We start from the raw sequence: 55,887 nt of genomic DNA on the forward strand, positions 1-55,887 counted from the left end.
GAATTTTGTTATATACATTAATTGTTTCCAGAAGATGAATTGTTATCACTTTGCTGATCCTCCAATTCCAATTTCCTCATATTCCTATAGTGCTGGGTTGACATTAGACTATTGAATGCATTTTCATTAAAGTTTGAACACTTCCAGCCCCTCTGGACAAAGTGAGAAGCTAATCCTCTGACTTTTCAGGCATTGGGTATATTTGTACATGTTGTATATCTTTATGTCTGCATCTAATATCTCTGTTCATGTCCGCCCTGTATCTAGTATTGAATATTCAGTTTTATAAATGTAATTAAGTACAACAAAATTCCATTAGAATATCAAGCAGTATAAAAACTAAGCCACCTGTGATAAAAAGCCACTCTGGTGTCTGTCAGTGACCCAAAACCATTAAAACACTTAATGTTGGTATTTTCCATTTGATGGAACTTCAAGTGTGGATATGGAGCGGTGGATATGGAGCGGTGGGAGAGCAGCGAACAGTAATCATTTCTGGAACAAATGGATTCTTGTTCGCATGTCGGTAAATCTTTCTAATGTGAAAACATGCTGTTTCATAGATGATAATTTAATTCCACAATGCAAGATCTACAGTACTCTTTTCTTTTTTCAATTAAAGGAGATGACTCAAATGATAGCTTTTCCCCTGCAGGGAGCTTTTTAACTGATCAAAAGAATCACTCATCTTTTCTGATGTGTCAAAAATAATCAAGGTTCTTTTAAAATTCCACTTCACCATTTCTGTTGAGTTATTCTGAAATAACAAGGAGATATTATTAACTACCAACAAGGGATTCAAAAAAATGAGGCAAGGATAACTGAGCCAAGAGTTTTTATGAAATGCACCTCAAAAATGCAAAGGTGTTTGCTTCAAAAATATCAAACCACTGTCTATTAGCAAAGTTTAGACAAACAGGGATGACAAAAATGCAGACGATGAGTTTCTCTAAATGCTCCCCGGGTCACTAATGGAGGGTCGCTGTTAAATCAAAATGAAAAACAGATGAGAGATGGCACTGTTCCGTAGATGATAGCTGATCATCAGTCAGTATTTTTCAAGTCAAGTGGATGTCAGAAAATCAACGTGATTATTTCAGACCATTTCAGCCAATCTCAGACTCTTTTTTTAGAAATGATGTTATACCCACTACATCAGAAAAGAGAAAGAAGCTCCCAAAAAAATCCACCACAACAAATGATTCAGATTTTTTAGTGACGACATCTAAAAAATATATGTAGCATTTAGCACTTTGAATTGCCTTGTGTTGAAAAGTGCTATATAAATAAACTTGCCTTGCCTTGCCTTGCCTTATCTATGAATCCCTTTCTGCATGAATCATTAGCTTGGTTTCTAAGCCTATCAAATAACAACGCATGGAGATGCATTAACTAACAGGAAAACAGGTGGGGGAAAAGGTTTTGATTTGTTTGTTACAGTTTTCAGAACAACACCGGTTCAGTGTGTGTCTTCCTGGTGCAGCATTCAGCCTCTATGCACCTTCCCATCCCTCACCCTTTATTATGCTGCACATGGGTGACACAGGACCAAACTAGTGAGGGCTGCTCCAGCTGCATCTGCTTGTGAGCCCACAGGGAACGGCATGTGTGTGTGTGTGTGTGTGTGTGTGTATGTGTGTGTGTGTGTGTGTGTGTGTGCTCTGCCTGCGCATCAAGGCTGCCAGAAAATATGGGTAGCGCACTGGGATTGCAGGGCTCTGCACTTACCTAAGCCATTCACAGGCTCAGCATCACAGAGTTCATTCAGCACCTTGCTAATAGCGCACACATTAACTGCAGCACAGATCAGAGGAGGAGTGCAGTAATGAGAGGGAGCCTGCCGTTTATTGCTTCTGAGTGTGTGTGTGTGTGTGTGTGTGTGGATGTCTGTGTTGAGCAAATCTGTGCATGGTGCGTCTAGTGTGCGTTTGTGAGAGAAAGAGAGAACAGAGGCAGAGGGAGGGAGAGAAAAAAGGGAGAGAGAGGACGTGTGTTGGTGAAAGCTGGGAGGAAAGGATGGCTGCTCATGTTTGAACTGCCTCATATGCTCAAAGGAAGAGTCAAGGCAAAAATTCAGCAGAGAAACAGACGTCTCACTGGGGGACGCATCTTGCTCATCATTTGTGGGGAAGCAGAGAAGATTTGGCAATGCCCGCTGAAGTAAAAGAGGTAAGTGTGTGGTGGAATGGCTCTATTTGTTCTGTACCCTCCCTCTTTTTTTTGCTTGTCAGTTTTTTCCTCTCCTTCCTTCAGAGAACTGTAGCCCTCCACAACTTTGCATTCTGCCTCTGTCATGATGACTGAAGGAGGCATCAATCGCTTTACCTCCTTCCCTCTCCCTGCTGCTCGGTGCAGTCTCCTTGTACGCATGGGGACATGATGCTAACATCTTCATCAAGTGTGTGTTTGTGTGCACGCGCACCGCCAAGCATGTGTGCAAATGCATAGGCAAGCTTATAAGGGGGGGGGGGGATCATGTTTGATTGCATTATAAGGGGAGGTTATCCCTCAAGGGGGGGGGGGGGTGCTGCACACACTGGTAAGTGTATTGCCGTGATGTATCAGAGAGACATCACATTTGACCATGCAGCATTTAACTATTTGAGGCTCAGAGGAGGGAAAAGAGGCTTCGAATATAAACTTTGAGAATGAATATCCTTCTTTCTGTTTTTTCTGGCCTGTCATTTTTCATCAGTGTTTTCTCCAAACAGACCCACTTGGCTGGGTTATGACTTAAAATGATTTATTGCATAACAGACAATGGGGTCTCTGCAGGAAACAAGTCCTAAATAATAAGAATCCTTTTAGGAAATGGGTCATTTCAGGGGCATTTTCATTCAGAATCTACAGCAACACGAAATGTCCATGAGCATCACTGATTCAACAGATAGTGGAGGGCATGAGTTGTGACAAACTTGTGACTAATGTCTTCTGACATCAGTGGGCTGATGTCATGTTTTATTATCTACTGGAAGCATTACTCTTTCAATCCCACAGTTTGAAAAAGACAAACTGCCTGCTAAAGCTGATTTAAGTTTGATCACTACAAAATGACTGCCCTCACTGATTCAATTACATCATTTTTAGAATGATGTATTCTATCTTAAATAGATGTGGGACTATTTTTGAATCATGGCTTGTCTGTTGTGCCCTTGAGCTGGTCACCTAAAAACTCACTCAGCATTAGATGTCCCCCAAATATAAAACCTGGCTGCAGCTGGCCCCAAAACTGAGAGTTGATGGGGACAAGATGCTAATCATGCCCTTCTGTCTCCTGCATCCCTGCACCTGACAGCTACATACCAGACTTTCCCCCATTTTCTTTGAAGTCAGATTTGTCATCTCGACCTATTTGGCTCTGCGAGCACGATTAGTTAGTGATGGTGCAGTGAGTTATTTAAATGAGATTTGACTCACAGCGGCCTGGCCTTCCCTGGAGCTCGAATCAGACGGGCACAGCACATGGGCCCCTGTCCAGCCTATTATCGTCCTCCAAATATGCCATCAAGCCGTCTGTGGATAACAGTAGTTCCCTGTCCATCTTTTGGCCCTGGCGTTCACTCAGTGTAGCCGAACAATGTCCAATCAAACCCCCTTCAGAGGTGTTTTAGCCAAAAGCATTTCCCGGCTGCCAGTTTCTCCTGTGTGACCCTTTCATCTCCTCGCCCCTCTGACACATTTTGCTCTTGGATATGAGGGGCTCTTGTGTTTGCTGTTTGAAAAGCGAATCAAGCCCTCTCCCTCCACATGCAGTCAGCTGATCTCCGCAGCCTCAGTTAATGCAGTGGAGTTGAGTTCTCAGCACTTGTTCGGTTTAATGCCGCAGCCTCAGAAAAAAAGAGTTTGGTATTTTATTTTATTTTAATCCGAGTGCAGTATTTAGCATTTAATGTCTGTGCTGTTGAGTGATGCATTTCAGTTGAGATTATAAGCATTTGTGTCGTATTAAATACAATACAAATTGATTTAGAGGGTGAAGCAATTCATGGTGAAATAGGTTATTAATGATGCAGTGGAATGGATTTCCTGGATTTAAAAAAACACATTTTAAATCAATTATACTCTAATATGTTGATTGGTTGTTATTGTTTGTCCAAGATCTAAAAGAATTGCAGCTGCTGCAATCAAAAGGCTCTTGGGACTTAAAAAAGGTGTATCAATCGGATATTGATTGAGATCATTAGAGCAGCGAGGCACATTTTTGTAGACGCGCCTAAATGAATGTGAAGTTTGTATTAAAACCAGCATAAAATGTGTTTACAGTCAATTACTGCCTCCAGTTCTTTCTCACACCAAGATGCTGAATAATTAATCCACTCCGGTTGATGAAACCCATTCTGTTGAGAAGAAAAAGAGAATTTCAAGTTCTAATTGAAATAAGCAAATGGAAATTAGAGAAATATCCTCATGTTGTACCAGAGCAGCAGCTGGATTATTGATTCAAGTGTAAGTGGTGGTTAATATGGTCTCATATCAACACACTTAAATGACTTAACTAACTTGATGCTCCCATCCAGTTCTATTACTATCCTGCTGTACATAGTCAAGTCGCACTTGTACAAGCTTACATAACACAAAGGGCAATGTCAACATCTGTTAAGAGGGATTTAGGCATAAACATTATGTCTATGAAATGGCCTGGATTTTTTTGTATAGGTCTTATGGAGAAACAAAATAACAATGCAGATATGGTCTGTTTTGCTTTATTTAATGTACGATGTTCCCATCAGTTGGGTTGACCTACTAAACTGTAACTCAGAAGCCTGGTGCAGATGCGCACTTCAGAAAAACATGGCTTTATTCCCTCCTGATTTATTACCAAACACTACACTGTTGGTGTCTACTTTTTTGTACCTCTTCTCTTTTTGTTACACGGTGAAAGCCTCCCTGTCTGTCAGTATCTGTAGACTCCATTTCAAAAGAAGCTAACTGCTCCCTGATATCGTTATAAAAGCTTTAACAACTGTATCCATTTAAAATGTTGGCACATTTCAACAGGAATTGAGCCTGAATATAATAATTGGAAAACAAATCATGCATGCATACACCAATGGGCTGTAAATATCTGAATCTGAATATATATATGATTTGTGTACTTGTTGTTATACTAATAACCTTCAGGAAAGCACATTTTACCTGATAGAGTAAGCCTGCACGAAAGTATATGACAATGGAGAACTCGTACAACCACTTAATCCTCTCACCCTTTATTATGTCAGTATTTCTAACTTGCTGTCTACACATGATCTCTGGCTCTGCAGCAGCTTGAGTGTTATTGTGCTATTGATAGATTGCTCAATTAAATTACAGCTCACCAAATAGTTTGAACACAGAGGCACAGAATGTCTCAGATGTTCAGCATAATTAAGAAATAAGTGGCATTTTTCAGCAGGATTTTAACAGATCTTGTTTCAAATTATACAAATGATATGGTTATGGAGGGGGAGTGAGTTGTGCTCTCATCACTGACTGAGCTCACAGTCTTTCATTACTCCCTTATCATGTGCAACAGCTTTAATGACACGGTGTGCTGTCATCGTGTAGTCTACCCCAAAATAATTTCTCTGTTGTGTATAATATATTAACACACACATTTATGTCTTTGTGCTTTAGGAGCAGAGTTCAGAGGGGCCTCCTCCACTATCTTTGTCCCAGGAGGCCAAAGAGGCGACTCTGGATAACCCGTCAGCCAATGACGAGCTGGACACGCCCACTTCCATCGCCTCCGTGGTAACATCGACCAATGAGAGCTCCACGGAGACCGACACCCCGCAGCAGACAGACACTGAGGTGCAAGGCTTTATGATTGGTCACACTTTTTGGGAATTGTCACCACCTAATGTAGTTTGTAAAATAGTTTTAATTGATTGGTAAATACCAGAGTCAAGTCTTTTTTGGCAATGATAAAAACATGAACTTATAGATGTTCAAAAATACTTTGTACTTATATATTGAATTTATTTATTAAGTAATACTTGAACTGTCAGCCTATAAGATCCACTTGTCACTACTGTGACTACATTTACTGTATATTCTTGAAGATTTTAACTATTATTTTTCAACTTATTAACCAACATGTTTTAAGAACTATGAAAATATATGCATCCTAAAGAAAGGTGTTACCCGAGCCATGTGTCTCATCTCAGATCTCTCTATATTACTGAGTTTCAGGTACAAAAACCAACACCACAAAACCTGTTCTGCAATTAGTTTAAATTTAAGTGAGTTGCAAGATAATTATATGTTTTTGTGGTATGAGGTTTTGCTCACAGTTAACAACTAAATGCAGTTTGATAAACGACACAATAACATTTCCTTCAATTTACCCTGCTTCTAAACAGTGGCTGGACCTCAAATTGTTTCATCAGAGTAAAATCCAAGCACATTTTCAACGTGAAGAATTCATTACTGTTTGGCAGGAAGGAAGAATTCATTATTTACTGGCGGCTCAAAAAGGGCGGCTCAAAAAGCCAGGGTAGTGTTGAATTGATGAAAAACACACACAGTAAGTAAAACATGTTCCAAGTCAATTAAGACCAAATCATTCCTGCTCTGTAAACACACCATTTATTGTAGCATTTCATAAGAGGAATACTAAGACCTTTCATACCAATGGGATGTTAAAGACTAACCTCTAATTATATTTGTGTAGAGATAATAATTGTGGTGCATCAATCCTTGCAGGAGTCCAAAGCTGTGGAACAAGATGGTGAACAGGCTCCAAATGAAACCCAATCCCCAGGGACACAGCAGGAGGACCCCCAGACACCAGACACACCTGATCTCATATTGACTCCAGAGGTTCAAGATGACACTCCTGTTGAGGCCGCAACTCCTGAAGCCCCCCCCAAGTATGTTACACCACAGCCGCCAGTGGTGGTGCAGCAGCCTGAAGAGCCTCAGCCGGTGAACCCCGACAGGCAGAGCAGAGTGTACACGCTCCCTGACAGCTACAGAGGCATCAGGGGGGAGTTATGTCCGGGGTATGGGAGCCTGTCCCGGGCCACCCTCCATGGCTACTGGCCCGCCAAGAACTTTCAGACGGGGGCTCACTGCACACTGCCCTTCCTCCGGGACAGCTACGCTCCGGCAGCTCTCAGCAGCCAGGCGGAGGAGGAAGGGGGAGAAAACCCTCTGGACCTGAAGGCTGAACACCCGGCTTCCAGTTACCCAACACTGGCGGGGGTCCACCAGTTCAGGCCAATCACCACCATGGAGCTCCTCAGAGAACCCTCCAGAACCAGGTAAGTGGACGGTACATTAGATCAAACTGGATTGATCCCAGAGGGGAGACTGTGTAAATGAGTTTTTCAAGTACTAGCTTGTTGTTTCCATGGTATCTACAGGTAAGGTCAAATATAGATCAGTCTCTGCTATGTGTATTTAACCGTTATGAAAGGGCCATGGGAAAAATAAATCTGTAAAATGTCTGTGTTGTGTTTCTCATTCAGTCACTGAAGTACACTAAAAAGGCTGTCAGGTTATTTAAGGTCTTTCTTTGATTCCTTTAAACACATTTTGTACAGAAGGCAGACAGGGAAGGAAAATGTAACTCAGTCACTGAAATATCAATAAGGTCCCTTTTCTAATGAGATCACCTTTAACACTGCAGCCAATAGAAAGCCAATTGAAGCCATTGACATAAATAGCATCAATAACTGTACAGCAGTAGAAAGAGGATAGTTTTTAAATGCCTCAACACCCATTTAACTCTGTGGTGCACTTATGTACCTGCAGTTTGACTGGATTCCATACATTAGAGTTAGATTTCAAACAAAAAAACGTTTTAATGTCAGTGATTCTTATATATTTTTTAAGAGTTAAAGGTCCCATGACATGCTTTTCCGGTTATTACCCGTCCCCTTGTGTGTTATGTAGCTTTGTATGCATGTAAACGGTCTGCAAAGTCACAAACCCTCAAAGTACACCCTGTAGCGAGTAAAACTCTAACACAGAAAATACTGTTTTCTCAGCCGCGGCTCTGCGGATCTCTTCGCTGTGAGTGTATGTGTGTGCTCAGGCTGAGTTACGCTGTGTCTCGCTGTCTCGCAGACCCCACGCAGCAACCAGGAAATGACACCAGTAACCCAGCTCACACTGTCCGCTCCTCGAGCCTCAAAGGGCGGAGCAGCGAGCCTCGCAACGTCCCGCCAACACGGCACCCAGACCCCACGCAGCATTCTCATCTGTTTGACATTACTGGTGTCATTTTCTGGTTGCTAACAAATGCCATTGTAACACATAAAGACTGATGTTCAGATGTAACGGTGGTGGACTCATCAGAACAGAGTGGGCGAGCTGACCAATTAGAGCACAGTGGGTTCATAGGGAGGGGGGGGACAGGAGCTCCAACAAGGCGTGTAGGACAGAGAGTGAATACACATACTATACACCAGGGCCGGACTGGGACAATAAGTCAGGCCGGGAATTATACACCTAGTCAGGCCACTACCAGTTTTCTTTTGTGCCATTTTCCTGGATTTATTTGTCAATATATACAGTGTTGCTGTGTAAATGCGTTGCTGTGCAAATCTATTTAGGAACCTATCCATGTGAACATATTTTAAGTGGAGGTGGACCTGAAATCCTCTAGGGGGGTCCGGGGGCATGCTCCCCCGGTAAGATTTTTTTTTTAAATGTTGGACTTAAATGCATCAATCTGGTGCACTTTGAGGGGGAAATAAATTGACAACACCCATATGAAACAGAACAGTATACATTTAAATAATCATAAAATCATAAGTACATGGCCATAACCAATAACATACCATATCCAATATGAAAAAACATTGAAACTTGTTTATTTATTTGTTTTTGGTTCATTTATAGTTGTGAGTGTGTCTGTGCTCCTGAATCATCCTCTCCTGTCTCCCTCCTCTCCCCCCTGCTCCTCTTTGAGGCAGCAGCAAAGACTAGTTTTAGCTCTCAACAAGTTTTTAAAGTTTATCTTACCTTTTTTCACCTAGTTAAACAATTTTAAAATTATTATTCATGCATATTTTACTAATCACTTCCCCTTCAAATAGAAATATGGGTTTACATAAATGGTGACCAAACCGTTTGAGACCCACAGAGAACTTAGACTAAGTTAACTATCTAAACACTCAGAGTCCTTTACCTCACCTGAGCTGTAGTTATCAGTCTCTCAGTCTGACAGCAGTTAGCTAGCACCAGATGGTAACAACAACAATACACGTAACCGGTGCGCGCGCTTTCTCTCTCGCTCGTTCGCGCCACACATACCCTCCCGAGCTTGAATGACACACAGAGACCAATCGAGGGCATTAGTATGATCTGTATGAAAGTGGCCATGTCGGCAGGCCACATCATGTAGACAGCCAGTCACCCTCTGTGAGGCAGAGTCAGACCCACATTTGCGCAGCGTTGTGTTCACAATACATACATAAAAAATAGAATCCTCAGGCCAGCAGGCCACTTAGCAGGCCAGGCCATCGGGAAACCTCCCGGTCCTCCCGATGGCCAGTCCGGGCCTGCTATACACTGATAATGTATGAGAAACCAATGTGATTTTGGAACATTGAACAATGTAAATCTATTCTATCTATGTCATAATAATAATTAATGAATAATTCTTTAGATTTATTAAAGCGCTTTTCCAGATGCTCAAAGCGCTTTACAAGTACACATTACACACATATCATACATGTAACGGTCATGTACTGTGGACACACAGGAGCAAATTCGGGTGAAGTGTCTTGCCCAAGGACACAACGGCCTGACACAGTGGCGGCGGGGGCATGTCATGGGACATTTAAAGGAAAATATGCATAATCTATATAAAAAACATTCTAACATCAATGTTTTTCCATGTGTGATTGCCAAATAATGAACTTGAATTACCATTTTATTCATAATCTGCGGTTTAGAGGTTGGGCTAACCACAAATGAAACAAGAACATGTTCAAGATAGCCAGAGAGTGTAAGGAGTTATATATACAGTATATACTGCCAGAGTACAGCAGCAGAGGTAACAATGTACAAATCGACAATCCGACACCTTATCACGGATGACCTGCTGTGAAAATTATATATCACACTTGTAGCTGCACAGACACCTGGTTGTCACCTCTAGCCTGTGAGTCAGCCCGGACAATAGAAAGACATATGGACAGCAGTTAAGTTGGAGCCGGTATCAATCAGGAATGGCAGCCTTCTGCAAAGTCGATAAATAAGGAGGTTTCACCTGCTATTGCCTGCCAGAAGCTTTTCCTTATCCCATATAAGCTGTTCACAAAAGATACAAACAACTCACTTATGCTGTGAACGTCCCTGAAGCCCAGTCTATTACAAGACACCATTAAACCTGTTTTACTCTACCTGGTAATTATTTACGTTCAAATAAATAGTTTGACATTTTGGGAAATACGCTTATTGGGTTTCTTGCTGATAATTAGATAAGAAGATCGAAAACACTTTCATATTTGTCTGTGAAATACAAGGCTACATTTTGGAGAGGAGGCGGAGGGAACATCTAGCAGGGCTCAGTCTTAAAGTGACAACCCTAACTCTTTAACACCTTAGCCTTGTTCTTTTACACAAACAAGACATACAAAAATAGTGTTTATTTTTACAATCAACACCTGAAATGATGAAGGAACCTGCAAACAACAAGGTATCACAAAATGTAAACCGTACTTAGCTGTTTCATTTTAACCTCTTTACAATTAGTGATGTTTTGAGGTACATCTGTGTTTTTTAAATGCCTTTTTCTAACCTAAGTCTTGCTGCCCCCTCCTATCTCAAGTCATTTAGGTTAAGCTAAGCTAACCACTTCAAGTGTACAGATGGTAGTATCATTCTTCTTTTCTAACTCTGATCAAGAATTGAAACGTGAATTTCCCAAAATGTTGGGTATGACTCATCAAATCCTAAAATTCAAGATTGTTGTGTATTTTCTATCCTGATCCTAATGACATGCATGGGTTTCTGGGTCTCCTCAGAGGCGGTTATGATGATGCCTTCATGGCCCAGCTGGAGGGGAACCTGAATCCTTTCTTCCAGGCCATGTGCCGGGCTCAGACCCTGCAGTTCCCCCACAAACGCAGCAGCATGGTGAGCCTGGACAGCCTCCGCAGAGACCCCCGCTGGAGAGACCCCAACCTGCTTGAGGTCATCTCCATGCTCGGCCACCCGATGGACCCGGTCAAGTCCAATGCCGCCGCCTATTTGCAGCACCTGTGTTACGAGAACGACCGCATCAAACAGGAGGTTCGCCAGCTTAACGGGGTCCCGTGCTTAGTGGAATTACTGGACCACCCCAAGCCTGAAGTCCACCGCAAGGCCTGTGGTGCTCTGCGTAACATATCCTATGGAAAAGACCACAACAACAAAATGGCCATCAAGAACTGCGATGGCATCCCAGCTTTAGTCCGGCTAATGAGGAGGACGAGCAGCGTGGAGGTCAAAGAGTTGGTCACAGGTACAGCTCGATTTTTCAGTTTACCTGGAGTTATACCCTCCTGTCCTTCATTTTTATCTATATTTTTTGTACTTTTTACAGGCACACTGTGGAACCTCTCCTCTCATGAGCCCCTGAAGATGATGGTAATCAACAACGGGCTTCAAACACTGACGGATGAAATCATCATCCCGCACTCAGGCTGGAGGAGAGACGCAGCCGACCCCTCCAAACTGCTGAGTGCTGAGTGGACCACCGTCTTCAAGAACACCTCCGGATGTCTGAGGTAACCTTTGCTTCTGTCATGGAACAAATTATCATGGAACAAATTGGCTGCCCAAAAAGCTGACTTTTGATGGACTGAGTTGTCGCAGCGCTGCTGACACGGTTATTTCCCGCAGGAACGTCAGCTCAGACGGGGCGGAGGCTCGACAGAGGTTGAGGGAGTGTGAGGGGCTGGTGGACGCACTGCTTCATGCCCTTCAGTCAGCTGTTGTCAACAAGGACACTGACAATAAGGTGAAGTCATCATACTGCCATAAATGTAGAGACTGAAGAAAACAATTCAACCTACAATGTACTGTTTTTGAGCGCATTAAATATTTTGTAATCAAATTGTATGTTGTTATAGTGACTTTAGGTCAGAGGTGGGAAGTAGTGGAGTACAAATACTTTGTTACTGTACTTAAGTACATTTTTCTGGTATCAGTACTTCACTACTTATTTTTCACGACTTTTAACTTTTACTTCTTAAATTTTGAACACAAATACCTGTACTTTCTACTTCTTACATTTTCAAAACAGGTTTGTTAGTTTAGTTTTAATCTGTGTTTGGTGGCGTGATCATTATTATAGAGTCATTTTGTGCCTACACAGTACATTTCTCTGAGTAAAATTGACTCAAATTGAAGACAATATTACTCTAAAAATATTACATTTGGTCCCAACCTATATAGAGTAAAATGTACTCTTTGTTCAGAGTTGTATTTTTAGAGTTCATTTGACTCTATTATGTGCTTAGATTTGACTCTGCTTAATGGTTATTTACTCTATGTAGTGTATATTAAAAACAACTCTACTGCCATTTTACTCATAATAGAAGGTCATTTTACTCCCAATCGAACGTCATTTCACTCCAACTAGAAGGTAATTTTACTCCCAATCTAATGTCATTTTACTCCAAATAGAAGGTAATTTTACTCTTTATAATAAAAAAGGTCAATAAACCAAAGTGCTTAAGTAACACGAGTGGGCGTGTGTGAAGCTGACCATTGAGCGGCCCGACCAAGCAAGGAGGCAGAGGCAGAGAGTTAAAATACAACCCGGTGTGGACATTTATTCATCGCTGTGGTTCATGATACACAGCCTCAATATGACTGTCTCACGTGAACACAGTCACCAGCAACAAGGACCTCACACACACTAACAGGAAAACAGAACCTAAATACACACAGGACTAATCAAACCAACAGGACACAGGTGAGGAGGGAGGAGAAAACACAGGGGCACCAGGTGAACACAATCACCAGCAACAGATAAGACGGGAGGGGGAACACTTTTCAAACTACAACAGGAAACAGAGACAGACAAACTAAAACATAGACAGATCGTGACAAATAGATGCATAAATGACATATCTTGATGACATGCTTCCTGTGCAATGTTTTAGCGTGGAACAAAGTAATATACTTCGCCAATAATGAAGCTATATAATATAAGAGACCGAGATCTACGGCCCCAGAGATCACCTCCGTTACAGCGTGGTCATGGTTTGACTCCAATAGAATTGACTCTGCATTTTTGATCGCACTCTAGAAGCTATGAGTAATAAATACACTCCAAAATGATTAAATATCACTATTTCAGAGCAAAATAGTAATTACTCTGGAAAAAATACTCACCAATATTTCCTGTGTATTGATTTGAACACGATCCGTGTATCCATCATTTCCTGGTCCTCTCTAAAGAAGAGGGACCAATGAAAACGTTGCCGTTGTTCAGCATGGAAACATTCATTAGCTAACAATGACATTATTGTCCTAATACTATAAAGGGAGGTCAGTTACTCTTTAAAACAGCTGGTAGTTATGGGTACTTTTTACTTAAGTACATTTCGAAGCCCATACTTCTTTACATTTACTTGAGTAAAGAAGTTTAGTCAGTACTTCTACTTTTACCAGAGTATTTTTAAACACGAGTATCTGTACTTCTACTTGAGTAAAGGATTTTTAGAGGTTTACTTTTGCCATCTCTGTATCTCTGACATTTCTATAGGATTTACAATTTGATAAGGAATATATAATCAATTCATTTTAATGTGGAAGGGGAAATAAATACTAAGTCGGTGTAAACACCAGTAAACTTCTCTTGCAGTATAACTTTATGATTGAAATCTTCTGCCTCCTTTCAGTCGGTGGAGAACTGCGTGTGCATCCTGCGAAACCTGTCCTATCATGTTCACAAAGAGATACCTGGAGCCGAGCGTCTGCAGGAGCCCCACGGCAATCATCTGATGAGATCAGTGGGACACCAGAAGAAGAAGAATGAGCCCGACTGTTTTGGAGGGAAAAAACCCAAAGGTTATAAAGACTGTCATACATGATGAAATCACATTAATCAGTTCTGGTTGCGTCTTTTTAGTTTAGGTTGCTCTGATTGAAAACATTCTTTACTTTTATTTCAAGCTTGCGGTCAGTGTATGAGTAACACCCATGTGTGGGGACATCTACTGATTAATGGTGTCCTCGAGATAAGATAACAATTAATACCCCACTTTAAGATTATTATGCTCTATTTGAGTCTGATAAGGGCTTAATATAGCAGTTGCAGTGCAGATTACTTAAACAGATGCACTGATATCCCAGATTGTACAAGCGCAGAAACACTTTCAAAAGGTTTTGTAGTTATATTGTTTAATTCTTTGTTTTTCCCCTCCTTCTTCTCCTTCCATAACAGTCTACCTAAAAATCTTTGTTTTAAAAAGGATATTTACCTTCTTTTTTTATACTAGTGTCCCTGTAAGTCAACAATGTCTCTGTTTGAAATGTTTACTTTCAATGTGTCTTTGCTCCAAGCATCAGTTTAACCTTTCGTGCCCTTTTTTATGCCAAGGAGAGCGTGAATATTTCATATCCCTGCGCATGCAGGATCTGGTGATATATTTGCCCTGCAGGAGGAGTGCCAGGTTCCAAAATTGAAAAAGCCTGTTTATACTTTGTTACATCAGTTATTTGATTTTTACACCATGCAACCAATATAAGAAGCAAGAAGGTTATAAAACTGTGAAAACTCTTTGGAAGTGATGCATAACCCATGTAAGTAACCATTTGAGTTATAGTAATAGGCTGCAGCAGTTTGTGCTGCAGGACATAGTTTAATGGAAAAACAATAGTGATTGAGTTAATGTGATTTAAAGTTTTACGGCTTTTCCTCACTGCTAACCTTTCAGCTAATTGCAAAAATTGTCAAATGCCTCTCTGATCAACCTGATACTGTCAGGTCCCTCAGTGTCTCACCGCATATAGGAGCTCCTGTATCTACTGCTACATAATCTAATCTTTGACATTGTTCTTCTTTTCCCTTCAATCCTGATCCATCAGAGGAATGGTTCAACCAAGGTCAGTGTGCTAGTTACTGCTCTACATTTTCATGGCATTTATATTGTGATTATGTGTCTGTATAATGATATCATGTAAACCAGTGTTGTATTGTGTGCATGTCTGTGATGTACAGGTTGGAAAAATGGATTAATGGACAGAAAGTACGGTACATTGGATTTACCAAAACGTACAGAACAAATGAAAGGTATATACTTGTGTATGTAACTTCACATAAAACCTCACATTCGCGTTATGGCATGACTCACACAGTGACCTTTGGGAATAAGTAAGCTATACATTAGGCTTATTACCAATAGATTAAAGGTAGATGCATTATGCAGAGCTTCCATCGTATATCATCGTCCCATAGCACTATAATCAAGCATCAGCACCTGCTTTCTGTGTTACGCTATTTGCTTTATATGCTGGACGCTGGCATGGCCTGAAAAAGAATTCATTTAAATGCAAAGCCACACTCCAGCACCTGCAACACTTGAGGAGAGTTTCATTACTAAAACAGAATGACCCACCGACTGAAAGACATTTTTATCTGGCAACATCTAGAGGAGGAACATTTCCTCAGGCAGGCACAGGAATTTGCTCAAGATACTGCGGGACATCTTTATTTGCTGCTGCTAAACTATCTTTATCTTTTGTTTAGCCAACCCGTTTATAGCCGTGATTGCGTTCTGTGTATAGAAATTATTGGGAATATATTTTTACAATAGTACTGTAGTGCTGAATACTGCATGCGGATCAGACTGCTGTTTGAACAAAGATCAAAGCTGAGCTCATGCCTCCCACACTCCAGCCAGTGAATGCAAATCAGTATGATAAGCATGTTACGCTCCAGGGTCAGCGCTATACTACTTGTCAGACATCCAGCATCCACAACTGGCTCAGTACAAAGAAAAAAAACCTCTGCAGGAGTAGTAATGTTCTTACCTAGAGTTTCATTAACACGTTTCATATTGGCTTGCTTACCTATTGACCTAAACTAAGCTAGATAGAGGGAGTTGTAGAACAATGTGGATGAAAACACGTCGTCCCTGACTCTGTTCTTTTCTCTTTAAAGGACTGGAGCTGCTGTATCAGCCTGAGGTGGTGAGGCTCTACCTCTCTCTTCTTACCTGCAGTCACAACCACAACACCCTGGAGGCAGCCGGGGGGGCCCTGCAGAACCTCGCTGCGGGACAATGGGCTGTGAGTAGATGGAAAAGTTACCCGTTATCCGTGGCATTCCTTACACAGAAGTTGTTGCATTTATCCCAAAAATAAAAATGGTCACTTTAAAGCTTGACAATGGAGCATTAACACTTAAATCAATGTAGATAAGAAGTGACATGTTGTTTGCCCAGAGTGTATTCAAGTAAGATTGCTGTGGATGCTTTAATAGTGTCCTGTATAGATATAGGAGCAGATCTAATTTGTCTCTAGATCAAATCCTCACATTATATCTCTCTGCTTTTCTCACGAGCTTTACCTTAAAAACCTGTCTGAAATTGAGCTGATCAGAGTTTGGCCACTTTATGATGTCATAACGATTTTTTGGCTTGTGTGACCATTAGCCAATAACCAACCAAGGTAACCCCCCCCCACCTTATCACCTGAATCTCCTCCTAGAGCACCATTGTGTTCTTTTTAACCAAATATCTCTCAGATGGGCGTGGGGAGGGGCTCCTTATTTTCATCTAAAGTCAAAGACAGAGAATCAGCACTTTTGAAACAGCGCTGAAACAGAGGGGATTATGGGATGCCGCAATGGGTGATATGTTTGGTATTTCGAGCCAAACACTTCAGAGACATGTTTTGTATATATCTGAGACCTATAATATATTGGTGAAAAACAGTATAATAGGGGACCTTTAAAGGTGAATTCTCCTTTTATGTCAGTCTGCAATATACAGGTTCAGACTAGACACTTTCTTGGCTGGTTGGGCTTTGTGTCTGAGGCTGTACCAGTGTTCGAGTGTTCAGAAGGAGGGAAGTGCATGATAGATCATCTAAATCCAACTAGACTTTCTATATTGACTTTTTCGTCAGCCTGTATGTTCAAAAACTGCTTTTACTGTGACAGTATGTAACCTAAGTGGATCCATAGGCCTGTCAAATAATGTGCTTTGCCAAGATATACTGTGCAATACATGTCACTTAAATTCAACCTATAGGCCTCGCTCAGATTAAAGGAGTTGTAAAAATCAGTATATTTTTTGATTAAATTGCATCATACAGGACAGCAATTCAGAGGGCGGAACTAATTTCTTACTGATGGTACTTTTACAGTTGAGTTTAAATGGTTTGGTGAAAGTGGAGAAATAAGTGGGTAGTTAAGATGTTTTACTTTTTCTTAAACTTTACTCAGCTTTATTTTGTATTTGCTCTTTTTTAAAATTATTATTATTATTATTTATTTTTATTTTTATGAAGAACAGGCACAATCATACAGGTTCACAATTGAGACAATTTCTTAGAACAAACCATTGCCACCCCCCCAACCCCCCACCCATCTCCTCCCCACCCATCTCCTCCCCTCCCATCCCACCTTGAAAAGTTTAATAAAAAAATAAAACATATTGATTCCACGTTCAGATATAAAAAAAACAGAGACAAAAAATTCTGCGATGAGCTAACAGAGATGTAAACGCCACCACATCACCTTGTTTGTATTTGCTCTTTTAGTGGTCCAGCTTCATCCGGGCCACAGTGAGGAAAGAGAAGGGGCTTCCTATCCTGGTGGAGCTGCTGCGCTCTGATGCCGACAAAGTGGTGCGGGCGGTGGCTATCGCTCTCCGTAACCTGGCGATGGACCGAAGGAACAAAGACCTCATAGGTACAGGCTTGTTACTCTCATCTTCATACACACACCTCGACACATGCACACTGACTTCATTACGTTGTGTTTTTGTCGTTACAGGGAGCTATGCTTTGAGGGACCTTGTGGGGAATCTTCCTTGTGGGCAGCAGCACCCGGCCAAGAACCTTGATGGAGATACGGTGGTGTCTATTTTGAACACCATCCACGAGATCATCACAGATAGCCCAGAGAATGCCCGAGCACTCATACAGGGTCATGCAGTGCAGAAACTGGTGGCCATCAACAAGTCAAGGTACTCAAATAAATAGTTAACTTTAACTTTCACATATATTTCTAAATACGTACTGCTTCTTCCCAAACTAAGATAAGATAAAGATAAGATATACTTTATTTATCCCAAATTGGATTTCTGGAGTTATTCCAAATTGGATTTCGTTACAGCCAGTGGTGTAGGTATTTATATTGTAGGCCCAACATTGTTTATGTAACTTATGTGTCGGTGTGTCCATGGTTATCATTTGTCCCGCGTCCCACAAATTGAAACTATGTCCCGCATTTGAGTGACAGTCGCGCAGAAAGTTTGGTTCGCTGACGTCCGGCACCGCCCTTTCTTATTATATTTTTAAACGGCATCATGTAAGTTGCGCTGACAGGCGACAGATGTCCACAGTGCACCTCCCCGTTGACAGTTCAGTTCACGAGTGTCGACATTGCATCCACCCAGTAAAAAAATCCCCACTACACCACTGGTTACAGCAGCATAAAAAACGAGGCATTGCACATAGTTAGAAATTAAAAAGAGTAGAAAATAAACAATTATAAAATATGAACATCTCAAAATATAAAATAAAACAGATCTAAAAAGTAAAAAATATACAAGTTGACCGTGAAGATACAAATCTGTAAACTAGCTGACAAATAAAACACTATTGAAAGGCCAATTTACTGCTAACACACTATAAAGTAGGACATTATTTACAGACAATCAAAAAGTTGAACTTGCAACTGTCAGGCTGTTATTTGTTATTCAAAGTAAACCTCTCAGATATTCTATTTTTGTAATAATAGATGGGAAAAGATATAAAAACTGTGTTTGGTATTATATTACTCGTTGCTGCAACTGCTAAATATCTGTTTATACTTCAGACACAGCCTCATTAACTCGTGATATTATAAGCACCATATCCCAGGGCAATCAGGAATGTATTTTATTCATGGAGACAGTATTGTCTTAGAGCTGTCCTCTGCTGTTTAACATTGTCAAGGTGCTCAACTGAATAGTTAACGTCATACAATTTACACATATTTAATATGTAAAGCTTTCCAAACTGAACTACACAATTAAAATCAAGGTTGATAAAATAATAATGATACATCTAGCTAAACTGACAGGCTGTAATTTAAAATCCAAATTATATTGATCAGATATTATCCTTTTTTTCAATATAAGATGGAAAATAATAATGTTTGCATTATAGTATTCCTTGCTGCAACTGCTTAATATCTGTTTATACTTCAGACAGCCTCATTAACTCGTGATATTATAAGCACCATATCCCAGGGCAATCAGGAATAGATTTTATTCATGCGGACAGTATTGTCTTAGAGCTGTCCTCTGCTGTTTAACACGTTGTCTTATTACTTGTTGTCAGCCAATCAGCACGGGAGACCAAGGCTGCCTCCCATGTGCTCCAGACAATATGGGCCTACAAGGACCTGCGAAGCGTCCTGATCAAGGCCGGCTGGAACAAGACCCACTTTAAGGTATTTGTCACAAGTGTTACGCTCCTCGTAAAGAGACTCAAAACTTGAACCCGCGATGCAAGAACACTTGGGACGGAGACTTAGGTGAAGTGTCAAAAAGACTGGATTTATTTAAGTTCTCAAAAAACAGGCAGGAGACAAAGTAAACTCAACAGAGTGGGAAGAACGTGGAGCAGGGCTGAGACGGAGGTTGGGCTGGACGTGGCAGGCAGGACGGAATGGAATATGGCACAGGCACAAAACAGAACAGGATTAGTATATGAAAAAATCCAACTGGAAGAGTATACAAAAAGACTAGCAATTCTAGTCAGCCGGAACTGGAGTTTACCACTGTGAGTATACGAAGAACTGGCGAAATCTGATGATCGAACCGGAGTTTTAAGCAGTAGCAGGTGAGTAGTGGTAATCAGTGATGATGAGAAACAGGAGCGGAGGTGAGTTGGCGGGAAACGGAAAGTAGGTCAACCACGCACAGCCAGGAAGACAGACAAACAGAAAAAAGGAGAAGGAGATACTGCAATTCCTCACAGTACCCCCCCCTCAATGGGAGCCACCTGGCGACCACCAGGCTTGTTTGGATGAGCCCTGTGAAAGGCCCTCACCATGATTGGGTCCAGGACACGGGAACGAGGAACCCAGCATCGCTCCTCGATGTTGTGGAAATATTTTCCAAGGCCCATAACTTTGACCCAGTGTATCAGTTCAAACTGTCCTGACTGAGCACAGGCACCTGTAACCTTGCTGCTGTGCTCTCAGTGTTTTGTCTCCCTGTTCCTGCCTGTTGGCGTCAGCTGATAGAGGTGTTATCATTCTATCTTGTTATGCAGCATGTTGATGATGCTCTCTGAACTAGCTAAATACATGGGTCTGGGGTAGAGTTCTTCAGAATTGACGTGGCAACTCTACCGTGAAGTCAGAACCTCTGACTCTTGGACTTGTGATGTGAATCCTCCGGCCGTTAACTCCAAATAAACCATCATGTGTTTGACATCAAAGCTACTGCTCTTCCCGTGTCTCCTTCCTGAGTCGGTGACTCCCACTGCATAGCTACACAGAAGTTTCCTCTACACTCGAGGCCATAACCCTCCCACTCCACCAGATACTGGAAACCCCTGCCCCGACGTCTGACGTCCAAAAGACGGTGCACCGTATAAGCAGGGTGATTGTCGAGGATACGGGCGGGAGGAGGGGGTAAGGCCGGAGGGCTCAATTCACTGGTGTGAACCTGCTTAATCTGAGACACGTGGAAAGTGCGATGGATTCTCAGAGCTCTGGGAAGCTTTAACCGAACCGCGGAAGGGTTAATGATCCTTAGGATGGGAAAAGGACCAATGAAGCGTTGGGAAAGCTTCTTGGAATCAGAGATGAGAGGAATGTTGCGGGAGGACAACCAGACTGACTGGCCTGGGACGTATAGAGGAGCTGCCTTTCTGTGACGGTTGGCTGATCGCTGGTTCCATGCCGAAGTCTGGAGAAGGGCAGATCGTGTATCTCTCCAGATTTTCTGACAGCGACGCACATGCTGCTGGACTGAGGGAACTGCTAAGTCTCGCTCCTCTTCGGGGAACAGGGGCGGCTGGTACCCTAATGAAGCCTCAAAGGGGGAGAGACCAGTAGCGGAGCAGGTAAGTGCGTTGTGGGAGTACTCAACCCAGGAGAGATGAGAGCTCCAAGTAGAGGGGTTTCGGTCGGTGATGCAGCGGAGAGCTGACTCCAGGTCCTGATTAGTTCGTTCTGTTTGGCCGTTTGATTGGGGGTGATATCCAGAAGTCAGGCTGACTGAGGCTCCTAGGGATTGACAAAACTCCCTCCAAACTCGAGAGGTGAACTGGGGTCTGAGACAATGTCGGCAGGCATACCATGTAACCGGAAAACATGTTCTGTGAGGAGTTGGGAGGTCTCCAGGGCTGACGGGAGTTTTGGAAGAGCAACGAAGTGAGCCGACTTGGAAAACCGGTCTACTATAGTGAGGATTGTGTTGTTGCCCTGGGAGGGGGGCAGGCCGGTAACAAAATCCAGTGCGATGTGTGACCAGGGACGACTAGGGATAGGTAGGGGCCGGAGCAACCCTGCAGGAGACTGGTGGGAGGACTTACTCCTAGCACACGTGTGACAGGCAGAAACGTACTCCAGAGTGTCCCTGTTGATCGTTGGCCACCAGAAATGTCTCTTCAGGAAAGAAAGAGTGCAGTTTACTCCAGGATGGATTGAGAACCGGGAATTGTGGACCCACTGTAGAACCTTGGAGCGGGCAGCATCAGGAACAAACCGACGGTTCGGAGGACCATTGCCTGGGTCTGGTTGCTCTCTCAATGCCTCCAGGATGGTGTTATTAATCTCCCAAGAGAGGGCGCCTACTACACAACTCTTGGGAAGGATTGAAGCATCTGGAGGATCAGGAGAGTCAGGAGAGTATAGCCTAGACAGAGCATCGGGTTTTAAATTCCTGGAGCCAGGGCGGAAGGTGAGGCAAAAGTCGAAGCGACAGAAGAACAGAGCCCATCTGGCCTGTTGGGAATTCAGTCGCTTCGCCGACTGGATGTAGGAGAGATTCTTGTGGTCTGTCCAGACCAGGAAAGGCTGCTTGCTGCCTTCGAGCCAGTGTCTCCACTCCTCTAGTGCCAACTTAACAGCCAGAAGCTCCCTGTTACCAACATCATAATTGCGCTCCGCAGGAGAGAGGCGACGTGAAAAAAAAGCACAGGGATGGAGGATGTTGTCAGGACCAGCCGTCTGAGACAAAACTGCTCCTACTCCAGTATCAGACGCGTCCACCTCCACAACAAACTGCTTCTCTGTGTCTGGCTGAATAAGGATGGGAGCTGAGGTGAACAAGGACTTGAGTTTGATGAAAGCTCTGTTAGCCTCTGGAGTCCAACAGAACGTGATGTTGACGGAGGTGAGTCTGGAGAGAGGTGCAGCTACCTTACTGAAGTTCCGGATGAAGCAACGGTAAAAGTTGGCAAATCCCAGAAACCTCTGGAGCTCCCTCCTTGTAGTTGGGACTGGCCACTCCACCACTGCCTTGATCTTTCCAGGGTCTGCCTCCACCTTGCCCTGGCTGATGATGTAGCCCAGGAAGCTGATCCGGTTCTGGTGGAACTCGCACTTCTCCGCCTTAACATAGAGCTTGTTCTCCAGCAGTCTCTGTAGGACCCTGCGGACATGGTTCTCGTGTTCCTCCCGATTCCTGGAGAAAATCAGGATGTCGTCTAAGTAGACAAAGACAAAGCGGTTAAGGAAGTCACGCAAGACATCATTGATCATAGCCTGGAAAACTGCTGGGGCGTTAGTGAGACTAAAAGGCATGACCAGATATTCAAAATGGCCCAATGGAGTGTTAAACGCTGTCTTCCATTCATCCCCCTGGCGGATGCGGATCAGATGATAGGCGTTTCGAAGGTCAAGCTTGGTGAACAGGGTTGCCTCTTGGAGAGGTTAAAAAGCTGAGGTGAGAAGGGGTAATGGGTACTTGTTCTTGACCGTGATATTGATTAACCCCCGAAAGTCTATGCAAGGTCGTAGCGACTTATCCTTCTTGCCTACAAAGAAGAACCCGGCACCCACAGGAGAAGAGGAGGGACGAATAATACCAGCAGCCACAGAGTCCGTGATATAAAGCTCCATAGCCTCCCTCTCAGGACGGGACAGATTGTAGAGGCGGCTGGAGGGTAGAGGAGCTCCAGAGAGCAGATCAATTGGGCAGTCGTAGGGTCGGTGGGGAGGAAGAGAGAGAGCCCTCTCTTTGCTGAAGACCCAACGCAGGTCGTGGTAAGTAGTAGGAACACCAGTCAAATCTACAGATGCATCAGGGCAGACAACAGGATTTGGGGAAACAGAAGTTGAAGGTATGGCAGAACACAGGCAGTTAGCGAGACAGTGCTGATCCCATTCCATAATCCTTCCCTTAGCCCAATCAATGTGTGGGTTGTGAGTACGTAGCCACGGGTAACCCAAAACCAGAGGTGTAGAAGGAGAGGATATTACCTTAAACTGGATAAGTTCACGGTGGTTTCCGGAGGTGATTAAAGTCACAAGGGGTGACTGTGCTGTGACTGAGGAGATGATTTGTCCATTTAGAGCAGGGGTTCTCAAAGTTTTGATGAGTGAGGGCCAATTTAGGTACCCAATATTGGATTGAGGGCCGCCCAAGAAAAAACGGAACACAAAATAATTCCAAAACAAATCCTTTCTTTATTGTACTAACCAATTACCGCAACTCGCGAGATGCCTAGTTGCCATGCAACCAGTAGTCTAGCAAACTTTCCACAAGCTATCATTCATAATTTAGGAATGACAACCCAGGGGGCGCAGTTTTACCATTCTTAAATTCCATTCTAATTCTTACTAGATACGAACCATGGAGGATTAAAATATAACGCATGCATTTCAGCGTGTCACATTAACTAACGCGGGCCGCCAGAAACATTTCCGAGGGCCGCCATTGGCCCGCGGGCCGCACTTTGAGAACCCCTGATTTAGAGCACAGGCAGTTAACGGTTCCTCTAGCGGCTCAAAGCAGAGTCCCAGCTGTTCAGCTAGCTCCTGGTCCAAAAAGCTATCCTCCGCACCAGAATCAATGAGAGCCTGGAGAGGCAATGTCATAGAACTAACACAGAGCTTGGCGGGAATAAGAAAACGAGTCAAGGATGGGGTTAGAGATGATTGCTGTGGACTCGTCAGGACCCCCAATCTTACTGATGAGCCTCCCAGTTTGGACGTACTGGGCAGTTGGGAATGCTATGCCCAGTCTTTCCACAATACAGGCATTGGCCTGCACCTATCCGGCGCTGACGCTCCTCCAGATAAAGTCTAGCACGACCCAGTTGCATGGGCTCCTCCTGAGAAGAGGTGCGCACGCTGGACAACGGGGGAAAAGAGGGAGGTCTAGACGCCGAGTGAGCAGAGTAGGAGGAAGAACTGGGCTTACTGAGTGAGACTGGTGAATCCCTCCGTGTTCGCTCAGCTCGGCGCTCCCGCAGACGACCGTCCAAACGAGACACTTACGGCCCGTCTACAGGCATCGAAAAAGCTTGAAGCTGGGCGTGTCTGAAGCTTGGCGATTTTTTGCGAGCAACGCGACCAACAACCAATCACATGAATCTCCCGCCCCCGACATACAAAGCAATAGCAATGTTAAAACGAAGTAAATTGGATATAAAATCCCCAAACAGGCGAAAACCTACCAGTTTCACCCACTGTCTCTGCCACCTCCCTCCATGCCTGGTTCCTCCGGTTTGTATCCTGGTAAATAGTTCTAGTCGGAAAGAACCGGGTGATTTGCTACCGTAATTTCTCGTTTGGAATATGAGGAAATGAACTGCGGTCTGGCTCTCCCAGCTTGCACGCGGTTTGATTGGCTAGCGCTTGTACTGGCGGGAATTGCAAAAACGGGATTTGATTGGCTGACGCCAGCTTCGAGCAAGCATCGAGACGGGCCGATAGACGCTCGCGATGCTTACAACGCCTTGCCATGCTACCCACAATGTAGTTCGGCGAAGTTTGAAAATATCCTACGTCACCCCATTCAAATGAATGGGCGAAGCGTTGAAAGCATTTTTTGACGCCTGTAGTGTAGACGGGCCGTAAGGAGATCAGCTCTGAGAGATCCGCTGGAACGTCTCGTGCTGCCAATTCGTCCCGAAGCTGGTCCCTTAATCCTCTTAAAAACACCGCCTTGAGAGCCGCCTCGTCCCATCGAGCCTCTGCAGCGAGTGTGTGAAACTCGATGGAGTAATCAGCCACTGTCCGGCTTCCTTGTTGCAGGCTAAGCAGCATTCTCGGCGGAGCCAGAGGAGTTGGGATGATCAAAAACAGCTGAGAACCGATCAGAGAAGCCCTCAAAACGTAGAGTGTCAAAATCCACCGAAGAGTTTAAAGCCTCTGCCCAGGTTAAAGCTCTCCCGCGGAGCAACCCCAAAACAAAATTAATCCTTGTTGCTTCAGCAGCAAATGCAACAGGACGCTGGCGAAAAACCTTGTTCTCATTCATAACACTCCGTTCGATGTCTCACTATGGGATGCGCCTCATCGCGGAGCAAACAGAAGCATCAATCTCATTACGCCAATCCTGATTGGCTGGAGATCTTGACGTCAGCGTCAGGGAAATCACCCCCTATAAGTAGCTTGCGCCACAACGCATGCGCCATTCAAACACCTCTTCTCGCTTCAGAGCACATCTCTATAGTAGCCGGACAAGCTTAACGGTCCACAGACTGAACCCAAATATAACCATTTCGGTCGACGGGCGCTCGCCAGCTACTCCTTCTGCTTCGCAAGAAGACGGTAATACTAACGCCAGTTAGTATTAAAATCGACCTCGCCGTTCTTTCCCCGGAAAGTAAGGTAAGGTTTTGATTTTTCTCAAGCTAGCTACGCACCTGTTGCTAGCTAGCTTCCCCTTACTACCGACACCACGGTAGCGAGGACGCTTTTCTTTTTCTCTCTCACGGAGGAGAAAAGGATTAGAAGTATATTGACACACCAGTCAATATTCTTTGAGAACAAAGGACCCACACCGTCCCCTTTTCTCCGGATTAAGGACGGGTTGGTAACACTTTTTCTCTCAACGACGTACCTGTTACGAGCGGGTCCTCTCCACGCCATGAGGCGAACAAGATGGACGCCTCTCCCCCTCACACCAGAGGAGTCAGGGACTCGGAGGCTCGGTCATGCGGCTGCGGGTTGAAGATAGCAGGCACAGACTCACACCAGGTCTGCTCGTCCTGCCTCGGGCTGGAACACGCCCAGGAGGCTATCGACAACCCCGGCTCGTGCGGGCATTGTGCCCTTTTCACCCGAAAGAGCCTCCACCGACGGCTAGCACACCAAGCTAGCTTGTTGGAACAGGACTCCCTCATGTCCACTGATTCGCCGTTTGGCAATCAAGACACGGGGGCGTCCGCCGCAGAGACTGAGCCCCTCACTGTGTCGGTCTGTGGCTCACTAACAGCGGCAGCTGCGGAACCGAGATCCCACGCCGTTCAGGCCGGGACCCGGTGGCGGCAAGAGACGCGGGAACGGAGCCCCACGCCTCACCAGGCGGGAGCTCCCGGCGAGACCTCACCATGGTCTCGCCCGCAGAGGCTCGGCCTGCTCCGCATACCGCCGATGGAACTGCTGGTGGCAGCCCACTTCCCACCGAGGATGGGTCACCAAGCAGGAACCCCACGCTGCCAGCGAAGGTGGACCGTTTCCAGTCGACCATGACTGAACGGTCCTACAGAGCCGCAGCGTTGTCCGCCAGGGCTCTGAACGTTGTTCAGGATGTGCTTGACATGCCCATCGTTCCCGAGGGGATTTTCGGCTCCGCTCTTGCCTCCATGCAGAGGAGATGCGAGTCGAAAAAGAAGGAGGACGAGGCCCTCCACCTCTGCCTCCCTCGAAGGGCCCAGCCGCTGCCTTCGCAGCGGCAGCCCTTCGTCCAAGCTGCTCCGAACCCTGCTCGGTTCAAAATACCGAAAACGCAGAGGTCGCAGTCCGCCCCGAGTCCCCAGCCCAGGCAGGGGACGAGGGCGAGCTGGCCTAGAAAATCTCCGGTTCCGGCTGCAGCCCAGGCGCAGCCAACCCAGAATTTCGGCCAGCAGTCGAGGAAGAAGAAGCGAGCGGCGTGACAGCCCCTCCTTCTCCCCTCTGTGACAGAGCTGGAAGTCTACGGTTCCCCAGCTCTAAATGTGTTCCCGCCGCCTCGAGAGATGCCTCAACACCATCCTCAAGTCCGCGTAAACACATGTCACACACTTATTGATTTTTCTGTCATAAAACATTTTCCGCTGACGCATCCAGGCTTCGAGCCAAGGGCGCAGCTCGAAAATGAAAAGAAAAACAATAAACAGTCCGTCAACTGTTCCCCTTCTGAGAGCAGCTACGGCCTCTCTCAAAGGGCGGACAATTGACGGGTCTGTGAAGGCACCACCGTCACGCGCATGCGCAGTGCCGGCTGGGGCTGTAAAGGCACCACCGTCACGCGCATGCGCAGTGCCGGCTGGGGTCGTGAAGAAAAGCCCGCCCCGAGTCCCCAGCCCAGGCTGGAGACGAGGGCGAGCTGGCCTAGAAAATCTCCGGTTCCGGCTGCAGCTCAGGCGCAGCCAACCCAGAATTTCGGCCAGCAGTCGAGGAAGAAGAAGCGAGCGGCGTGACAGCCCCTCCTTCTCCCCTCTGTGACAGAGCTGGAAGTCTACGGTTCCCCAGCTCTAAATGTGTTCCCGCCGCCTCGAGAGATGCCTCAACACCATCCTCAAGTCCGCATAAACACATGTCACACACTTATTGATTTTTCTGTCACAAATCATTTTCCGCTGACGCATCCAGGCTTCGAGCCAAGGGCGCAGCTCGGAAAAATGAAAAGAAAAACAATAAACAGTTCCCCTTCTGAGAGCAGCTACGGCATCTCTCAAAAGGCGGATTACAGGCGGGTCTGTGAAGGCACCACCGTCACGCGCATGCGCAGTGCCGGCTGGGTTTTTTAAAAGCACCACCGCCACGCGCATGCGCAGTGCCGGCTGGGGTTGTGAAGGCACCACCGTCATGCGCATGCGCAGTGTCGGTGGGGATTGTCGAAAAGGGGGCACCACTGTGTTCAGACACTAGAGGGCCCCATAACACAACAAATAGAGACTCAGAGGGGAAGAGGTGTGACATCTCCACTGGCTCTAAGGAGCATGCAGTGGAAGATGCTCACATCATCTGCCTGGGTTTTCAAGACAGTAACACGGGGCTACAGACTCCAATTCGCTGTCACCCCCCCCTCGCTTCTCGGGCATTCTGCATTCGCAGGCCCGAGGAGAGTCAGCCCATATTCTGGAGAAAGAGATTCTCTCTCTCCTAGAAAAGAGGGCTATATCTATTGTACCCGCCGAGCAGAGTCAGGGCGGCTTCTATTCCAAGTACTTCCTCGTTCCCAAACGGGGAGGGAACGGAATTCGGCCAATACTTGATTTGAGGGCTCTGAACAAATATCTAAGAAGATATAAGTTCAGAATGCTCACTCACACATCTCTGCTGCGGCTCGTGCGACAAGACGACTGGTTCACATCAGTCGACCTGAAAGATGCGTATTTTCACATCCCAGTATATTACCCACACAGGAAATATCTGAGATTCACATTTCAGGGGATCTGTTATGAATACAGAGTACTCCCCTTCGGTCTGTCTCTCAGTCCAAGGGTGTTTGTACGATGTACGGAAGCCGCGATAGCCCCGTTAAGACAACAGGGTATTCGCCTGGCGACCTACCTGGACGACTGGCTGCTTCTTGCACAGTCGGAGCAGGAGGCTGTTACGCAGACGAATGTCCTCGTAAAGCACCTGCTCAACCTGGGTTTCATAATAAACACAGAGAAGAGCATGTTGTGCCCCGCGCAGACTATACTCTTCCTGGGTTTACGCCTGAACTCGGTGCCCTTTTCAGCTCGCTTGTCAGCGGAAAGAGTGAAAGCTTTCAGAGCTTGTCTCGCTCTTTTCCAGCTGCGCAAACATGTTCTCTTCAGATCATGCCTGCGATTGCTGGGGCTCATGGCGTCAGCCATCCTGGTCGTACGACTGGGACGCTTACACATGAGGGAGTTTCAGCGCTGGGTGGCCGCCCTAAAACTAAACCCCGCGCGCCATGGAGAGTGATGGTTACTGTGAAATGCGTAATGGCACTGCGCCACTGGCTGCACCCGACTTTTCTAGTACGAGGTGTGCCTATGGGTGCTGTCCTTTCACGGAAAGTGGTCACCACGGACGCATGTCTGACAGGTTGGGGAGGTATTTATGAAGGTCGCCCGGTGAGGGGTCTCTGGAGCAGAGACCTCCAGCGGGCACACATAAATTACCTGGAGCTTTTAGCGGTGTTTCTCACCCTAAAACGCTTTCTGCCTTTCCTCAGGGGACATCACGTCCTCGTGAGGACAGACAATACGACCACGATATCGTATGTTAACCGCCAAGGGGGTTTGCGTTCTCTCCAGTTACACACACTGGCGCGCAAACTTATCCTATGGAGCGGTAGGCGTCTCCTCTCTCTGAGAGCGACGCACGTACCGGGAGTGAGGAACCTCGGGGCAGATCTACTGTCCAGAGGTATACCACTTTATGCAGACTGGACTCTACATCCAAGGATTGTGAGCCAGCTGTGGGTGCGTTACGGCAGAGCCGCGGTGGATCTGTTCGCATCGAAAGACAACGCTCAGTGTCAGCTGTTATTTTCGATGCGCGATCTAAATGCACCGTTAGGCGTGGATGCACTCGCGCACAATTGGCCCCCGGGCCTTCTGTACGCGTTCCCACCCCTGGCTCTGATACCCCCAACTCTGGCCAGAGTGAGAGAGCAACGCCACACACTTATCCTGATAGCTCCGCACTGGCCAGCTATGTACTGGCTAGCGGAGATATATCAGCTGCTGTGCGGGCAGCCATGGCAGCTCCCACTACGCAGGGACATACTGTCCCAAGCGGGGGGGGCGATCTTTCACCCACACCCAGAGCGCTTGGCTCTATGGGCCTGGCCCGTGAGTGGTACAATCTAAATACAGTGTGACATGACGCTGACCCTGGCAGCTGCCAAGCGAGCCAGTGGCACTCATGCACTATCTGTACAGTTTTCATGCACTCAGTTTGCCCCAGGGCAAACAGAGTGTGGTTGAAGCCTGACCCTGCCTTTATCTTAAGGCGGTCGGTTCGGGTACCACATTTGACATTAAGGCATCCTCCCCGCCACTGTATTCCTCCGGGGAACAGCGGCCGGATTTGCCGTGTCCAGCCCGTGCTTCACGCACGTACAGGGACAGATCAAGGGTGCTTTATCATAATGACCAACCCCTTGTGTCCTGGGCTAACCCTTATAAGGGCAAGCCTGTTACTAAGCAACGGCTCTCCCACTGGTCTGTGGAAGCAATTGCTTTGGGGCTCATACGAGTCAGAGTTCGCAGGCACCCTCGGGTCCGCGAGCTCTTTCGACTCAGAGTCTGGCTGCATTCTGGACTCTGTCCAGGATGTCTCCCATCAAAGACATTGGTGCAGCGGCGAGCTGGTCCTCGCCGCTCACTTTTGTCTGCCTCCTAACAGGCTGGACGTTCTGCTCCCAGTGTGACTCAAGCAGTGCTGGGCACCTGGTTGAGTCAGAGCTCTACCTGTTAAGTTCTGGTTGGTTTGGTGATTTTCGAGATAAGCTCATCTGGCAATACGGGAGCTACAATTTCCCATAGTGAGACATCGAACGGAGTGTTATGAATGAGAACTATAGGTTACTTACGTAACCCCAGTTCTCAGAGTAACATGAAGTGAGATGTCTCACCAGACGGCCCCCCTTGCTATGGTGAAGCGAGAAGAGGTGCTTATTTTGAATGGCGCATGCGTTGTGGCGCAAGCTACTTATAGGGGGTGATTTCCCTGACGCTGACGTCAAGATCTCCAGCCAATCAGGATTGGCGTAATGAGATTGATGCTTCTGTTTGCTCCGCGATGAGGCGCATCCCATAGTGAGACATCTCACTTCATGTTACTCTGAGAACTGGGGTTACGTAAGTAACCTATAGTTACATTGAAACAAAAAACCTCTGCATTTCTCCACATCTCCGTGAAATGGCTCAGGATCGGTGATAGGAAAATCCTGGCGAGGAGGGGGCAAAGGGGCTGAAAAAGCCTGAAATGCTACCGTCGAGGTAGTGAGAGCGGAGATCTGGCACGCCAACTCGGAGACATGATGAGCCATGGACCGGTTACTATCAACCAACGCTCGGATGAGCTTTTCGTGTTCACCCAGGAGGGAACCCTGACTTGACAGGGCATGAAGGATTGGGGTAGAATCCGCTCCGGATCCTGCGGGGTTTATTCTTGGCCAGTTCTTCTGTTACGCTCCTCGTAAAGAGACTCAAAACTTGAACCCGCGATGCAAGAACACTTGGGACGGAGACTTAGGTGAAGTTTCAAAAAGACTGGATTTATTTAAGTCCTCAAAAAACAGGCAGGAGACAAAGTAAACTCTCAACAGAGTGGGAAGAACGTGGAGCAGGGCTGAGACGGAGGTTGGGCTGGATGTGGCAGGCAGGACGGAATGGAATATGGAGTTTCTGGAACAGGCACAAAACAGAACAGGATTAGTATATGAAAAAATCCAACTGGAAGAGTATACAAAAAGACTAGCAATTCTAGTCAGCCGGAACTGGAGTTTACCACTGTGAGTATACGAAGAACTGGCGAAGTCTGATGATCGAACCGGAGTTTTAAGCAGCAGCAGGTGAGTGGTGGTAATCAGTGATGATGAGAAACAGGAGCGGAGGTGAGTTGGCGGGAAACGGAAAGTAGGTCAACCACGCACAGCCAGGAAGACAGACAAACAGAAAAAAGGAGAAGGAGATACTGCAATTCCTCACAACAAGTTTCTGGATTTGGCAGGACAAACCACTTTACACCTGCCAGTAGTAATGTGAGTCAAGAAATACAAACATGGATGAGTAAAAAATAAACAAGATACATTCAGGTAATAAATCAGTGTTTTGTCGGAGTGGGGACATTTGGGCTTAATCTGAACCCAGAAAATATTTTGCACAGTCGGCTGTTTGCCACTGAGGACACAGGAAACCCTTTATGTGAGTTGTAAAACAGATAATTACATTTAAGCTTATTGTCTCCTGAAAAAGTAAAGTTGTGTGGCTGTCCAACACAGCACAATTCATTCTAATTGGTACCATTTTAATACCCCTCTAAAACATTATAACAGGAGGGCATAAAATGCTGGTAGTCATCCAGTAACATAATCGTTTTTTATCTTTCAAAGCCAACAGCTACCGGGGTGACAAAAAAATCCAAGAGTGGAAAGCAAGGCGCCGATGACATCACCTTGCCTCTCATGGACAAAAACCAAGGTCAGCAAATCATTGCATGCATTCAAACTATTATTAAACCGTCATCTGTATGAGAAAAGTGTTCTCTAGCTCGGGGAATAAAAGCGGATTTTAAACATATTGTGGCTCTTGTCATGTCAGGGACAAATAAATGGGGGGGTTTCAGTACCACACCATATTCTTCTGAATCATAGCCTTAAACCAATGATGTGCTGCCAGGGTTATCAGTGCAGAGACTCAGCTTATTAGCCTGAACATGCCCCCCCCCCCACAGGCAGAGCAGGCGCACGCCTCAGCAGTGACATTTCATTTCAACGTTGTTCCAAAAGGGCACCCGCTTTCTCACGTCAAGAGCGACCTCTAGCTTCCAAGCAAGCTTTTAATGAATTATTTCATTACAAGTGCCTGTTTCTCTCAGTCATCTAGTAATCGTTTCTGAGGCTTTGCTGCTTTTTAATGACTGGCCTGTTGTGAAAATGAATGTTGGTGTAGAGTTTATAGGCTTCTGCAGACACCAGTACAAGAAATAGCATATTATATGCATTTAGCATCGAGTAAAATGGTCAGTAAAATGCCACATTTGCCATATTGTCTTCCGCTAATGTAATTATAATTTCCTTTGCAGATGTATACTCCAGTTTAGAGCCAAACGATAGAGTTGGAGATGCTAAAGGGCCTGTTGTGGAAAGAGACAACCTCCAGGTATGTTCTATTAAAATTAGTTTTAGAGGATTATTGCCTTGTGATTTTAATGGGTAGGCTTTTCAGTGTTGCTGATTCAAATTGACTAACACCGTCTGTTTGCATATTTCTTTACCTAGGCGCTGAGTGAGAGAAAACACTTCATCAGAGCTGGCAGGCCTGCAGTGGGCCTCATGGATAACAAACCTCCACCGCTGGACTCCTGGGTGTAAACACCACAACACGGCCAGATACATCCTGTAGAGACACTCTCCATTGGTGAAATACAGATTTGTGCTATTTGCTCATTCTTGTACAGACAATTCAAATAATTTCCTTAGTTTACAGGAAATAACGTGCCAAACATTTACATGTATATATTATGGAGGTTATTTGGAAAAACATTTAATAGATTTTGACCTTTAGCATAATATAGCCTACTGTATTTCTGAAAAACTCATGAAGGATTATGTATGACATATGAAATAGCCTGAATATGCAAACTGTGGTGAATCATGACTCCAAAGATGATATGACATGTACAATTTGAATTGTATTGCTACACAAAAAGGAAATAATTTATAAAACGTCTAGTTTGTCAAGTTTAAGGCCTAAATTAGCATCGGTTGTTGTCCATCCCCATGGGTTATGGGCTGAAAAATATTCTGATATAAAATTATTTAAATATAATTTGGTCAGTGTTTGAGATAATTACTATTAGGGCCACCGTCGGCCTCGTCTTCAAAAACATCCAAATGATTTTAAATTCAGTTCATTCTTGACAAAGCTGCCATCAGACTCGACTATGCTGTTATTAGCAAAGCCTCTCTATTCCATTTGTTTCATGATAGGCAAAAGGGAATTGTAAATGTGTAACAAAAGACTGTTAATATTCTAAATGAAGGTATTTATATTGTAATATTTATTGTAATACCCATGTTATTAATTAAAGGTTATCGATGTGCATTAGCTAATCCCGGTAAGTGATCCTACATTCTATACAACTCTGCTTTGCAGTGGTCCTTTTTGCATCGCTATATTGAATGAAAAATGAAAATAAATGATGTGCATAATTTCACATTTTTATTGAAGTCTTTTTTTGTTTTGCAGACTGGATTTTATGCCCTCTTCCATTTTATCAGTGGATACCAAACAGCACCCCCCGGCTGATTTAACAACCCTGTATTTATTTATTTATTGGTTTAAATTAATAGATAAAGTCTCCTATTAATTTTCTTTATAGGCAGTCAATTGTGACTATTGCATTTTCAAATTTCTCTACGTTGTGGTCAAACTTAAAAACCTACACATTCGTTGTATAAAGAACATTTGTACACAGCCAGGGCTTATTCTTTGCTAGCAGTCACACTATGTGCTGGTACAACATAATAAACACCTAACTCTAACACAGCTAAACAACAATTGCAAACACAACTACAAATGTGTGTCATATTTGGTTGAATGCCAGTTGGCAGAATTGGACAGCTGTAGATGATTTCTGGCACTCATAACAATTATATGCAAGTTTTCAAACCACTTACCTACCCAAAGAGATCCAAAGAGGAGAAATCTGTGCCAAAATGGAGGTGCATTGGCCAAAAAACACTGACTAATGAATTTAATTATTCCAGGGGAACAGTCTGGAAAACACGCTCAACTCCCAGCAGTTATATTTTGAAACAAACAGCAATATGTTGGAAGTTCTTTATACATACTGTATTTTGGTCTGCAACCTACTGCAATACCGGACTACCTGGTTAAATATAGATTAAAACATGACCTACTCTACAGCATCCATTGCAATACTGTTCAGATTGCTTTGTTTACTCCTAGTAATGTCCAGTTCTTTGCAAAACTCACAACATTTCAATATATTAGCATAAATTCAGTATGCAGAATACCTTACAACAAACTTATCAGAGATGACAAAAATGTACCGTACAATATATGGTTTGAATATGTATTATGCTTATTACGCCCTCGACATAATGCATTTATTGATTAAGCAGTGACTCAGCAAAGGAGTATCACAAAAACACTTCCAAAGAATACCAATGCTACATTTGTCTTTGTATTCTCATTTCCTCCCCAAAAGTAATTTGTGGCATATTTCAAATCAAATAAATAACATGTTTTTGCCTTGAATAAACATTAGAATAATACATTTCCTACCTCATGTACACCCAGACAAGCTGTCAAGACATTTATATAACCTCATATCGGCAGTCGCTGTGAGGACTGATAACAAACTTTGATCTTGGTTGCACAATGCCACTGAGTGCGCTGAAATGTGTTGACATTAGTCATGTTTCGTTCGGCAGGCTGCAGCAGTAACGTGTTGGCATCTAGATACTCATGTACTGTGTTCAAATATCTATAGCTTCATGTCAAGGCATGATGTGTATGTCTCATATACGTGTTTTCAGAGCTATGAGTGGAATGTCAGTGTTGTATGTCTCAATCATCTAAAATGACATATTTTTTAAATCAGTTTTCATTTATTTAAATACGTTTTTTGTTTGTTAAAGTGAGTGTACTTTGATGTCAATTATTGCATTTGTGAGCTGTCAGAGAGTCGCTATTAAAACAATACCAGTAATTTGCTAAAAGCATATGCAAATGAGATCAAATCAACCCTCTTAACCACTTAATGAAAATGTTTAATTACATTTAAGATGAGGAGGCAGAAGTACAGACACTGAGTCTACACTAGCCTCTTGTGGAGATTGCATAGCATAAATGAACACATATTGTTAATTGGTAATTGATTTCAGGCATTAGAATGAAAAGTAGAACCACCAACATCATTTGAAAACTTAAAAACTTTGTTATCTCCAAACCCATTATGTTCTTTATTTGTTTTTTATAACGGTTAAACATTTTAAATGTCAGCATTGTGCAACATAAATCACTACATACATGAACATATAATGCTGATCTAAAGTCACTTTAAGGCAAGTTTTGTCAGTGGTTAATTAGGAAAAAAATGCATGCATCAAGATATCAGTGGAAATGGATGATAAGGTCCTGGCGGGTGGAGAGGGAGGTGGGCAGAGCAAGGCCAAACATCTCCAAACATGTCAGCACAGCACATTGGACAGCACAGCCCTGCCCTCAGAACCAAACCTCAAGATCAACAAGGGCAAACCTGTTTTGTCTTTGCCCCCAACAGCAACCTGTTGTCATTTACCGAAGGACAGTCTTTCCCAGTTGCAGGTATCCTTTCCAAAGGATCCCTCCCGTCTTCTCATCTGATACTCAATCTCTGGATTTTAAACCTTTACTCCACTCTACCATGGCTGTTTCATTCCTCTCCAACTTTGGATTGATCCGCTCTTCGAATGTCTTTCTCCTGATGTTGACTGGTTTGAGCATGAGCAGTCCTATCAGGTCCCCTGAGAACAGTCACAGGGTATCAGTCAGGATGGGTGATAATCCGCTACTTGATGCTCAGGTCTTTCTGAGTCAGTTTCTCTCCACTATGAACCTGACCGAGCTGAGGCCCCAGCCCAGGCCTCTGCCTGCCCGCAGGGAGCCCCCAGAGTACATGCTGGAGCTGTACGACCGCTTTGCCAACGACCGCACGGCTGTTCCCTCAGCCAACGTCGTGCGCAGTTTCAAGAATGAAGGTACAAACTTCTTTGTGTTTAACAAACTTTTTGAGCATTTCTATTCTGTATTGCACAAAAATAAATAAGTTATTTATTTATTATTGGTTTTCTCTGACATTCTTAAGATTTACGGATTTAAAAATGTCGATTGCTTTGATCATAATACATAAATCTAGAAGTGTTTATTGTTTTAATTGCCTTGAAAATTAATATGATTTACAAAAAAACAAAACGTGAATTTTGTGTGTTTACGTTTTAATATATAACAGTTTAACATGAGTTTTGACATCAAAAACATACAAAATGCATTGATTAACACTTTTTTTGATATCTTGATTTCAGATTCCTCCCCCTACAGCATAACAACAAGGGGTGTACGGATACATCCCCTGCTGTTCAACATCTCCATGCACCACCATGAGCACATAACCATAGCTGAGCTTCGCCTTTTCACCCTGTTCCAGAAGGCCCAAAGATCAAATGCCGGCATTGACTGCAAGGTGACCATTTACAAAATACATGAGGCCGTTGTTTGGACTAAAGAGGTGGGGAAAGAAGGGAGAAGGAGGGATAAAGAAGAGGTGGTGGAGATGAAGGATTTTGAGGAACTGGTGACAAAGCATTTTCGTGCCAAAGATAAGAGCTGGGTGTCGTTTGACCTGACTCATGCGGTTGCACTCTGGCGGAAGTCGTTGGGGTTTGCTACTCACAGTCTGGAGGTACATATTGCATGTCTTGGGTCAGAAGAGGAAGGGGTCACTCAAGAGGTCACGGAGCAGGATGAGAGATTGGTTGGGGTTGATATCGACAGAAGTTTGGAGGGGAAACACAATGCAGTGATGATTGTATTCTCAGATGATCAAATCGGAGATCGCAAGCAGGATAAACAAGAGCTCAACCAGCTGATCGAACATGAGAATGACCTTCCTGATAATGTAGGCCGAAGCCAACCAGATTTCTGGGGGAACCACAATGCCGGCCACGCTATTCAGGACGAGCTGGACAAACAGTCTCTCATGCAACTGCAGTCCAACCTTATCTATGACACACCTCCCCGAATCCGTCGCAATGTTAAGAGCGAGCCATGCAAGAGGACCCCACTCTTTGTGGATTTGAAAGACATTGGCTGGGACACGTGGATCATCCAGCCTAAGGGCTATGAGGCGTATGAGTGCAACGGCGTGTGCAACCCCCCTATGACCTCCGAGGTCTCGCCTACCAAACATGCCATAGTGCAGACACTGCTGAGTGTTAAGAGTCCGGAGAGGGCATCGCGTGCCTGCTGTGTACCCACTAAGTTGGAGCCAATTTCACTCCTTTATAACGATAACGGAGTGACCACTTTCGAACACAAGTATGAGGGGATGGTGGTGGCAGAGTGTGGCTGTAGATAGTCTTGAAAACATTTACAGAGAGAGAGAGAGACTGCACCAATGTTTCAACCATCATCTCAGAAACACATCTATTCATCTATTTATATTCCTTATCATGTGCTTGTTTCAACAGTATTTAAGATCTCTACAGTGGTGTGCAAAAACAGAACTCTAGACATATAGTTGTATATTAGGGACGGACACATGCTGTGCTAAATTATGTACATTTGTAATTGTATAAAGGTTATTATTATATTAATGTAGAATATAAAGCTTTTGTCATGATTTAATATATTATTTGCTGTTTTATGTATTTTAGAATGCTTTTGGATGATACCACATTACAGTGTAAATCACAGGCCATATTCCTACAAATACTACTGTAGGTTATCGGCCCCATCTGACACTGCAAGAGAAAAGAAAGAAGGTTCTGAGAGTGGATGTCTGAATATTCCGATAAATCCTGTTTGGAAACTCCATGTCATTAATGGCGAGCTAGTCAAAAGGTTCAATACTACAGCACTGTTATCAGTTGCAATAACAACCTTCTGAATTGTTTCAAAGTATGTGTGCGGGATCCAAGATCAAAAGAATGTTTCAAGGTACTGAATCTGACAAAAGTGAAGTTCGCGCCCTGGGTTATTACAGTGCTTGAAAAGAAAATACTTCTACACGCCATCTTATTGCAATATGTAAATGCAGTATCTTATTATCTGACATATTTTCATCACAGACCTTTCTTTATAATATCTACATTTCGTTCTGGCAGGAAATACATCTAATGCAGTAGTTGCTCCAGCATATTCAGTTTCAGAATAATTGAAAAATCTACAATTCAGGATAGCCCCCGGATAACAATGATTTGCACTACTTATAGGATGCTGTATGTTTTTGTTTTTGTATGAAAAGTCTCTTAAAATCATTGCATTGAATCATCGGGTTGGCTATATGCTCATTAAGAAGATGGACTATGGTACGTTGTAGCTGCGGAAATTATTTAAAGTATGTGACATTTTTCCCTTTATTTGCTTACCATTATATCTAGCTTTTGACCAGGAGATGACTTTCACAGTATCTTGGATTTCTTCTGGGATTCCTGTCTGAAAAATGAACAATTTCTCTTACCTAACATTGCTATAAACTGCTGTGAAATCTTTCCTCACACCGCAGCCATTCATATTCTGCTTTTGGTTATCACACCGATATTATTGTTATCATAGTTGTAAAGAATACAATTCTCATTAAGCAAGTTTTGATCTCTTGTACACCCTGTTTCATTGTCATGTAATCACATGTAACTCTAGCGTCACATGCCTGGCGGGCCTCTCGCTGCCCGCTCCATGCCACAGTGATAAGGAGGTGTCAGAGCCTGGAGTCTTGTAGACCGTCACTCAGGATGAGACGCCACTCCAAGTGGCAGCATTTGTGAGAAGGTGGTGTCAGATTCCTGGTCTCCAACGCCAACATGTTCTATTGACAATCCTGCCATCAGGTTGCTCAGTGCCCTCTGAACCCCCCACTTCCTCTTTCTGACACGAGCATGCTGACTCCCTTATCGAGGCCCAGCAACAGTACAAATGGAAAGAAATACATGTCACATCATCACCTTGCTTCTGCTGTTAACAGTCGGAGATAACATTGACGGAATAACACTGTTGAACTTTCTGACTTAATAGGATCCTCACTCAGCTCACAGATTTACATCGGCCAAGTTTGCAGGGCAGAGATATCGACAGACAGTGACAGATAATACATTTATTTCACAGTGTGGAACTTATTTGAAACCAGAAAAAGTAAAAACCGAATAATTATTCCTAAAAAAATCCAATATTCCAACTTCTCTGTTCACTATGGCCTGTTTTTTTTTTGGTTAGGGACCATACAAAAAGGATTTGGGTGAGGGGAAGATGCCGAATCTTACATTTAATGTTCTTTTTTAGCCAAGACCCTTGAGGACTATTCCCCATACACTTTGCGTTCATCATATTCTGTGTTCTGTTGTGATGGCTTCATTTTATTGAAACACCCATCTGCATTGTTTAAACATTAACAGGCATCAATATAAATAAAAAGAAGAATGTTACATTACTCCACCTCCAGAATAATGTATAATTAAGCTTTACAAATATATCATTCTGTTTATTTAGTTTACTACACAAACAATAAATGGGTTTGTTTTTATGAAACGCATTATTTGTGTTGTTCATTGGTCAACACCGTTCGCACCTAAATATCTGCATTTTTAACCATGTTAAAAACCATATCTGTATACTTATTTCATATTATATTTTTACAGCTGATACATTATAAATAGAAGCTGCTTTTCTATAATCTTTCTCTTTGCCTATCTCTACATAGTCTGGAAAACAACTTGTCATCAGGTTTATTTGGCAGCTTTTGGACATCAATCTTATGCAACAAAGCTGTTGGTTCATGGGAGGGTAACTTTGAATCATAAACACTTGGTAAATCTCATTGGGATATATGGAAAGAGAGAGAACCAGAAAGGGAGAATTGGACAGTAGAATGGTTTTATTACTGTGATGTCACACTCTATTCTAATAGACTTGAAAGTACAGTAAAACCATCACAACACTTAAGTTACACCTTAAAGATGTTATTCTTGTATACATTGGACATGCATTCATTAATACATTGGAGAGGAATGCACCCAGCAAATATAAAATAATATAACCAACTTTGTTTTTATGGTGACAACCATCTGGTGAGGAGAAGCGATCTATTTGAATATGTATGAAAAACAGAGGTGGGAGAACCACTCAGATCTTGTACTTGATTACAAGTACAAGTATCACAGTTTAGGAATACACTCTTACAAGTACAATTTGCTACATTCAAAATGTTGCTCATGTAAAAGTACAAAAGTATAGCATACAAATGTATTTAAAGTACCAAAAGTAATAGCACTCATTATGCAAGTTGGTCCATTTCAGAATAACATATATTATATGTTATGATTATAATTATTGACGTATTAAAGTGTTATCAAAGCTGGCATAGGTGCAGTTTTAATGACTTTGTATACTGCAGGTTAGCTTGTGAATTTACTCCAGGTGTAACGAAAGTCTGATTTAAGTGTTGATTATTTTTCACATCAATAATCCATATCTGTAAAGTAACTAAAGGTATTCAATTAATGTAGTGGAGTAAAAGTATACTATTCACCTCTGAATTGTAGTGGAGTAGGAATACACATTAGCACAACATGGAAATACTCAAGTAAAGTACAAGTACCTTAAAAGTTGTACTTAAGTACAGTACTTGAGTAAAAGTACTTAGTTACATCCCACCTCTGATGAAGAATGACATGTGTGAATGGTAGCGTAGGCCTATATGGGCCATTCTACCGAATTGGACCAAAGTCAGGTTGGAAATGATTTGGAATAATATATGTTTTTTTCCCTAAACTTTGTCCATATATATATTTTGTACCATATCTAAATTACACATATCTAGTAAAAGAACCGTACATTTTTATATCGTATTTTCAGACTGTATTTGAATGTTCTTCCTCTACCAAAAATGGTCACTACCGAAACATACATACGGTACATACACTGTAGTAAAAAAGTATTATATTAACCTGTTAAGATTGTTTTACCTTCCCTTCTCTAAATAGTATTTTAACAAATATTTCTTGAGGGTTTTCACAATTGAATTAATAAAAGTGAATTTTTAATCAAATATCAAAGTTCAATTTATACAATTCATAAAAATCATAATGCAAACTTTCTTTGTAAAATGCATAATACTGATCATATTGATTCCAGAGTTGATGATTGTTGACATTGAACATACATTAAACCAATCAGTATCATTACATTACATTACATTGCATTTAGCTGACGCTTTTATCCAAAGCGACTTACGACCAACAAAATACAACTTGAAGAAAACAGAATCATATAAGTACATCAGGCTTCATAGAGCAAAAACATTTCAAGTGCTACTCAACTGGCTTTAGATAAGCCAGCCCTTTATTAGTATAAAAGTGCTTCGTTAATAGTTCTATCGCTCGAAGTGGAGTCGAAAGAGATGAGTTTTCAGTTTGCGCCGGAAGATGTGCAAGCTATCTGCCGTCCTGATGTCAATGGGGAGCTCATTCCACCATCCTGGAGCCAGGACAGCAAACCCACGTGTTTTTGCCGATGGGAACTTGGGTCCCCCTCGCAGCGAGGGCGCAGCGAGTCGTTTGGTTGATGCAGAGCGTAGTGCACGCGCTGGGGTGTACGCAGGGCCGCCCCTCCCTACAGGCCAATCACGCAGGCTGCATGGGGCCCCGCCTTGCGCAGGGGGCCCCGCCCAGAGTGCCTCAGCTGCTGTGCGCAGTTCTCAGCTCAGTTCTCCGCGCACCCCCCGCGAGAGAGAGGTGAAAAGGGGAGCACGTCTGTAACCCGACACCGTTGCAATGAATCGACATCTGACCAATCACGGCTTTGATACGGCCAAGTGCAGGTGAAGAGATGTCGGGGAAAAGACAGTTTCAGTCCGGCGCAAGCAAGAGGGGAAAAAAAACAAAACATGAAAAAACTAGAGCACCACTCGAAGGTGGGTTATTGTATGAGTCAAATGTACAACTTGCGAATGTTGTATAAGTCAAATTGCCATATTAAAACAACAGCTGCAATTCACGACATGAAGAAGGCAGTCTCTGCAGAGCATACAGGCTAATGGAGATGCAGTTATTTCCAGCATTCTTTATTTAACATTAATTCAAGTATGTTATGCCTTTGATCTGCTAATGTACAGCAGGAAGAGTGATAAACTGTCTGTCTAGTTGGCTTACATAACAGTTAAAGTTTGCAGCCTAAAAAACATGGAGAATTCGTTCCCCTTTTATGTCAATTTGCACATTTCATGGTGATGCTCAGCCTCTCCCCTTAAGGCAAGGCAAGGCAAGTTTATTTATATAGCACCTTTCAACACAAGGCAATTCAAGGTGCTTTACAAAAATGAAAGACATTCAGACAAAGGCATTTAAAAACAGTAAAATATAATAAAATAAACATTAAAAGAAAAAATACATGAATAAAAAGTAAACTTTTACTCCTAACAGTCATCATCATGTCAACCACAACACAGAGAAATACTGATAGAAATGTGTGTGTAGTTGTTGATACATTGCTGACAGAGGGAACTACGTTTGAATACAGATTTAAGTTTTTGAGCATGTCATAAGCATGTTTTGTCTTGACTATACTACAACTATATTATAATAAAATAATATATTTATATTATTGAATTGATTATGATTATTATTATTAGTAGAAGTAGTTTATTTGCATTCATTATATTTTAATCTTTTTGAGGCTAGTATTTGGCAGGAAATGCAGACGTACCTGTAAACGCATACTGAACGACATACATGCACATTTACCATTTACCTCACTGTATACAAAAGTAACTGTGTTGATAATAATAATAATAAACAGGAATTATATTTGCAACGTAGCCTACTTTGTTTCCAAAAACAACTGTCGGTTGGGGGGGGGGGGGGGGGGCCTCATCTCACAATGTCGCTTGGGGCCCCAAGTTGGCCAGGGGCGGCCCTGGGTGTACGGTTTAACCATGTCCTGGATGTACGAAGGGCCAGATCCATTCGCAGCATGGTAAGCAAGTACCAGTGTCTTGAAGTGGATTCTAGCAGTTACCGGAAGCCAGTGAAGGGAGCGGAGGAGCGGAGTGGTGTGGGAAAATTTAGGAAGGTTGAAGACCAGACGAGCCGCTGCATTCTGGATGAGCTGCAGAGGTCGGATGGCACATGCAGGTAGACCAGCCAGGAGGGAGTTGCAGTAGTCTAGGCGTGAGATGACGAGAGCCTGGACCAGAACCTGAGTCGCTTTCTGTGTCAGCTGGGGACGTATCTTCCTGATGTTGTAAAGCGTGTATCTGCAGCAACGGGTTGTAGCAGCGATGTTTGCAGTGAAGGACAGGTTGTTATCTAGGGTCACACCCAGATTCCTTGCAGTCTGAGTCGGGGGAAACAACTGAGGTGCCGATGTTGATTGTTAGGTCAAGAGTGGGACAATCTTTTCCCGGAAGGAAGAGCAGCTCAGTCTTGTCAAGGTTGAGCTTGAGGTGATGAGCAGACATCCACTGAGAGATGTCAGCTAGACAAGCAGAGATGCGTGCGACGACCTGGGTCTCTGAGCGGGGAAAGGACAGAATTAATTGGGTGTCGTCAGCGTAGCAGTGGTAAGAAAAACCATGTGGGCTAATGACTGATCCGAGCGAGTTTGTGTACAGGGAGAAGAGGAGGGGACCAAGAACAGAGCCCTGAGGGACCCCTGTAGTTAATTGACAAGGGTCGGACTCAGACCCTCTCCAAGTCACCCTGTAGGTACGGTCTTTCAGGTATGAGGTGAGGAGGGAAAGTGCTGAGCCTGAAACTCCAAGTTTTTGGAGAGTGCGAAGGAGGATCTGATGATTCACCGTGTCGAATGCAGCAGACAGGTCCAACAGGATGATGACAGAGGAGAGGGATGCAGTTTTGGCAGTGTGCAGTTCTTCCGTGACAGCAATGAGAGCAGTTTCTGTGGAGTGACCTGCCTTGAAACCAGACTGGTGCGGATCCAGAAGGTTGTTCTGATTGAGATAACAGGAGAGTTGTTTAAAGACAGCGCGTTCAAGTGATTTAGACAGGAACGGGAGGAGAGAGACAGGCCTGTAGTTTATAACATCAGACGGGTTGAGAGTGGGTTTCTTTAGGAGAGGGTTTACTCTTGCCTCCTTGAGACTGTTTGGAAAGTGACCAGAAGTTAGAGAAGTGTTGATGAAGTGGGTGAGAAACGGTAGAATATCAGGAGCGATAGTCTGAAGGAGGTTTGAAGGGATAGGGTCCAGAGGACAGGTGGTAGGGCGGGCAGAGGTGGTAAGAACCTCACTTGGAGAGAGAGGGGAAAAGGAGGTTAGTGTGTTGGTGGAAGGAGGGTCTGGTGACCCAGTGGTGAGTAAAGATGAGTCAGAAAAAGAAGAGCGAATATCATCAACCTTTTTTTCAAAGTGGGTAACAAAGTCGCTTGACAGAAGTGAGGAGGGGGGAGGGGCTTTTGGAGGGTCCAAGAGGGTGGAGAAGATGGAGAATAGTTTTTTAGGATTGGAATAGGAAGATTGGATCTTATCTTGAAAGAAAGTGCTTTTTGCCTGAGAGATCGAAGCAGAGAAAGAGGAGAGGAGAGCTTGATAGGTTAGGAGGTCGTCACGGTGTTTGGATTTCCACCGTTTCCGCTCTGCTGCCCTAAGGACGGTTCTATTAGCACGCAGTGCATCATTTAGCCAGGGAGCAGGAGGGGACTGACGAGCCTGCCGAGATGTGAGAGGACAGAGAGAGTCCAGAGAGGATGAGAGAGTAGAGAGGAAAGTTTCTGCAGCAGAGTTTGGAGGCAGGAGTTGGAACGAGTCAGAGGAAGGGAGGGCTGAGAGCACCGACGAGGCAAATGTAGAGGGGGAGAGGGAGCGAAGGTTACGGCGGACAAGTGAGGGATGAGAAGAGATTAGTTTGTTATGTTTGGAAAGGGGTAGAGAGAATGAAATGAAGAAGTGATCGGATGTGTGGAGCGGGTTTACAGAGAGGTTAGAAGTAGCGCAGTTCCTTGAGAATATGAGATCAAGGACATTGCCAGCTTTATGAGTCGGTGGGAACGGAGACAGTGAGAAAGCAAAGGCGGTTAACAGAGATGTTAGTTTGTCTATCTTCCCCGTCTGGAGGTTGAAGTCTCCGAGAAGTACAGCGGGAGGGCCAGTTTCAGGGATGTGTGAGAGGAGATTATCTAATTCCTCCAAGAAGTCCCCCAAGGCGCCTGGTGGACGGTAGAGAACAACAATGGTTAACTGTATAGGATGGGTTACTGTGACGGCATGGAATTCAAAGGTGGAAGGAGTGAAGTTAGGTAGCTTGAAGAGGGAAAAGCTCCATTTGGGAGAGAGCAGGAGACCAGTGCCACCTTCTCTGCCAGTTGGTCTGGGTGTATGGGAGAAGGAATATGCAGTGGAGAGAGCTGCTGGGGTGGATGTGTTGGATGGAGTAATCCAGGTCTCAGTGAGAGCAAGGAAATCCAGAGACTGCAGGGAGGCGTAGCCAGAGATGAAGTCAGCCTTAGGAACAGCTGACTGGCAATTCCACAGGCCACCTGAAACTAGATGTTGGATCTCAGTGGAGCATGTGGGATAGACGAGAGCAGGCCGGTTATATCGATTACGAGATACACGGGGCCAGTGATAATTGCGAGAAGACACATGAACAGGAATGGAGAAAATACACATGATTATAGCATGAGGGGCTAAACAACCAAATAAAATAAAACAAAATAAAAACACCAGCTCAATCAAAGTAGGATTTGCCTCCTCTTTGCCTCCCTCGTGACTCCTGTAGGACTCTAATGTCTTTGCCAGTCTTTGACTCCTGTAGGACTCTAATGTCTTTGCCAGTCTTTGACTCCTGTAGGACTCTAATGTCTTTGCCAGTCTTAGCCTGTCTGACACTGAAGCTGACGCTCCAGGAAAGTGCTACCTAAAAATGACACCTGATTGCTGAGTTCTCACAGCTGTGGGGCAACGTCCTTTTAATTAGTTAACTCTGCAGCTGGTGGCCCTCAAAAGGAAATCTAGACTGGCTTCCTCCTGATGTGTTATTGTCTTTTAAGTCAATTACATTAAACCCTAAGTTATAAAGTTATGAGTTTAACCCTTAATACAGTTACACCTACTCAATAAAGCTCTTAGTATTCTACAAATGTTTAAATCAAAGTTAACTCTAGCAGTCAGTTAGGTCACTTTTAAGGTTTCAGTCAAATGACTTTTCCCAAGTTTCTGTCTGACCGATACTGTAGCGGTTTTGAGTTTTAAAAACACAATTCCAGTCAGATCAACTACAGAGCATTGATACAGAGTACACACACTGAAACAGAGAAGTCTAAAAACACAATGTTACTCACACAATTCTAGAAGTCTCCAGTAGCTTTCTTGTCAAAAACGAGTTGCACACTGGCAGGTCAGTGCTTAGGATGAGATTTAAATACAGTTTCTGTTGGGGGATTGGCCTCAGATCACAGCCGATGGGTCTCAATCGAGACTGGCTTCCTCCTGATGTGTTATTGTCTTTTAAGTCAATTACATTAAACCCTAAGTTATAAAGTTATGAGTTTAACCCTTAATACAGTTACACCTACTCAATAAAGCTCTTAGTATTCTACAAATGTTTAAATCAAAGTTAACCCTAGCAGTCAGTTAGTTCACTTTTAAGGTTTCAGTCAAATGACTTTTCCCAAGTTTCTGTCTGACCGATACTGTAGCGGTTTTGAGTTTTAAAAACACAATTCCAGTCAGATCAACTACAGAGTATTGATACAGAGTACACACACTGAAACAGAGAAGTCTAAAAACACAATGTTACTCACACAATTCTAGAAGTCTCCAGTAGCTTTCTTGTCAAAAACGAGTTGCACACATATCATATCATTTTAGTTGATAACTCAATATACTACGTTTTTTACAAAACATCCAGTGTTTCGGTAGTGACCACAGTATTTTGTTCTCAAGGTTGTATCATATTCCCTCAACCTGATTGCTTAATCTTAACTCATAACATGCCTTATGTTGAAGTGTGAATGTTTGAAACTATGACCCAGAATCAGCACTTTAGTAACAGGCTGAAATAGAGGGGAATGAGGCTAGAATGGGTGATCTGTTTGGTATTTTGAGCAAAACACTTCATAGACATGTTTTTTTATATATATGAGACCTATTATATATATGCCGAACAATAGTATAATAAGAGACCTTAGACAGGGTTGCCAACTTTGGGTACCTGGCTGGAGTGAGATTTTGATATCATGGGTTTAATTACACATATGCACACTAAATGACTGCTATCGTGTCAGTAGCGGGACCTTAGCATATAGGATATATACAATATATACAAATACACAATATTGGATACAGACTATAAAGGGCACAACGTTTCATTCACTAATGAAAGTCAAACACATGTTTTTTTCCACTGTTTTATTGTGTGCATAGGCCTGTCGCGATAAGCAATTAATTGACTTATCGTACGATAAATACAAATTAACTGGATAAATTGCCATTTATATGAGGATGTGACTAGCAGTTTGAAAGGATGTACTTGAATTATTATTATATTATTATTATATATTATCATTATGTCAGTGGTCTAAAATGGTCATACAACGGTGCCGACAATATTATCGTTTATCGCAATAATTTCCGGGAAAATGTATCCAACAAAATTAATAATTTTAGGCCGTGAGAGGCCTATAGGCCTACATGAAACACACGCACACAAACAAATCTACAGACTTACTTCAAACTGCCAAATATATTAATTAACACACTCACTCTCATATACTCTTTGACTCTATTTTGGCCAAGTAGAACAATAAGCAGCAGACTTTTACTTTTTTATCATTTCTACTGGATCTTGGATCTGCGCATGCGCAATACGGGTCGGGGATTGACCAACCGTCTCCCACTGCTCTGCTGTCTGTTAACATTAGGCTTGTTTGAGACGTGTTGCGGCTCGCCTCGAAAGTAGACGAGAATAGCCGATCGCAGCCGGGGGAGGTCTCAAAAAGCTCGCCTGAAGTCGGACAGCTCGGAGTCGGCTTCGTCTTCTTCTTCTCTCCGTTTTTTGGCGGATTTCAAACAACTTTAAGGTGCATACCGCCACCTCCGGAGTCGGCTTGACTCGGTTTGCATTTATAAAGAATGCACACATGTGTTTAATCGTTAATGTCAGATATGTACTAAGAAAATACAGCTCAAGATTAGATTCAACTTTATTGTTATTGCACATATTACAGGTACTGAGACAACGAAATGCAGTTTAGCTTCTAACCATGTGCAACAAGCAGTAAAGTGAAAAGTAATGTACACAATAGACAGAATAAAATATAGAATGAATTGAATGATGAATAAACAGTGAGGGGTATGAATACACTAGATATACACAGCAGCTTGTGAGCAGTATGAACAGTGTGTATGAATATGCTAAGATATATAAAGTATGAAAACGGTAAGCAGTGCAAGTATAGTATAAAATATATAGATATTAATTTCATGATGATAAACATTGGAACAATGTGGAACAATGATGACAAATGTGAATGGAAGTGAAAACTGACACAAAAACAACAACAAACTTTTGCCGAGCCAATTGGAGAGTTTCATCAGCAGCACGGGGAAAAAACCACCAATGAGCGCTCAGCTCGAGATACCAGCGAGTCGTTTCCCATCAAGCATTTCGCTTCCGCAGCCCGTGGAGAGGAACTGCGCTGCCTCGCCGCGCCTCGCTCTCAAGGCTGCGGGCGTCTTTGTCCCGCGAGATTTCAACGTCTCATGTAGACGAGCCTCCAGAGCAAGTCGGACAAAATGACTAACCATCATGCAACGCACTAGCAAGACGTTGATCGCAACTGCGCAGGTCTCGCTTGTCTCAAACAAGCCTACTGTTAAGAGTGGTGGGGGCGGGGAGGGAGCGGATCGACAGCTTGAGCAGCTGTCAACTCAACATTGTAAATAACTAACCAAAAACGATCGCCGGTTCATCTTGTTTTTGGTGTGAGAATAGTTTGGGCAGCGTGAGAGCGTGAGATTGAGAGTGAAAGCGTGTGTCACACGCCAGATGCGTGAGAATTGGCAACCCTGCCTTAGATTTTCAGACTTTAAAACACATTTATTTCAAAATGGTGGGATTTACCTGCTTACCATTCCATTTTGTCACTACCCGAAACGATCATGTCAATTACCGAAACGTAACCGTATGTTTCGGTAGTGACGATTCTAGTTAAAGTTGACTATAACTAAAGAATGCTAGCAAGTACATGGCTAGCATACGTCTTTGAAGAGGTTAACACACATAAAAACCTAATACTTTGCACAAAACCCTGAAAAAGTTTACTTAATTGAAGATAATATGTGTTCGGTAGTGACAATTCTTAAGGTTACAGGCCGATTTTCAGATTTTGGAACAGACTTATATCAAAAGTATGGGATATAGCTACTTGCCATTCAGCCATGAGGGCAGGCCCGGTTCCAGAACAAAATGACTCAGGGTGCATCTGAGATTAGAGAGGGTGCGGTGGTAAAGTGCTATTTTTATAAGTGGGGAGTGGACCTAACACCCTCTAGGGGGGTCCTCATCTCCTCTAGGAGGGTCCGCACCTCCTGTAGGGGGGTCCGGGGGCATGCTCCCCCGAGAAGATATGAGATCTATGGATCTATGTGCTCTTTGCTTGATTCATTCATTCACCAGTTGTGGTGAAGGCATCTGACTTACTTGAACCGAAATGTCTAAATGCATAGCAGAAGATGGCATCTTTTTTACATGAATATTCCAGCCAATCTCTGTTTTGAAACCATGAGCTGCAAAATGAGCGCCTTACCCCACTGTACAGGCGAGTTGGGTACTTTTTTAAATATACCTGGGCAGGCTCTGTTTTGCCGAGGTCCTCTGGCACTTGTGGACCGCTGAGGGGTGACGGTGTTTGGGGAAACGAAGACGACTGCGGCTGCTCCGCCTCCATGGGCGAGGCGGGCAAAGCCGGCGAGTCGGGCGTTAGTGTCCACGACAGTGGCCGCGGGTAACGTAATGTCCCCATGATCTGAACTGTTATTACCTGCAGTAGATGCAGTGTTACTGCTGGCGATAAGGGCTGGTTGTTTAAGGGCTGGTTGTTTTAACCATTTTCTGATGTCCATCACTGACTGCTGTGTAATCACCTTGCAGATGACGAACGCGCAGCGGCACAGGTCATGCACACCTGACATAATAACGTTACTTACCGTTTAAATTGACCAAATAAATGCAGCAGACAATGTTATTTAACCACAATTACAATTTTATTTGGGACAAAACTTCTTGTTCTTGTTCTTGTTCTTCTTCTTCTTCTTCTTCTTCTTCTTCTTCTTCTTCTTCTTCTTCCTCTTCTTCTTCTTCTTCTTCTTCTTCTTCTTCTTCTTCTTCTTCTTCTTCTTCTTCTTCTTCTTCTTCTTCTTCTTCTTCTTCTCTCTCTTCTTCTTCTTCTTCTTCTTCTTCTTCTTCTTCTTCTTCTTCTTCTTCTTCTTCTTCTTCTTCTTCTTCTTCTTCTTCTTCTTATTATTATTATTATTATATATGTAATATTTTTCACTTTTCATTTTTCAAATGAGGGTGCATAACGACTCAACTGAGGGTGCAATGCACCCTTATGCACCCCCGTAGAACCGGGCCTGCATGAGGGACAGGGATAAAGTAGGCTTGTTTGAGACGCGTTGCGGCTCCCCTCGAAAGAAGACGAGAATAGCCGATCGCAGCCGGGGGAGGTCTCAAAAAGCTTGTCTGAAGTCGGACAGCTCGGAGTCGGCTTCGTATTCTTCTTCATGTACTAAGTAAATACATTTGTTACTGCTCAAGATTAGATTCAACTTTATTGTTATTGCACATATTACAGGTACTGAGACAACGAAATGCAGTTTAGCTTCTAACCAGGTGCAACAAGCACAATGTACACAATCTACAGAATAAAATATAGAATGAATTGAATGATGAATAAACAGTGAGGGGTATGAATACACTAGATAGGCCTATACACAGCAGCCTGAGAGCAGTATGAACAGTGTGTATGAATATGCTAAGATAAAGTATGAAAACGGTAAGCAATGCAAGTATAGTATAAAATATATGGATATTAATTTAATGATGATAAATATTGTGGAACAATGATGAAAAATGTGAATGGAAGTGGCGACGTAAAACTGACACAAAACAACAACAAACTTTTGCCCAGCCAATTGGAGAGTTTCATTTTCGCACGTGGAAAAAACCACCAATGAGCGCTCAGCTCGAGATACCAGCGAGTCGTTTCCCATCAAGCATTTCGCTTCCGCAGCCCGTGGAGAGGAACTGCGCCGCCTCGCCGCGCCTCGCTCTCAAAGCTGCGGGCGTCTTTGTCCCGCGAGATTTCAACGTCTCATGTAGGCGAGCCTCCAGAGCAAGTCGGACAAAATGACTAACCATCATGCAACGCACGAGCAAGACGTTGATCGAAACTGCACAGGTCTGCGCAGGTCTCGCTTGTCTCAAACAAGCCTACTGTCAGACGATCAGCTGTGCGGCGTGATCACAAACGGACGTCGCTTCACGCGACGCTCTGGAGGAAAGGACGTCCCATTGCTCTTAAAACTCATTTCCCTGCTTCTCGTGGTTTCCTTGCGTCTCTCCATGCTTCCCTGGTGGGAGGGACTAGTCGCAGGGAAACGACGTAAGTGAGGGACGTAAGGAATCCATTTAACCGAAGTGAGAAGGACCCTGAGCCTGGTTTTTAGCAAGACCCCTGCATTTTTGACAAGGCAGTGACACTGTATCCCTGTCCCTCATGCAGGCCCGGTTCTACGGGGGTGCATAAGGGTGCATTGCACCCTCAGTTGAGTCGTTATCAGGGTTGGGAGGGTTACTTTGTAAATGTAATCAGTTACTGATTACTGAATACATGGCTCTGAAAGTAATCCGAATACAGTTACAGTTACATGTCTTAAAAAAGTAACGTAATCAGATTACTTTTAGATTACTTTTGGATTACTTTCTTTTTCCATCACAGATGGATGTTTTGGTGAACAGGAGACACAAAAAGCAAAAGGAAACTGAACGTGTTTTTACTGTTTTAATGGCTTATCAAGAGCACAACTGAAACATAACATCTGAAACGATGCAACAACATAATAAACTTTTTGGGGATGCAGCTTGGGATGTGAGGAGTGAGGGACACGGCTTAGAACGGGCGTGTCACATTCTGTCCTGCCAGTGTTGGCAGGACATTAATTCAAATGTCGAACTCGGACTTCATTTTAAGGACATGTCGGCCAGGGGTGTAGAGCTATATTTGTTTAAGCACCGGATCGGCAAAACAGGAGACTCTGTGCACAGTGCACCAGTCTGCCTTGATCTATGAATTCATGTCCGTGACACTCACAGTAGCCTATCTGCTGCCCACAGCTGTTTTATAGAAGGAACACCTCCTTCACTTCATGAAATCTCTGCAGCACCAGGAGGCAGCGGGAGGGTTAACTCAGAAGACGAGCGTGCAGTGCCTTTCACGCACCGCCTTCGCTGTGTTTACCTTCAGAATCGTAAGGCTAAAGAGCGACCGCAGGCTGATGTGTTTTAACCACACACACGACTTAAACGCAGACTTTTGTTCCTCCATGTTTCGTTGTTATTGTTTCACTGAGCGGCCCCGCCCCTTTTTTTCGCTCCCTTTTTTGGTCCATCTGCGGCGGTAAAAGTGTTTGTGCGCTGTGATGATTCGGCTGTACCTTTAATAATGAATATTAAATGTTGTGAGGAAATATTTCCATCAATAATTACAATAAGTATTCCAAAATGTATTCACTTCAGGTTTACAAAAGTAACTGTAATCAGATTACTCGTTTTTCAAATGTAACGCGAGCTGAATACAGTTAGGCTACTTGATTTTTGTATTCTGATTACGTAACGCCGTTACATGTATTCCGTTACAACCCAACCCTGGTCATTATGCACCCTCATTTGAAAAATGAAAAGTGAAAAATATTACATATATAATAATAATAATAAGAAGAAGAAGAAGTTAGTTGAAATAAAATAAATTGTAATTGTGGTTAAATAACATTGTCTGCTGCATTTATTTGGTCAATTGAAACGGTAAGTAACGTTATTATGTCAGGTGTGCATGACCTGTGCCGCTGCGCGTTCGTCATCTGCAAGGTGCTTACACAGCAGTCAGTGATGGACATCAGAAAATGGTTAAAACAACCAGCCCTTAAACAACCAGCCCTTATCGCCAGCAGTAACACTGCATCTACTGCAGGTAATAACAGTTCAGATCATGGGGACATTACGTTACCCGCGGCCACTGTCGTGGACACTAACGCCCGACTCGCCGGCTTTGCCCGCCTCGCCCACGGAGGCGGAGCAGCCGCAGTCGTCTTCGTTGCCCCAAACACCGCCACCCCTCAGCGGCCCACAAGTGCCAGAGGACCTCGGCAAAACAGAGCCTGCCCAGGTATATTTTAAAAAGTACCCAACTCGCCTGTACAGTGGGGTAAGGCGCTCATTTTGCAGCTCATGGTTTCAAAACAGAGAGTGGCTGGAATATTCATGTAAAAAAGATGCCATCTTCTGCTATGCATTTAGACATTTCGGTTCAAGTAAGTCAGATGCCTTCACCACAACTGGTGAATGAATGAATCAAGCAAAGAGCACATAGATCCATAGATCTCATATCTTCTCGGGGGAGCATGCCCCCGGACCCCCCTCCAGGATGTGCGGACCCTCCTAGAGGAGATGAGGACCCCCCTAGAGGGTGTTAGGTCCACTCCCCACTTATAAAAATAGCACTTTACCACCGCACCCTCTCTAATCTCAGATGCACCCTGAGTCATTTTGTTCTGGAACCGGGCCTGCCCTCATGGCTGAATGGCAAGTAGCTATATCCCATACTTTTGATATAAGTCTGTTCCAAAATCTGAAAATCGGCCTGTAACCTTAAGAATTGTCACTACCGAACGAACACATATTATCTTCAATTAAGTAAACTTTTTCAGGGTTTTATGCAAAGTATTAGGTTTTTATGTGTGTTAACCTCTTCAAAGACGTATGCTAGCCATGTACTTGCTAGCATTCTTTAGTTATGGTCAACTTTAACTAGAATCGTCACTACCGAAACATACGGTTACGTTTCGGTAATTGACATGATCGTTTCGGGTAGTGACAAAATGGAATGGTAAGCAGGTAAATCCCACCATTTTGAAATAAATGTGTTTTAAAGTCTGAAAATCTAAGGCAGGGTGGCCAACTCTCACACATCTGGCGTGTGACACACGCTTTCACTCTCAATCTCACGCTCTCACGCTGCCCAAACTATTCTCACACCAAAAACAAGATGAACCGGCGATCGTTTTTGGTTAGTTATTTACAATGTTGAGTTGACAGCTGCTCAAGCTGTCGATCCGCTCCCTCCCCGCCCCCACCACTCTTAACAGTAGGCTTGTTTGAGACAAGCGAGACCTGCGCAGTTGCGATCAACGTCTTGCTAGTGCGTTGCATGATGGTTAGTCATTTTGTCCGACTTGCTCTGGAGGCTCGTCTACATGAGACGTTGAAATCTCGCTAGACAAAGACGCCAGCAGCCTTGAGAGCGAGGCGGCGCAGTTCCTCTCCACGGGCTGCGGAAGCTAAATGCTTGATGGGAAACGACTCGCCGGTATCTCGAGCTGAGCGCTCATTGGTGGTTTTTCCCCCGTGCTGCTGATGAAACTCTCCAATTGGCTCGGCAAAAGTTTGTTGTTGTTTTGTGTCAGTTTTACGTCGCCACTTCCATTCACATTTTTCATCATTGTTCCACATTGTTCCAATGTTTATCATCATGAAATTAATATCTATATATTTTATACTATACTTGCACTGCACTGCTTACCGTTTTCATACTTTATCTTAGCATATTCATACACACTGTTCATACTGCTCTCAGGCTGCTGTGTATAGGCCTATCTAGTGTATTCATACCCCTCACTGTTTATTCATCATTCAATTCATTCTATATTTTATTCTGTAGATTGTGTACATTACTTTTCACTTTACTGCTTGTTGCACCTGGTTAGAAGCTAAACTGCATTTCGTTGTCTCAGTACCTGTAATATGTGCAATAACAATAAAGTTGAATCTAATCTTGAGCAGGAACAAATGTATTTACTTAGTACATATCTGACATTAACGATTAAACACATGTGTGCATTCTTTATAA

The 55,887-nt window shown here is 43.7% G+C and overlaps 2 protein-coding genes across 3 annotated transcripts; both read left to right on the plus strand.

Moving 5' to 3' along the window:
- The first annotated feature begins 1,674 nt into the window (after positions 1–1,674).
- Positions 1,675–34,189, plus strand: arvcfa (ARVCF delta catenin family member a). 2 transcript variants are annotated; one of them, XM_034205073.1, is made up of 16 exons: positions 1,675–2,169; positions 5,614–5,790; positions 6,685–7,244; positions 10,962–11,440; positions 11,522–11,705; positions 11,821–11,938; positions 13,830–13,998; positions 15,019–15,036; positions 15,152–15,223; positions 16,094–16,221; positions 17,698–17,848; positions 17,933–18,125; positions 19,486–19,597; positions 32,358–32,445; positions 33,050–33,126; positions 33,246–34,189. In XM_034205073.1, the coding sequence occupies exons 1-16, from the start codon at positions 2,149–2,151 to the stop codon at positions 33,336–33,338; spliced, it is 2,640 nt and encodes an 879-aa protein (XP_034060964.1). In that variant the 5' UTR covers positions 1,675–2,148; the 3' UTR covers positions 33,339–34,189. The 2 variants fall into 2 exon arrangements, with proteins under 2 accessions (XP_034060964.1, XP_034060969.1); XM_034205078.1 differs by lacking the exon at positions 15,152–15,223.
- Positions 34,190–36,296: 2,107 nt separating this feature from the next.
- LOC117539225 (bone morphogenetic protein 10-like) lies at positions 36,297–38,704 on the plus strand. Its single transcript, XM_034205284.1, has 2 exons — positions 36,297–36,734; positions 37,059–38,704. Exons 1-2 carry the CDS (start codon positions 36,401–36,403, stop codon positions 38,108–38,110), a joined length of 1,386 nt encoding a protein of 461 aa, XP_034061175.1. The 5' UTR covers positions 36,297–36,400; the 3' UTR covers positions 38,111–38,704.
- The last annotated feature ends 17,183 nt before the right edge of the window (positions 38,705–55,887 follow it).

The sequence above is a fragment of the Gymnodraco acuticeps genome, unplaced genomic scaffold (assembly GCF_902827175.1).
Source record: "Gymnodraco acuticeps unplaced genomic scaffold, fGymAcu1.1, whole genome shotgun sequence".
NCBI classification, from domain to species: domain Eukaryota; kingdom Metazoa; phylum Chordata; class Actinopteri; order Perciformes; family Bathydraconidae; genus Gymnodraco; species Gymnodraco acuticeps.

Bases quoted from the DNA above. Each gene is read 5' to 3' on its own strand.
- arvcfa (XM_034205073.1), top strand. From the start codon at position 2,149: ATGCCCGCTGAAGTAAAAGAG. The intron at 11,939-13,829 runs GTGAAGTCATCA...GCCTCCTTTCAG, and splicing joins ACAAGGACACTGACAATAAG to TCGGTGGAGAACTGCGTGTG. The intron at 32,446-33,049 runs GTCAGCAAATCA...TTTCCTTTGCAG, and splicing joins TCTCATGGACAAAAACCAAG to ATGTATACTCCAGTTTAGAG.
- LOC117539225 (XM_034205284.1), top strand. From the start codon at position 36,401: ATGGCTGTTTCATTCCTCTCCAACTTTGGATTGATCCGCTCTTCGAAT. The intron at 36,735-37,058 runs GTACAAACTTCT...TCTTGATTTCAG, and splicing joins GCGCAGTTTCAAGAATGAAG to ATTCCTCCCCCTACAGCATA.